At 41.8% G+C, this 60,948-nt stretch overlaps 2 protein-coding genes across 2 annotated transcripts; both read left to right on the forward strand.

Annotated features, from left to right (window-relative positions):
* The first annotated feature begins 30,004 nt into the window (after positions 1 to 30,004).
* il21r.1 (interleukin 21 receptor, tandem duplicate 1) lies at positions 30,005 to 45,695 on the forward strand. The gene is made up of 11 exons (XM_084557696.1): positions 30,005 to 30,999; positions 31,471 to 31,656; positions 34,667 to 34,868; positions 35,153 to 35,271; positions 35,517 to 35,625; positions 36,743 to 36,930; positions 37,400 to 37,533; positions 37,634 to 37,823; positions 37,906 to 37,987; positions 40,467 to 40,560; positions 43,868 to 45,695. The coding sequence occupies exons 4-11, from the start codon at positions 35,211 to 35,213 to the stop codon at positions 44,615 to 44,617; spliced, it is 1,608 nt and encodes a 535-aa protein (XP_084413822.1). The 5' UTR covers positions 30,005 to 30,999; positions 31,471 to 31,656; positions 34,667 to 34,868; positions 35,153 to 35,210; the 3' UTR covers positions 44,618 to 45,695.
* A 5,841-nt stretch (positions 45,696 to 51,536) lies between these two features.
* LOC311496560 (uncharacterized protein) lies at positions 51,537 to 60,296 on the forward strand. The gene is made up of 6 exons (XM_084556447.1): positions 51,537 to 51,694; positions 53,548 to 53,699; positions 56,748 to 56,913; positions 57,197 to 57,305; positions 57,395 to 57,479; positions 58,539 to 60,296. Exons 1-6 carry the CDS (start codon positions 51,625 to 51,627, stop codon positions 59,073 to 59,075), a joined length of 1,119 nt encoding a protein of 372 aa, XP_084412573.1. The 5' UTR covers positions 51,537 to 51,624; the 3' UTR covers positions 59,076 to 60,296.
* Positions 60,297 to 60,948: the final 652 nt, after the last annotated feature.

Below are 60,948 nucleotides of genomic sequence, written 5' to 3' on the forward strand. Positions count from 1 at the left end.
GACAGTGTACCTCTAAGACAACAGATTAAGATAAGGATTAGGTCTTCTGCATATAACGTGTTTTATCTGAACAGGATGTTAATACGGCACATCTGCTTCAGCTTTAATCTCTTATTTCGTGGTTATTTCTAAATGTTTCTGCTGCTGTGTCACTCCATTAGAAAAAAAAACATGGCGTTTTCAAGCCCTAATATTTCATGTAGCGTGACAAATGAAGCTGAAAATCTCAGCCACCAGCGTAGCCTTTGCAAATGGTTTATGAGAACAAGACAAAGCCAAAGTTCATTTTCAGTTTCATTAATTTCTCTTGTTTTTTTGCTCCCTCTCTGTGATTTATATCAGGGCCTGAAAGTCTTTACCGAGCACACCCTCTGGACACTTGATATATAGAGCAATGCATCTCCAAAACTAATATTATAATGAATTGGATCTGTGTCTACGTGTGTGGCCCAACAGTGGGGTGTTTGTGAAGATGTCCCAAAAGTAATATCCCCATTTCCAGAGTCAACAGTCCCCCATTTAGCATTCCCAGATCCCTTGAAATGAAACGTTCATTTTTTTTTTTATTTTTTTTTTCTGCAACTATCATCTCCGGCAAAGCATTGCAGGCGGAATTGGATCTGTCTGCACACAACCCCTCTCCACTCAGATCTCATCAAGCGTGGGTTGGAGTCGCCCCTCTCCCACGGAAATTGCTCTGAACGGCAGGAAAATGTACATCATTGAGGTGCCGACCAAAAATGACATCGGCCCCCACCCCCCAGCGCACCTCTTATAAATCCTTAAAAAGGGCCCTGACTCCAATGTATGGCAACACCATCAATATTGATGTGGGAGAAAGTTCTTCCAAAGCCTCCTCAGTCACAGAACATTAATATTGATAGTGTTGTGCACCAGCCCGGACGCTCGGTGTGACTCCAAAATGGTAATGGCATCTGGACTGGGGGTTAGAGGCCAATATCATTGCTGAATATGGACACGGCTGTTTAGCTGCGAGCAGGACAGGGGGCCATGCCAATCATGGTGTCCTCCTCGTCAACATGACCGTCACAGGAAGGACAAGTCTGGGGTCACCGAGGAACTTTGACTCTTTCTTCATTTGAGTGATGATAATTCTAGGATAGGTCAAGCTTCTAGGAGCTCTGGCGTTTAAAATACAGCACATTGTACACCAATCAGGCATAACTAATATATTGTGCAGGTCTCCCTTGTTGTGACTTATCAGAGAATGGACATGGGCCTTCTGAGGGTGTCCTGTGTTATTAGTGGGGGGGCCTTTGAGGGGAGGGGCCTCTGTGGATCATCCCACAGATACTTGATCAGTTTGGGATCTAGTGAATTTGGAGGCCAGGTCAACACCTTGTGCTGTTCTTCATGTTTTTTTTTTTAGTTGTTCCTAAAGTGTTTTTGTGTGTGTGTCTGTGTCAGGCTGCATCCTGCTGGGGATGGCTGCTGCCATCAAGGAGTGTCATTGCTATGGGGTGGGGGTGCCTGGTCTGGTCTAGGTGGGTGCTACATGTCTAAGTAACATCCACACCAATGAATGCCAGGTCCAGAAGTTTCCCAGCAGAACACTGAACTGTCACAAGATGGTCTATGTTGTTATTTTCTCCTGTATTTGGTCATAATGTTGTGGCTGATCGGTGTACTTCTCTGTCATTAAGTTATTTAGCCTTTGCAGATTGATTTATGGGAAATGTAGAGCGTGTGCCTTTGTTGCCTTGATATTGACCATCTATTGTTTGTCTGTCTCTTCTTCCTCCATATGATCCTGTTGATTCTGTTTCCTTTTAATACTTTACTCATCATCTAAGACACAGATGCTTCGTTTGCATGCAGCTTCGACGCATCAACCGATGGCGGGCCCTGTGGAACAAACAAATTTCATCAGCAGTAATAACCCGTCAGCCTTTAATGATATCATGGCTCCGTCGTCGTGTCGTCCTCTTGCTTGTGCAAACATTAGATTATGCCGAGGTTGTTTTCTGGGTCAGTAAGTTAAATATTTCAGATGGTTTATTTTTAGCACCGTCTGTTTCTACTTTGTGCATGCTCTTCACGTTTGTGTGTTTGTGTGTGCATGAGCAGACATTAGTGCATCTCTCTCTGCAGGCTGCGTTTGACCCACTAAGTCATCTTCACTTGGCCCCTGGGGTTTATCAATCCAGTGTGGTGTGCAGAAGCGGGCCTTCGTAATTGGTCGCCAGCTGACTGTTAACACTTCCAACTATTTACAGCACCTGTATCAGCTGTTCTGACTGATTCTGTTTACACGTCAGCGAGCAATTACAACTCTTAAACCATCATACACATCCATAGGGAGCTATTTGTGCATAATATACTCATTTGTTTACATTTTTCTTTCTCTATATTAAGTTGTTTCCACACAATCATGATCCGCTGCAGTCTAAACTATCCAGTGTGCTGAAAGCACTGGGAAAACCAAATCGCATTAGATCACTTGTACGCGGCATTGAACTGTTCGGGTGCAAAGAGGGCATTGTAATTGCTGCAGAGACGAGTGGTCATTGAACTGTAAAAAGCAGACAAGTTTTCCACAGATTATGAGAAACAGAATGATTGGAAACTGCCCAGGGGCAAAGCTCCCATGATAGTCTCTGACCTTACCACATATGTGGAATCAATGCAGGGCTCTGTTGTTGACCTTAGCTGTTCTCTGCAACACACACCGCCGTTCTGTTTCCTAAAGTCAGCCCCCGCTGCAGTATCCCTGCTCATCCTCTGCTCTCTCTCTCTCACACACACATTTCACTCCTCCATGACTTTCTCTGGGCTTTTTCGGGGGGGGGTTGCTTTAAAGGAGCACCTCACTGGGAACTTTGGGGTTGTTGAGATTTAAAAATCAATTATTCTTTATCTGTATTTGTGCTGTATTAATTAATTCATTCATTTTTTCCAACCACTTGTCCTGGCTGGGGGGCTGTCATAGGGCAAGAGGTGGGGTCCACCCTGGACAGGTCTCCAGTCCATCACAGGGCTAACACAGAGAGACACTCACACCTTCGGCCAATTTAGAATCACCAATGAACCTAACCAGCATGTCTTTGGACGGTGGGAGGAAGCTGGAGAACCTGGAGAGAACCCACACAGACACGGGGAGAACATGCACACTACACACAGAAAGGAACCAGTCGGCCTATGGATTCGTCTTTTAGATTTTGTGAGTCAGGTTTTCCACAATGTGAGATAACCTCACTCGACCTTAAAGGGGAATTACCGTTTTTTACAACCTGGACCCTATTTCTGGCATAAAATATGATAATTTACTCACTTTGGTGTAATTTGGAGTCGTTCGGACGATACTTAAATCCTCGCATATCCATATAGTGGGAGCGATCAGGGCACCACAACGCAGCCTCTAAATGACACATTATCTGCCGTGAAGCTCGTTCATTTCACCAATATTTTGTTATGATACGCTAGTGCTATTCCCCGTTGAGTCCAGAGTTACCTGTTATCATCATCTGGGGTCTGTAGATTGACCTACTAACCTCTGACCTGGATGATGTCATCTCTGAGCGCCGCGCGCACCCGCGATGGTCGGCTTATTTACCTGTAATTTGCTACTGATAGTTTTTTGCAACATGGCTGAATATTTTTCCGATTCTGAGGTTGTGGACGACGACTTTGTTTATGATGGACGTCCTTACCGCTTTGAACCAGAGTATAGGGATGAGGAGCTCGTTGAAAGGAGGATGCGGAGGCAGAGAGAGAAACAGCTGGCCAAAGAACAACAAACCGCTGCACATCCACAAATAGATAACAGGTAACTCCGGACTCAACAGGGAATAGCACTAGTGTATCATAACAAAATATTGGTGAAATGAACGAGTTTCGCGGCAGATAATGTGTTATTTAGAGGCTGCATTTTGGTGCCCCAATCACTCCCACTATATGGATATACGACGATCTAAATATCGTCCAAATTACACCGAAGTTATATGGGTGAATAAACGATCGTATTTTATGTCAGAAATAAGGTCCAGGTTGTAAAAAACAGTAGTTCCCCTTTAAGTGCAGTCTTTGCAGATGAGAAAATGTTCACAGAGTCTGTGTCTCATTGCTCTTGCTGGACTTTGAACGTGAAGCAGTCTCACATAAATGATGCATTCATTCCTTCCTTGCAGTAAACCTTTAACTAATCATAAACCAAATATGTTACCTATATAATTACATACAAAGGATCTGCCTGCTTTTGAGTTAAAAAGTGCAGGGCAGAAAAAGAAAGTTAAAGAACTATAAATTAGCAATTACTTTTTTTATTATTGCTTATAATCTTGCCAATTTATGAAGCTGCAGCATCTAAGTACAACTTAGATAAATATTAATTTTTTATTTGCAGATTTATATGATGCAAACGCAGTGAAATAACTCACTAAAATAGAGACATCTCCAAAGCTCAGAGATCCATCTGCGAACGGTCCTGCAGCCGTTTCCAGGCGATGCCACAGGGCTCCATTGTGCCTCTGCCAAACTGTGACAGAGCCGCGTCCAACTTCTCACCTGTAGCATTGTCCACCCGGGGAGCTCAGTGCAGAGTAATTGGGCGCCGAGATTCCAGGACAAGTTTCTTTTTGTCCATTTTGTGGGAATCACTGACCCGGACGTGTGAGGTCACAGCTGCAGTAATTGGTGCTTGGCGATGCAGCTGTGTGTGTGTGTGTGTGTGTGTGTGTGTGTGCAGTACAATCTGTACACCATTGTTCGACATCACACAGGTTGTTTATGGACAGTATTAGCGTTTTTTTTTTGTGTGTGCGTGAGTTTAATGTTATTTGTGTGTTTTCTCCCAGAGTCGCCTCGCCTGCTTCAGAGCCGTGACCTGCACAGACTGAGCTCCTTTGTGTCACATATCAGATTTTAAATTAAAAGAGGAACTTACATTGAAATTAATTTGTTCCATCAAAGAGTGAACTGCACGCACAACACAATCGCCGCTTTATCACGTCGGAGCTGCAAGGAGAATCCAGCGTCTGAACTGAGCCTGGCTGTTTTTCTCCAAAGCGTGTCTTCTCCACCTGCACGACAGAGCGTCACTCTGCATGAAGTCGCACTCGCGGCAGTGAAGGACGCTCTGGATTAAGGTTAAAGGTATAAATAAACAGGTTAACCAGGATGCACTCACAGCCCTTAGGAAATAGTCTCGTGCTTTTGTTTGCTCTTTGAGTTAAGAGACTTGTTTGGCAGCCTCCACCTCTACCATGTTTGTCATGACGTCTCCACACTGCAGTTGGTTTGCCACTGTATGTGCCACTAAGAAGAAGAAAAATGGAAGCACGTGATTATACCACCATGTGTCTGCGGATCTGAAGATGGAGAGCACGAACCAAGCCGAGCGGGCTGTCAGCAAAAAATATGTACATGCAATGGAAACCACCTGCAAACCCCAAAATGTTGCTTCACAATGGAAACTTTTCGGGACCTGGAGACTGTGACCTCCATTTGGCCCTAGAGGTGAAACCCCATCCCAGGTCATGATAGATGGTGCTGACACTGACCCCCCATCTCTGCCCCATCCAACTCAAACGACCACCTGTCAGTCTGCATGCAGCCTGGGTGTTCACGGCAGTTGTTTCCAGCGGCGCGGCTCCGGGACGCCACCACCTGTCATCATGACCTCAGGGAACACAGCCTTTTTATGTTTTTCTCAGTTTAACGTTTTGCTCTTGATTAGAATACTCACTAACAGTGTGTGGGAGTGAAGCGTTGCTCTGGGAGGGTTGAACAGTTTAAATCCAGCAGTGTTTTTGTCTACGCGCTGCAGCGGTTTGGCAAGATCGTTCCAAAATCCTTCTTTGAGAGATAGACACATGATTTCCCAGACGAAGGCTAATCCTCTTTACATTACGGGACCAGGGTTTAACAGGGGATATTGACGAGGGTTTGACCCACGTCGGGGCCAATTTACCTCGAGCTGTCAACAAAGTTCAGACCCAGGTCATTGTCACTGTCAGACAATTTGGGCGCTCGGAAAAGTAGGAAAGAAAGAAAAAGTAGTCATTTTCGGTCGAGACGGACAAATATATTAGTATTCTCCCTCAGACAGACTTTATTCATCCACAAGGGAAATTATTTACGAGTCACAGTAGCTTCACAAAGAAAAATAAAATAAAATAAATTTAAATAAAATAAAATAAAAATCTAGCAAATTACATAAAAATAAAATATAAGTAAAAATCTATTAAATAAAATAAAAAAATAAAATACAAGTAAAAATCTTGTAAAATAAAATAAAAATAAAATATAAGTAAAAATCTAGTAAAATAAAATAAAAATAAAATAAAAGTAGAAATATAGTAAAATAAAATAAAATATAAACAAAATTATACAATTTTTTTATATGAGCAAATATACTGTGTATGACAACTCTAACTGGTGGGATAATATTGGATCTTTCAACATCACAATCATTTTTGCATGGAGTTTTTGATTTTTTTTTTCATTTAACATGTTCATTTTAAAATATTAGTGAAACAGTTATTAGAAATACTGTTTCGTATGTTTTTCTTGACGTTAAAATTCTTGACAACAGATGTAACTATATAATAAATCTGAGGGGTTCCAAGAGGAAAAAGATCCAAGAAAACGTTTTGTCATCACAGAATTATTGTCATTTTGAATTTTACAATATTTTACAATTTTGTAAAGCAGTTAATAGATGTTAATGTAGATACGTCCAATATATATACACTATATAATAACGTTCCAATATGCATTAATTGTCACTTATTCAATATGTTAATTGAAACATACACAGGTGTGAAATACTGTTTCTCTTGGTCCGACTGAGCTAAATATACACTTTGCAGACAATCTGTTAAGACACAGAATGCACAGAAGAATACACTCATTTGTCAGTTTATTAGGTACACTAAAAAAAACTTAGACTTTATTCATCCACAGAGGAAATTGCTTGGTCACAGTAGCTTAGTTACACATAAAAAACAAATAAAATAGTATAAGCAAAAAATGTACACAAGCATATGAAGAAACGTACAAGAAATAGACACAGACATAAATATATATTATATACTCAGGAAGGATTAATAAGGTGCACTAGTGTCCATTAACATGAATAACATGGAGTTATGTTGTTGTTGTCCAGCTGGATAGAGTAGGGTATGAATGACGTCCTGTAGCGTTCACTGTGGGAGTGGATCTGGATCAGTCTGTTGGAGAATGAGCTCCACTGTCCCTCTATAGTCTGGTGTAGTGGATGAGATGGATTGTCCATGATGGAGAGCAGGTTGTCCAGTGCTTTCTAACATAACAGTCCTGCAAGTAAATCCTCCGTCATGACTGATTCAAGGTTTAGTTGACGCTGAAACGGACTAAGATGTCAAAATAATAGGAACATGTGTCGGTACAAGACAGTTGAATCAGCAGCTCTCACAATTATCTGAAGTTAATGCTGAATACCTTCATGAAGACAAGATTTAGTGCACGGCTGTTCAGTTAGAATACATTCAGTAGTAATGAAAGTGACAGAAGTGTTTAATGAGTGGGCAATGCCACAGATGTCTACAGTGCAGATACCTGTAAAAGAATAAAACTCTACAACTTTGTATAAGTTGAATATTGGAACAGTATAATAAATGTACACTGTTGTGCAAAGGTGATAAAGTGCAGGTATCCACTGTACTTCTTGAGTATATAATATATATTTACTTCTGTCTCTAATTCTGTAAATTTGTTCATATGCAAATTTTTTATTTTTTTTTTGCTTATACTATTTTATTTTATTTTACTAGATTTTTAATTAGATTTTATTTTATTTTATTATTTTTATATCTATCTTCACCTATTTTCTTTTTGCTTGTGGTTCTCCGGAGTGAGCTACTGTGACCAAGCAGTTCCCCTTGTGGATGAATAAAGTCTAAATCTAAATCTACCATTTTGCACAACTTGCACTTCACACTGTCTCTATTTATCTATTCACATATTTACTACACTCATACTGACTGTATATATAAAGTTGCATGTCTTATCTTGTTCTTTACACTTGCTATTTTATATTTTATTACACTGCAAACATTTAAGACCTGTGTTTAACTTTATTTTGGTAATTTATTTCTATATTCTTCAGAAGTCTTGGATTCATTTCTGTTCATTTAACTTAACGAACACAGGTCTGCAGCACACGGTCAGCGTATGGACGACACAGGGTCTCCCAGCCGCTCCTCCAGGGGTGCCTCTGTGACCTTTTCACATACGATGTGTGTAGTGGCACAAGTAAACACAAGTTGTTCTGGCAGGACTCTGTGATGCCCTCTAGGCTGGACACCAGCACGACGTCCATGTGTGACATAAACACACATAAACACACACTAAGACACACCATCGCCTCTGCATCGCTGGCTGACCCACACACACTCACCCACATACACACACACACACACAGCGGTGACCTTAGAGGGCAGCGACATTAATGCAGAGTTATGAAACAACAGGGGATCAATGGGAAATCCTCTTTCCATCTCACACGGCCGTCTTAATATCCTCCAACATGTGTCTGTTGTTCAAATATCCTTATGTTTGTGATTGTGGGTAATGGGTTTAACACTGTCTGTGTGCACACAAACAGCAACACAATGCAGGACTAACCTCGTCGTGACCTCTGTAATTAGCTTAGAAAAATAGTTGACAAACACGCTGTTTGCGTTAAGCTGCTATCTTATCAGTTCGAGAGCACGGCCGTGGTAATCTTTTATTCTTTTGTTTCTCTCTCTCAGGTGGAGGTGTGACAGAAATGAGCTGCATTAACCTAATATTTGATTCATTTATTCAGTTTATGGCTGCACAGTAACTTATACCCTCATTTATATATTTAATCCATATTTGAATTAATGTGATTTCACCCGTATATAGAGGCTTACCTGTGGCTCATCATCAAAACACCACGGAGATTTCAGATGCAAAGGTTTCAAGCTCTGGGTTCCGTGAAGCATTTTAAGAGAATTTGTGTTGTTATTGATGCTGTATAAATAAAATAGAGTTGAACAGAATAACCTTGAGAATTCTGATGACAGAGAGACATGAGAGGGGGGCTTTAGTGGCTTTATAATAATAACAGATCAGTTCCCTGCTTTATTACTCTGGCCCCTTAGACGTATAATTGTCCTGTGTATCAGTAGAATAAGACGGATGGACATACTTTCTTTTTTTTAACTTTTGTTTAATCAGCATTCCTGCTAATTATCCTGCTGCCCTTCAGATTTATTAATCAACACCTTGTTGTGATCATGCATACTGTCATGGTTCTGTGTTTTATTTTGTAAAGTTCTTCCTTAGTGTTTCTTGTCTTGTTTTCCCCCCTTTGATTGGTTGATTGGTTTCTCCTTGTGGCTCCGCCCTCATTAGTCTCGCCTGTGTCTCGTCAACCCTCAGGTATGTATATATAGCCCTGCCTTTCCCTTTCTTCTCTGTCACGTCTTCTGCAGTCTTTCACCTGTCCTGTTGACTCTGCTCTGCATTGTTACCCTGGATAACTCCTCGTGTTTCTCATGCTCCAAAGGTCTCATTTTGGCTTTGGTCTTTATCAGTATTTGGTTTCCTGCCATCCCTGCAGCGACATTTGTTGCTCTTTTGTTGCGTTGCCAGCTCCTGCCTCGTCCCTCTGCGTCTTGCGTTTGGGTCCTGTTGCTACAAAACCGTGACACAAGGTAGTTTTAGAGCCGCTGTCCCTTAATGACACATAAAATATGCAGTTATCTTCAAGCTTCTGCCTCTTAGTACTGAGTTTGTTCCATGTTATGCTGTGCAAAGGTTAAATAATGATCACAAATTTCATGGGTCCAGATGTCGTGACGGGCAAATTAATAATAATAATAATTTAACTCTTAATTGTCCTGCAATGGGGAAATTGCAGTTCCTGCTGTTTCATCCTTCCATTTGTTCACACAGTGTGTACAGTTGGAGCAGTGGGCTGCAGCATCTAAGGGCTGCACCCGGGGAGCAAAATGGGGGTTAAATGTTTGCTCAGGGCACCTCAGCCATGGACAAGCTGCACCTCTAACCACTACTCCACAGCTCCCTCAGATGAATTTGAAAATAAAATAGTCCTAAAATTACATTGAGCTATAGCTGATAGTCTCCATGTGTGGTGATTGGAAATTAGAAATAAAATACCAACACTTTTGTTTGCAGCAATCTCCAGTCCTGAAAACCCAGAAAAGCCAAAAGCTGCAGTTCCTTTAATGTCCACTTGAGGCTCACTCCACCCGTGAGTCAACCCTCATAGTCTGCACAAGAATGGGAGGTAAACATCATGATGTCACATCCTGTTTCTACAGCTCAAATACTAAACTGAAACTTCTCAGAAAAACTGACTCTTGAACATGCATCAGCATTATCTCAACCCTCTGAGGTCTACACAGTTTATCTCGCCTTGTTTGGTGTCATTCTTTTCAGCACAACCTCACATGTGTGACTCGACAGTTATTTTGTCATTTTGAGAAACTGTATGAACACAGTGGACATAAAACCACGATCCAAGCAGGAAAAACTGTTTTACGAACCATTTTTATAACTTAGACTGCAAATCTAAACTGTACATTTCAAAAGCCTACGTAAAAAGTTATTTACAACTATTTCCATTAAACCATAGGAAATGCATCAGACATTTTTTGTACAACTATTTACAATCATTTATGAAACTATCAGGCGTCACAATAAGTAACGTCTAAAGGTCACAAATCTCTCACATCTCAAAACTCGCTTCTCTCTTTCGCTCTTGTCACTCCATAGACAGTAAATAGCATCACTCCCACAACGATTCCCTCTTCCCCAGCAACCATTGCCATATAATACTCTAATTGGCTGATGCAATGTATTTTTCCACCGAAAGGTAAGAGGGTTTCATGTTTCTTTTTTGTTATTGTTTTGCAATATTCAGGAAGAAGCCTGACGTAAATGATTTACAATAAGTCTAGTTTTACTTGGCCTATCAGCACAGTTTAAAAACTTGTATATAGCTTGATGTTAGCACTTTCTACACAAGTTGAAACGGAGACTCAGTGAGACTGCGTCTTGCTGCTACGTCGTCTTAAACTGGTCGTGTGATTTGGACGTACCGGCGCGTTCGTCGACTTCAGAGGGTTGACTACCTAAAATGACAGAAACCACCCTTGAAAAATAGTTATTGGACTTTAGTGTTTTAGTTTGGTCCCATCCAGGGGGAGCTCCTCATGCTCTGGATGGCGTTCGCTTTTACTACAGTCTATGGTCAGCCCCCGTAGACGTCCATGTCCAACTTTACAGCAGAAATAAACATGTTTACAGCCAAATATTTTTTTTGGTAAATTTTTCCTCTAATTCTCTTATTTTTGCAAAACTCACCCTTTTTAAATTCTGTCAAGGCTTAAAGTTCTGCATAATTCAGGGGCGTGGCTGCGTTTCGGTGGCAGATGGGTGTCCTCACATGTTGCTAGATGTCTGCTCCACTCATGCTCAAACTCTTTGCCAATTTTTGAATAAGCTGGAAGTCGGTTGGAGTCAGGCAGTGCCAAGATGGCGACGGCCAGAGACGTCAAACTAAGCTTCTAAACCGCTCTTCAGGAAACATGTGTGTGATGGCTTTGACTTACACCGACAACCTGCTCTTTTCTTAAATTCAATCTGGGATGGGCAGCTGGACTTGTAGAGTCTCATCTAAGTAACTTCTTCTTCGTTGGGGTTTAAATAGGAACAATTATTTTTTTTGGCTTAAATTTGGGAAAGTCCGCACTTTGAATCACTTTATTGTTGAGAGTTGCTGTAAATATAATTTTCTTTGAGGTTCAACTCAACCAGAGACATTATTTCTGCTGCTGAGAAATGTTTGTATAACTAAGATGCCAGCCTGCCTCTCAGCAGCTACTGTCGAGGTGCCCTTGACCCCTACATTCTTGGCAGCAGCCGGCAGCGGTCGGCTGTGGGTGAACCGAACATCTCCCTGGAGTAACTGCGTGTATATGTACCACTGTGAGATACGGCCGAGGCTGAAAATGAGCATGCACGCTCGGGCGAAGCTGCTCTCTGCAGGTCAAAAAATAATAATCCTTAAACACCGACAACTGACTTTCCTTTTAAGGTCCATTTGTTTAAATACAGACCTCGGCTGTTCTTGCCTCGCTTTGAGCCCGTGGGACATAAATAAGTCATCAGAGAAAAGTCTTATATCGGCAGGAAGCTGAAGGTAAAACTCAGGTTAGTTCCTGTTTTACAGAGGACAGCGAGGGGGTAGGTATGCTGCGTAAGAGGAGCCTTTTAATGCATTTCTGTTGCCACAAAATGTTTCTTCTGCTTAAAGTGTGAAGCCTGTCAAACAAAGGAGGAGTAGACACACCACAGACTGATATGAAATACTTGCATTTATGTATTCTACTGTATTTTATATCTGCAGAAAGCTGCAGCTGTTAAAATGCTAATGTTTCTTTTGAAAACTGTGGAGGAAGTGAAATGCAAAGCAGTCGTTGTGGTTGTTTTAATCTGCGAATAAACTTCCCCATCTTTCATTTCAAATTAAATGTTTATCAGGTGAGAAAATAGAAATGTAAGGGCTCGGATGGAACGGCGCTGCTGCTGCGGTATTTTGAGATCCCACGCAAGAGTGGCCAGAAACATCTCTTTATCTCTTTTCAGTTTACGCCCCGGAGCGACGGCTCTCGACTGCAGCTTAAAACATTTAAAAGCGTTCGAAAATGCTACGTGAGAAAAACAGAATATTCTTATTATTTTTCTTTGCTCTAACCTCCGCCTTCGTCCTCCTCGCTCGGTCCGTCTGTCAGCTGAGCAGAAGACAGACAGAGCCGGGATCATTAGATGTTGTGGTGACCTGTCCATGACCCCACAGCGCATTCTGCTGCACCCTCCTGGGTACGTCACAGTGTGTGCACGGTGGTGGTGGTGGTGGTGGGTGGAGGAGGTGGTGGTGGTGTTTAAAGAGCAATCGCAACCCTTGACATGTCTTCTGGAGTGTTATGTTTAATGCACAAAAGCGTGTGTTCATGGCACACCTTTAGGTTCAATGTGTCACTTTTCTACATGGCTGCAAAACCCTGTGGATTAGCATGTAGCGGCTAAAATAATAAAATAATAATAAAAGAAAAGGATTGCAGGGTCAGAGGCAAGGTTATGCTCAGAGGATCAATGTGTGTGGTTGTGCTTTTGTGTGTAAATTTCACACCAGTGGAAGCGTTTTAAGTGGATTTGTTTACGCTACAATGGTAATGATGGAATTATGGCTGTGTAACACTGGTACTGTGTGTGTGTGTGGGTGTGTGGGTGTGTGTGTGTGTGTGTGTGGGTGCGCATGTGTGTGTCTGTGTTGTGGGTGAGCGTCATTCTCTGGCGCGCTGCCGCAGTTTGTAGCTCAAAGGGAGATCCGTGACCAAAGATCCTCAAGTTTAGGGTTCATCCTCAGTTCAGAGAGAGGTTCAGCTGCCGGTCAGCGGGTCACTGTTAGAGCAGCCTCATCCTCCCTCCCTCCCTCTCTCTCTCTCTCTCTCTCTCAGTGCGCTCTCATTCTCAAATAAAACTCCCCCCACCTCCATCCACACACACATACACTCCCTCTTTTTACATACAGCTCTCTATTTTATGCTTCTTCTTTTTCTTTTTCCTCTCAGCTGATCTTTTGGCTTCGCCAGCTTCGGGGCAATTCGAGGTGGCGAGATAAGTCAACGTAAGCAAGAGGTCGTGTCTTATGTATGTTACCAAACAAACACGTTGACAGGAATCCATTGTCCGTTCCGACGTGATGCAAATTCATCTCGATGTGGCCTCAAAAAGAGGAAATAAACATCCAGGAAATGCGTTAAGTAATACGTGCAGCTGTTGGTGCACAAAAGCCTCCTTCTGCCAAATTAAATCTTAATCCACCAATTTGTATCTTTAAAATAAATAAACCTTACAGGGAACATACAGGGAAGTGCTTGTCAAAGGTTTTGATTTTCTGCCTTGAACTGACTCAGTGTTAATCCCTTTCTATTTATTTTTTTCTTTTTTCAGGTCATTTCTCCACGTCGTATAAATGAACCTGAAAGCTTTTGTTTTGGTTTTACGGCAGGAATTTTGATGAGGACATACAGTCCCCTTTTTCTGCTTCACTAGCATGTGCCGTGAGCCCGACGACGGCCGCTATGTCCGCGAACCTTCATCAGGAACGCCTTTGTCTTTGCCGTTGCAGGAAGGAGCGGTGACCTATTTCAGCGGCCGACCTCAAACCAAGCGCAGCCGAGAGTGTTGGGAGTCCATCTGAGAGACTTATGCAGAGGCACGTATAAGTGTCCGACCTGAGCCTGAGGTGACGGGGTTACAACCGGACGTAGCAAAGTTCAAGTGCAAGAAATATTAAAATTCGTTTGAGTTGTACGTCTGTAACGGCCGACTTCAGCTAACAGACTTGTCTTCCTTTATCCAGTTAGCAAAAATTGAGTTATTCTCTTAGTACAGTGTCTGATACTCCCACACCAAGTCTGCACTGAACTAATCGCTTTATGTACAATAACTAGATTCATTATTGCTAAGCAGCTGTTTCCTGTCTGACCTCAGATGTAAGAGTAAAGACTAAAGGTGAGGCCTGATTAGGGGTTTTATTCAGAAAATATCAAAGAGGATAAATTTGATTGACCAGATGTTTTAGATAATATTTCAGACAAATTAAATAAATCCTTTTGGAGATTAAGTTCTAATTTCCTGTCGTCCAATGTGTCATCTGGATTTTTAGACAAACTGGCCTCCGTCATGTTGATCTTGGGCGAATTTTATCACCAACAGCGTGAAGCTTAGCAAAGAGCGCCGCAGTAATTCGTGCTAAAGGGAGCCGCTGTTTGGGCTTCATCAAATCACAACCAGCATCGCAGCAGGATTTGACATAACACACGGAGCATGTTTGCTTGCACGCCCCCGCCCCGTCCCACCTGTCTGCTGTGATGTGGCCCAGCTTGTTAAGCCAGCCTATTGGCTTTGATCCAGCGCGGATAATGGTAGATTGAAGGGGTGAGACTCGGGGTAAGAGTTTTTCCACATGATACAGGCAGGACGTGGGCAAAACAACCCGGCCACACATTATTGGTCGAGTTCAGACCAAACGATCCGACTCTCAGTATGCTGTCCCGTCTGATTGGCAGGTATGAACAGTGTCAGACGGGACATGCTAACAAGCTACCACAGAGAATATTTAATCATCTTATAAGTGATTTAAAACTAATAAACCAATTAATGTTGAGTACTAAAAGGTTATGGATGTATTTTTCTTTTCAAAATCAATATATTTTCATTTTCAAGGATAAACTTTTCAAACAGCACGCTAACACAGAGTCATCAGTGTGCTGAATGTATAGCCAGGAGTTTTTAAAAAGGAGTGACTCCCTGCACAGAGTTAGACCAAACTACAGGCTCAGCAATGGCACCTGGCGACGGCGCTGAAGCCATCTTATCAGAACACCGGCCCTGCTGCCTCTGCTCTTTGGCTCCCACCGTGATATCGTATTGCTGAGTCTCACTTTGCATGAGAAATCGAAGCGCCGTGCCGTTCTTTATGGCCGCTGCCCGCGACCTTTGTCAACCCAGCGAATTAACCTAGAGGCGTATCAGCTGCGCTGGCCCTTTTCTCCTAGAGCCTGTCCTATTAACTGAGTGAGCAGCACAGCGAGGGTCAGACTTAAGTAACCTTATCTTGTAATTGGGTTCAAGGTTAAGTGACCCTGGAGCATGGGGGTCCGGGGGTTAAGGTCACAGTGTCAGGCAGAAGGGGGAGCATTTAATCACTGATGGGGCTTCAAATCAAGGCCCGGGCTTCTGCTATCTGGCTAGGCCGGACCCATGCAACCCCCCCCCCCATCACCTCCAGACTCACCCCGATTCACCCACATCCCACACGAAGCAGACTGGAGCAGGGCGGGGTTTTAGGGGGTGGAAGGGAGCAGTTGCCAAGCAACTCATATTCCAGCCAAGGTCTTGCAAGCTTTTAACCTTAGCACAAATCGATATGGACGGCAATTGGGCTAATATTCATCGAGCAGATGGGAAAATTAGGCGCAAGTCTGCCTGCAGGAGATAGAGGGAGACACGCTGTTGGCCTAGCGGTCATAGCATCACTCAGGCTGCTCTAATTGAAGGAAGGCACAGCGAGGGAAACGCTCCGAACGCTGGTGAAAGGATGACAGGACAAAAGCTGCAATTAGGTTTTTAGTGAAGCAACCTCTCGCTGGGCTTTGCTGCTTTTTTAATATTCTTCTTCCTTCTTTCGTTCACATGAAATTCTCTCTCCTCTCCTGTATTCCCTCTTTCCTTTTCCTTTCATCTTTCATTCACTCCCTTCATTTTTAAAATGATTACTGCTTTGGTTGTGCTTATTTTTTCCTGACACTATGCAAACTAAGATAAGCAATAATATTTTTATTCTATTTTTCTCGGTGTACATTTACACTTATATTGTTTACCTTGTGTGTTAAGGAATTTGCAATTACTACTGTTTTACTGTAGTACTTATTTTTTTTACTTCTGGCTGCAGGTACAAGAATACATTTCACTGTGCATTGTACTATGTATAACTGTGCATGTGACAAATAAAACCTATCTATCTATCTATCTATCTATCTATCTATCTATCTATCTAATAAATGAGATGTACTTGTGACAAAATGCTTTTTAAGATAGCTTGACAAGACATCCCTGAATATAATGTAGGTATTACAGTGGCACAGTCCTGTCCTCTGTGTTGTGATGCTGTTCTGGTGCCACAGATTCTGCAAACAACGCTCAGCACCAAACAGCAATCCCTCTCAGCTGCACAGCCGTCCCTCGTCCCTCCGTCTCTCCCTTCCCCTCTCACTCCCTGTCTTTTAGAAAGGGAGATGGATGACCGCTGGTGGAGGGGTTCAGGCAGCGTGACCCATAGACCTATCCATTGCCAAGGGCGAGGAAATAGCCCAGATTAAAGAGCTTGTAAATAATGGCCCATAAACATCTGCCTGTTAGTCGGACCAATCCATCTCCGTCTCCCATCTGGTCCTCTCTTTCTCTCTCGCGCTCTCCCGCTTTTGATTTTACTCATTTCGAACGGTCCACAGGGCAAATGCATCATCAGACCAAAGTCAGTCATATTCCAGTACAAACAAACACTGAGACTGACCCCGGGGTCGGGTACAGTTCAAATCCCCACCAGTCATTGCACCCATGACTCAACCCAAAGACAACAATGGAGAGCATTAGCTTTGTTTTGTTTCCTTGGGTTTCCCTCCGTTCATTAAACTGTCTGCCTGTTCTGCTTTGCTGGATTATCACATGTGGCAAATGTGAGCGAACGCACGTATTTATGTGCAGCTAATTATTTTTGCATGATTACAGTGGTTTTTCAGTCACCCTGCTCTGTTCCAGAGTCAAACCTTCACAGGGGCCTCATTAGAACCCCGCCCTGATTAGTGATTAGGCGTCGTTAATGTCGGGCTCCCAACATCTGCTCCGAGGACTGACCACTTGCACTCTCTCAGATCTCCTCCCACGACCATGCAGTCTGGCTGGGGCTGTGTGAATCAATCCCTGGCACCAGCATGAACGGCCTCAGATGTGGCCCGACTGCAGGTGGCAAATTAGACCAAACAAAGGGCCGATTGCAGTCGGACACAGGCTGCGCTCCACGCCAAGAGGCCTGATGCACAGTAAAAACAGCTTCAAGAGTCTTTGCAAAGTAAAATTTACCCACTATGGGTTTATGACTTATAATACAGACTCTTAAACAACAGCAAAACTCACTTACATTTAGTTTTTCTGGTTTAAAGGGTTAGCGGCTGCAAACTGCACACAGACTATTGCGAGTTGAGTGATTTCAATCGATCCAGTCTCCAGCCATGCAGGAGGCTCGGTGAGGTTTTATAGGCACAATACTGAGAAACATTGGCAGCGTTAGTATTCCACTTATAATTGAAACGATACAAGAATGGCTCATGTAACCACCTCAGAGTCAGAGGGGAGGTGTAAAACATTTTGATAATCAGAAAATATTAGCTTCTAATAACCATGTAAACACTTGGAATAAATCCATTCTTTGTGCACGTTTGCCCCATCAGGAGGGGCAGAAACATGGCGGTATAGCAAAACAAGCAGTTCATAATGAAAAGATGAACAAAACTGGAGTAAGAACGTGAAAATATGCCTCCATCTTGGTCATTTTATTCTAATTCTGTGTCAGTAAAACTGGGAAAACACTTCTCTTGTTATATCTCTCTCAGTGGTTTTAGTCGAGTAAAGGTGACCGACCAATACTCGTCGCTCAGACACAAAGAAGCTATGGATTCACGGGGAAGGAGGCACATAAAATCTGCATGTGCACGCTCATACCTTCTGCAGTTATTGTGCTTACACCGGCAAAGCAGCTCCTTGCTCGTTGGAAGGGAGCGGTGTGGAAGTAGCCCGTTACCTGCAACGCATGCAAAATTGAAAATGAGCAAACTGCAAGCTAGGAGAATCACCAAATAAATAATGTATTGATCCCTGTGGAACTTCTTAATTGTAAAAGTACCAGTCTTTTCTCAGTGGCTCAGCAGACAGACAGTGGTCACCAAGATGTGACTCGGTGTTACATAGTGGCGGGCTGTGGATTTTCCAACTAGGCCTATAATGACCTCCGACCTCATTCAAAACGCCTCTTAATACGGATATGACGTTGCATCGTAGACAGGTATCTCATATAGAGAGATGAATGTCATTAAAGTCTCCTCTCACTCACTGCAGCAACCAGCGCCACATACGTCAAATCCAGCAGAAGCATCAATGTCGACCCAATAAAATGACAAAAATACACATAAGAGATGTAAATATAATTCATTTTACTCACCAGAACTTGAGTTCTCCTCAGAGCCTGTCAACCAAGGGTAGTGATCATAGTTGCTGACCTGAAAGTTTCCCCGGCTGGGTCAGGCTAGCTAGCTCCAGGGTTGGGCGGCCTTTCCTCACAATATCCAGCTTTTCCTTCAAAGTCCGCCGTGAAAATGTCTTTCTAAGAAGATCTGCAACCAAATGGATAGCCTCTCCTCCTTCCTCCATGGTGGCTTCAACAAACAGCTATCAAAACATTAACATTGTGCAGCTAGCAACAGATGAACACGAACCGCTAGCTTGGTTAACTTGAAATGTGATTGGTTAAAGGAACAGCGTCATTACAATGTGTTTCAGTTTTAATTGTGAATGCCCAGGAAGATTTCTTTGACTCCAGCAACACATGATGGCTGAAATATGATTGGATAAAAGCTCTAATGCTAAGCTACACTGCAGCTGAGAGACAGACAAGCCATAAAATGAAAAGAATAGGATATTGGGAATGTATTAAAATGTAAGTCAGTGATTTTGATGACGTTTCGGACAGCAGAGAAGGCATTGCTTCGGTGTTACGTGTCATATACTGAACATCACCTTACTGAAGCTGTGGTAAAACAGGACGGGTTTTAGAAGGCTGTGATCCTGTAAAATAAATATGAATTTTCTGTCTTTATTCCTTTTACTAGAGTAAAGATTGTAGACACTCCTTCCGAACAAAGTTTCAGTCGTTTCTAGAGACGCAGTCACTCTTCATTCTGCTCGCTGACACGTAATGTCACAACAGACGGCGCACACTTGCCTCAACAAGACTTATAAGTTTGACTGAGAGGCAGGTAAGTAGATTTTCCAGGCAGGTGAGCTGCAACTAAAGCTTCATGATCTCACATCACTGAGAGGGACACTGGCCTTCACTTCTTAAATGAGCCCTCTAACCTCACACTGTCAAAGTGACTGATGCGCCGCCTCAGCCCGCCCGGGATCTGACTCAAGGTGAGGTGTCCGATGATGGCGTCTGATGTGTCTTGCTTTTATGCGTCTCCAAACCGCCGCGCATTCTCCTGCAGATTGTTTTACCTTTTTTTTTTAAACGTCTTCCAATCTTTCACTCTGAAATCCCTTTCCCCACTCAAATCCCCCGTCCTCTCTCTTCCCTTTCAAAGTCGTGCTTAGCTTCAATTTATGAGCTGCCATTTTTGACCTAGTGAGTGACCCCACACCTTAAACACATTCCAATGGAGCCAACAAATTTATTTGGCAGATAAATCATTGCTTACCAAATGCTGCTGCTGCTGCTGCTGGTGGTGGTGGTGGTGGTGGTGTGCAAGGTCACAGTTGTAGAAGGGGATAAAAATGAAATTATAGAGACAGAGGGTCAAGCTGAGTGCCAACATCAGTGTCCTGTGAGTCGGTGCTTACAAACAGTTTAAACCGTTCATTGCATGCTTTCAACTAAATGAAGAGAACATTGAGCAGTTATCTCTTGTTCTGTTCTCTACAACAGTAATTAATTATAATGGAAAAAGAAAAATTAGGTAGAAAAAAATATTTCAAAAAGGGAAGACAATGGAAAATATCATAAATAAAAGAAAAACATTATTTGCAGGATTTTTTTTAAAAGGTTATGCAGAGAAAAACTATGATTTTACATTTTTTTCTTCAAAGTATTACAAATAAAAACCTTTAATAAAAGGGAAAACACAGTAATACAGACAAAAGCTGTCATTTAACAGACTTTTCCTAAATTATAACCATCAAAGACCTTCAATAAAGAGTAAACACATGTAAAAATATAAAATAGCAGCTTTACTTTGGAAGAAAAGACAAAAAATATCATAACATAAAACATATTAAAACAGTCTCAAACTTCAAATGTTTGTTTCCACTTCATGTCTGGATATGTACAACCGTCTTGAAATCTTATAGAGACAGAGGGTCAAGCTGAATACAAACATCAGTGTGCTGTGAGTTTGTGCTCATGTACAGTTTAAACCACTCTTTGCATGCTTTCAATTTTACAGACATTTTCTGAATTATTAACATGAAAGACCTTTAATGAAGAGTAAAGACATTCTGAAAACTGTGAAACGGCAGCTTTAATTTGAAAAGAAAAGACAAAATGTATATAAAAACTCTGCATAAAACGTATTAAAACAGTCTCTAACTTGAAGTGTTTACTTACAATTCATTTTATAATACTATCTTAAAAACTTTATAGAGACCCGAAAGCATGCCCTTAAAAGTTCTGTGGGAAAAGAACACAATTATACAGAGAAAAGCTGTTCTTTAACAGATATCTCCAGAATTACAATCAAAAACCTTCAATAAAGTGATGAAACTAAAGGTTCTACAGAGAAATACTGTTATTTTACAAACATTTCCTGAATTATTAACATTAAAGACCATAAATAAAGAAGAAACACATCTAAAAATTGTAAAATAGCAGCTTTATTTGGGAAAAAAACACAAAGAATATCTAAAAATACAGCTTAAAACATATTTAAGCAATCTCAAACTTTAACTTAAAGTGTTTGTTTCCACTTAATGTCTGAATATGTAAAACTATCTTGAAATCTTACAGTGATAGAAGGTCAAGCTGAATTCAAACATCAGTGTGCTGTGAGTCGATGCTTACGTACAGTTTAGATTATTCTTTGCATGCTTTCAACTAAATGAAGAGCACATACTGAGCAGGTCATGGCTGGTGTCCTGTAATAGTTCGTAATTTACGAATTATTACAAATAAAGACCTTTAATAAAAGGATGGCATTTAAAGTTCAGTAGGAAAACACAGTGATCCTGCAGAGACACCTTGTTAGCATTTAACAGATTTCTCCAGAAAAGTCCTTCAATAAAGTTCTACAGAGAAACACTGATAATTTACAGACATTTTCTCAATTATAAACATTATAGACCATAAATAAAGAGTAAACACATTCTGCAAACTGTAAAACATCAGCTTTAATTTGGAAGAAAAGACAAAAAATATATAAATACTGCATAAAACTTGAAGTGTTTACTTACAATTAATTTTTGAATACCATCTTAAAAAAGCATGCCGTTAAAAGTTCTGTGGGAAAACACAATCATCCTGATGAGAAAACCTGTTATTTAAAAGATTTCTCCAGAATCATTACGATTAAAAACCTTCAGTAAAGTGATGAAACTAACATGTTTTCTGAATTATTAACATGAAAGACCTTCAGTAAAGAGTAAACATATTCAGAAAATGGTAAAAAATCTGATTTATTTTAGAAGAAAAGACAAAATATATCTTTAAAAAACAGCATAAAACATATAATCTCAAGCTTTAACTTCAGTTGTTTGTTTGTTTAAAATGAATGCTTGCATGTGTAAAATCATGAAATCTTCTAGAGACAGAGGGTCAAGCTGAGTGCCAACATGCTTCCATACAGTTTAAACCATTCTTTGCTTTTAATTAAATGAAGCAGGTCACGTCTGGCGTCCTCTTGTTGAATACGATAAGGAAATGCAGCATCTATCCTCATTTGACCGCGTGCAGGAAAATATCTTGACTCAACAGATGCTGGTCGGCGGAATAATCCTCTCATGGCTCGGGCCAAGTTTGGACCAGTTATCTCTCGTTCCATTCTCCAGAACAGTAATTAATTAGGACGACAGTCGCGCTCTAGTGGCACAGAACTAAAATGTTTATCAACCTTTTGGACTCTTGGGCTCTTTTCCGCTGTAGTATTAGCTGGAGTAATGAAATGTGTGCAACAGATACTTGATAAATGAGCTTGGCCGCGAGCGCACAGATGGGAACGGGCGACGGCAATTAATGTTTTATGCACAGTGATTATGGAGCAGAGCCTCTCAAAGCTTTCTCATTCCTCTTTGGAAGTAACGTCAGGACGGGTGAATTGTGGTTCAGCTCGGCCAAAGTCCTCCCAACTTTTCATTTTTCATGTCCGGTAGCACTTTGGCTGATTGGTTTCATCTGTCGTGGTATTATTGTAGTAATGATGAATCCATTCTCTGCTGATTCTGCGGATTCTTTGATGCCGTTTGCTGCCACGATTCTCTTCCGCCTCCTTCTTGGGACGCTCTTAAATTACTCCTGACCTCCCTCGGATTCTTTTCTGCCAAATCTAACTGTAACAACTAACCAGCGGTCATAAATGTTCAATTGTTTTGAATGAGATGACTCAGAGTCAGATGGAGCCCTGACATCCAGACCTTCACTGTCTGAGTCACAACATAAAGGGTGCAGAGCGTCTTGCGTTGCCTCTAAATATTGGAATCCAAAGTAATTAATGCTTCTAATATGGACTAGAGACCTTCAATGCATGTCATCCATCTTTCTTTCTCTTCTTTCCTAAAGAAAAAGATGCAACTGTGACCTAATGTCAGCTTTAATGCATGCTTGTCTGACAATATATGCGTCTGATGTTGCTCTAGAAGGATGTAATGATAGTAACTGGTTGCATAATTATTATTTAATCAGAGCCCCGTGGTGTGGTGAGGTGCGACCACGCTGAGCTCACTGTGACACAGGTGCAAACAAACGATCATCCTCCAGGCACAGAATGACAGAAGTGATTAAGCCCGCTGTAGCAGCAGGACTCTACAAACCGCACAGGTGGGACGCCCTGCAGAACAAACAGTTTAAACACCTGTGTGATGTCTGAACTGCAGGGCGATCAGATTCTACGAGGAAGACTCCGACTCAGCTAATTCTTCATGGGTGGCGGTTTGAGGGAGGATCATCCGTGAATTTGATTATTTGTCTGACCGATCACCCGACACGCTGGCTTATCCGTGGCCTCTGAACCTGCTGGTTTTCCAGTTGGCTGATTAGAGCGAGAACCTTCACTTGACCCCCCATCCACCCACCCACCACCCCCCTCAGCTTGTATGGTAATGTTATAAGGCGGGAGGGGGCGCCCAGGTCAGATTGTGGTGATGCAGCACGAGCTTAAGACCAGGAGCGTCTCTGCATCCTGATGTGTAAATATCACGTAGAAGGGGGAAAAAGAAATAGTGATACTTGAATCAACACTTGTAACCGTGCTCATCGTGTGGCTCGGCACCAGACTGACAGGAAACAGTGAACAGATTTAATGTTAATGCCACCATGCTGATGTTAGCTTCCAGCATATGAACATGCTAACGCTGCAGCTCATGTTTGACTCTAGAGCAGAGGTGTCCGAACCTTTGTCACAGAGATTCCACACTGTGCAGGTCTCCAAAATAATTGTGACTCATCAGAGAATGGACATGGGCCTTCTGAGGGTGTCCTGTGTTGTTACTGGGGGGGCCTGTGAAGGGAGGGGCCTCTGTGGATCATCCCACAGATACTTGATCAGTTTGGGATCTAGTGAATTTGGAGGCCAGGTCAACACCTTGTGCTGTTCTTCATGTTTTGTTTTTTTTTTAGTTGTTCCTGAAGTGTTTTTGTGTGTGTGTCTGTGTCAGGCTGCATCCTGCTGGGGATGGCTGCTGCCATCAAAGAGTGTCATTGCTATGGGGTGGGGGTGCCTGGTCTGGTCTAGGTGGGTGCTACATGTCTAAGTAACATCCACATCAATGAATGCCAGGTCCAGAAGTTTCCCAGCAGAACACTGAACTGTCACAAGATGGTTTAAATGTTATTCACTTCTCCTGTCAGTGGTCATAATGTTGTGGCTGATTGGTGTATGTGTGACATTTGACAGGCCGAACCAGTCGTATGCTTGGGTTAACTTCTAAATGGATGATGACATCCAACAACAAGAAGCGATGCTTCAACAACGTCAACTCAAACAAACCTAAAGTTTGGTTAAAAACTTCTCCTCTCAGTGGTCATAATGTTGTGGCTGATCTGTTTTCTTTTTATCCATCCATTTTCATCCCATTCCTCAGACATGTATGCATCTGCACTTCATTGGTCCTGACTTTTGATCCGTGGGAAACCTGGCGTCTATCATTTTATGTCAACAACAAAAACACGACTTACTTTCCAACCTGCCTGCAAACAGAAGGCATCATCTGCACATGTATTATAGAGCCAGGCCTGTTCTCACCGGTGATAGCGGGCAGACAGTAAAAGGGATTTCCTGGTCAGACTCCAAAGCCCTGTGAAAGCATGCGGGGCTTTACATGGAAGTGCTGCGATCAGAGCACCGGAGCTCAATTAGCTACTGTTGTGGGTGGGGGCGGAGAGTGAGCAGAGGTCCAAATCCTCTCTTGCAGGCCCAGCTGAGAGGATTAAGAATGGTTCCTGTCCCGTGGCTGACCTCTTCAAAGCCTGCACAGATGTCCTGATCCCCCACCCCCTTCCACCCACCGCTCACCAACACAATCTAAAAAAGAAAGAAAAACCTCTCCTTGAACTCTCCCTCCACCTCACGGCCAGAACAAAGCATCCAGGTGACGTCTCTTATCACAAGAGAGCTCGGCCACTCTTTGAGCTGGTATCTTTGGTATCTCATCTCCTTTGCTGTACATCTTTCTTCCCTCTGGTCCTGAAAGGGCTCCCTCCTGGTGTCGATTGTCCTTTGAGGGCCGTGCACTGCTTCTCAGTGACCCCAGCGTAGGAATGAATCCGCCGCTTTCAATACTCCGCTGCCCTTTGGTTGTGGCGTCCTTTCAAATAGGAAACCAAGGTCAAGAGGCAGAGGCAGAAACACTGAGCTGCTCCAAAGCGCACATCTCACTCAAACTGGGAAATAAACACTTTACACGGAGATCGCAGATTGGCCCGATGGGATCAGTGGTGGTCCTTTGAGGTTATGACCCTTTTTAAGGGCTGTAAGTCACGTCTTGGAAACAATAATGGCCACCCAATAGGAGCCTCATTTAAGTCTAAGACGGACACGATGAACAATGAATGGATTAAATCCCTCTGGAGTGGGGGCACAGTCCAACATTACTTTCAATCTGTAAAGACTCACACAAAATCTTCTGGGAATAATCCAAACGGGAAATTAGGTGTTTTATTTCCTGGTGGGCCGAAGGATTTATCAGTAAGAGAAGAAGAAGACTAATGTCTGTGTCTTTTTGTGCTTCGGTGCATCTACGGTTAAGTTATTTCAAAATAAATAAGATGCAGGTTGGTGTTGAGGTGATAAATTTCCCTGAAGACGACTCAGAAGTATTTTCAGTGATTTTATTTCTGGACGTGGAGCACATGATGACTCTGAAAGCTGAAACATGTCCTCGTCTCATCCAATCTGTCCGTCTCCCGTTTCCACCGTCGCTCGTACCTTTGTTGCCTCTGCAGCTTCATCTGTCCATCCCCCCACCCTCCCCCTCCACCCACCCACCATCCCTCATTACCCCCCACCTCAGTGCATGGCTGTCAGAGTTTTAGGGATCCGGTGAGCTGTGAAATCGCACAAATTGCTGTTGCTTTGCGTCTGGCCCAGCAACAGAGGGGGGAGATAGAGAGAGAGATATTTTATGCTTCAACACTTCTAAACCTGAATCGCCCCCCCCCCCCCCCCCCCCCACTCCCTCCCTCCCTCCCTCGCTGCCCCTTCCTCCCCTTATTCACTTAGACATGAACAAGCACACACACAGCTGCAAGGCTGCGTATCTACTCACTACAACACAAACACCTTCCCCCAACACATATACACAGTCAACTTCTGCAACCCCCCTCCTTCCCGCCATCACCGCCACCTCTGCAGCGCCACCGCCTTTGCCACCCTCACGGTGAAGACACCTCCACCACTTTGCTTCAGTGTGCGGGTCACTTGACAGAACAACTTGACGAGCGCCTGCAGCTCTCCAGAGGGATAGAGCCACCTCCACCAAAAAAGAGCAAAGCACCTTCAACCCCCCCTCCTACACACACGAACTTTCTATCTCTGAAAGGACATAATGCATTCACTCTAACCATCTCACCTGTAAGTGTCTAACCCTGATTGTAAACTTTACTTAACAGGTTTCAACCCCGCCCCCGGAAGGAGAATACGGCCCAGCGGTGTTAGTAGTTTTCTGCAAGAGTGTGGCCCCCATACCTTAATAAAGATGAGCACTGTACCCCCAGGAACGTCTCGGATATGACAACAAAAATTGGCAAAGGTCACAAACGTACAAGCTGTTTTCAAAGTCGTTCTCTTGTTCCTGGATGAGCATAACTACTGAATATTAAAATGGATTTGATTCACAAATGCACTGCCTGGCCAAAACAAGTCACCACCTGGATTTAACTAATCACTAATCAGCTTCATTCCTAGATCTTCTAACTTTTCTCCAGCATAATTAAGACTGTTACTAAGTACACTGCCTGAAAAAAAACAAAAGTCTCCACCTGTATTTAACTAATCAAACAGGTAGGAGCCTCCTATTGGATAATTACTACATGGGTGATTATCTTTCAGCTGACAACAAGTTATTTAACCCCAACTGATGCAATGAGTAGCTTCTCATTTCTTCAACAACCATGTCTAAAGACACATCCTGTGGTCGTGGAAAAGATGTTAGTCTGTTTGAGAAGGGTCAAATCATTGGCATGCATCAAGCAGAGAAAACATCTAAGGAGATTGTAGAAGCTACTAAAACTGGGTTAAGAACTGTCCAAGGCATTATTAAAAACTGGAAGAATAGTGGAGAACCATCGTCTTAGAGGAAGAAATGTGTTTGGAAAAAATCCTGATTGATGGTGATCTGTGATCACTTAAACGTTTGGTGAAATCAAATGGAAGAAAAACAACAGTAGAACTCAGGGCTATGTTTAATAGTGAAAGTAAGAACATTTCCACACGTACAATGTGAAGGGAACTCAAGGGATTGGGACTGAACAGCTGTGTAGCCTTAAGAAAACCACTAATCAGTGAGGCTAACTGGAAAAAAGGGCTTCAATTTGCTAGGGAGCATAAAGATTGGACTCTGGAGCAATGGAAGGAGGTCATGTGGTCTGATGAGTCCAGATTTACCCTGTTCCAGAGTGATGGGGGCATCAGGGTAAGAAGAGAGGCAGATGATTATGTGTCCAAAGAATGAGGTCAGCTGACTACCTGAATATACTGAATGACCAGGTTATTCCATCAATGGATCATATTCCAAGATGACAATACCAGGATTCATGGGGCTCAGATTGTGAAAGAGTGGTTCAGGGAGCATGAGACATCATGTTCACACATGGATTGGCCACCACAGAGTCCAGACCTTAACCCCATTGAGAATCTTTGGGATGTGCTGGAGAAGGCTTTGTGCAGTGGTCAGACTCTCCATCATCAATACAAGATCTTGGTGAAAAATGAATGCAACACTGGATGGAAATAAATCTGGTGACATTGGAGAAGATTATGGAAACAATGATACAGAGAATGTGCTGGAATCAAAGATAAAGGTGGTCCAATGAAATATTAGAGTGAACATGTTGCTGCTCTAATGTTCAGTTGAAACTGCGTCAGAAAGGTGGTGATTCAGCTGGATGATCTTAGTGATAAGATCATCCAGATAATAAGATAAGTAATAGAAGAACAATGACATAAAAATAAAAATATTAAAGGTTTTACAGACTATAAGTTTTAAGTACCTAACTAACTACTACTACTACTAACTACAGTTGGTGACAAACCAACCAAAGTTAATGAAAGATTGAAGTGGTGGAAGCGAAAAGTATTGCAGCAAAAAATTAGTGTGGGTAAAAAAATAAAAATAAAATAAATAAACAGAATTAGGCAGGATGAAGTTATGTAGTAATAAATGGATGTAAACAGATGCATTGTGTCCTTTAGTTGTGGAGGAAACGCAGCAGGAGGGTTAAGAAAAGGCCGATGTTAAACACTGAGATGTTTCTGTTATTCAGCCTAGCCCAGACTACAATGTCAAAATATTAGGCACACCTGTCAATTCAATAGAACTACAAACCACAGTTAATGAAAACACAGTTAACATCTCTCTCAGTTATTTGAAGCTAATGCTGAATACCAGAACCTTCATGAAGATATAGAGCAGGTCTGTTATACTAGAATGATTCCACTGGTGTCCCTAATGAACTGGCATGTGTGTGTCTGTAGATGGTTTTGATGTAGATGAAGTAAAACTATCTATACTGCCCCCCAGTGGAGATGGAAATCCTCTGCAGAGACTCAAAAGGAGGATAAAATATTAATGAAACTTTTTTTGCTTTAGCAGTTAACAAAACATAGTATAGTTGGGATGTGCATGACTTAATTAACAGGATCTTAATGTTTTTTTCACTGTGTTTAGGTTTGTCCTAATTGAACAGCTTGTACAGATGGGGATCTTTTGATAAGGGGGGAGGGAGAGAAGTGACTTACATGCAGCAAAGAAATTCAGTTCAGTTCAGTTTTATTCATATAGCGCCAATAACAATACAAATTGTCTCAAGGCGCTTTACAAAATCCGGTCTGAAACCAGGCCTGAAACCCCCAGAGCAAGTCTGAAGGCGGCGGTGGCAGAAAAAACTCCCCTTTACCAGGCCGTTTTAAGGCCGGCCTGGTAGAGACAGAAAAGAGAGAAGTGGAGGGGAGGTGAGGGGAGAGGGAGGGAGGGAAATCCTTTGAGCGACACTATCCTAGATTCTAACAGTAGACCCTCAAGCAACTGGAACAATCTGGGATTAGTTCTTTTAATTTTTGTTTCTGAAAGCACCGCATGTGTGTTCTTCAAATAAAAAAAAAAATCCTTTTCTTAATATTTTATCTCAGAAATCAAGAGGAGCGGTTTCAGCAGGTTAATGAGTCATTTTTATGCAGAAATAATTCTGCAACTTCTGAAGGGCACAGAAACTTTTTATGATGGCACCGTTTGCACGCTGTGGAGGAGTCCGGCTTCCTGTGCTGTGACACCGGGAGGTCTAACTATTACAGAGCAGCAACTGTTATGAGCTGTCCTTTCCTTCTTAGAATACTTCTTAGTGTTCTGTGGCTATATTGCGGTCACCTGGTATGACTTTTATTAAAAGCAGATTTAATAACATCAGTGTCAATGACTCATTATGAGGTAGTTCACCACGGCACTCGTCTGTTTTTGGAACTTATATTTTTACATATACACATGTACCTACTGTGGTCAGCAACATAGTTTTATTCCCTTGTGCTCTTGTTTATTCTCATAACAGGTAATTTAATGAGCATGCCGTGCATCCACTAAACTATTAATGCATTTCATACTGGCTGTATCCATCCTTTTCATGCATTATCAGTCTCCCAAGTATCTTGCATCATCTAGTAGTACCTAGTAGTATGTATCTGCCCGTTCAGCCTCAGGCAGATGGGTCCCCCAGTATGAGCTGGGTTCTGTTTGCATCCCAGTACAGCTGATACGAAGCATAAGTTTCAAATAACTGAGAGAGCCGTCGATTGATTCAACTGTGTTTTCATTTTGGAGGCTGTGGTTTGCAGTACTGTTGAACCGACACATGTTCCTATTATTCTGACGTTGTAGTCAGTGGCCTAGGCTGAATAATAGAAACACTTTGGGGTTTAATTCAGTCCAGTTTAACAGCACCACAAACGTCATCCTCCAAAATGACCATCCAGTTGAATTACCGCCTTTCTGAACATTATTAGCAGGCATGAAGGAGGGTTTAGCGCAGGACTGTTATATTAGAATACATTCACTAGTGTACCTAATAAACTGGCAAATAAGTGTGTAAATACTAATATTTTTAAGGTAGAAATAATCCTATAGTTCAAGGAGTTAAAGTCCTAGAAACAAATAAATAATTAAATATTTTAAATAAATATTTTACTTTTTTTTTACTAAAGACACTAAGTTGCAGTGACCTAATTCTACCGATTGGTGGCGCAGTGGTTTCTGACGACTACAGACAAAAAAAGACACGAAGAAGTCGACGTTGAATTGTGTTGTTTCCTGTAGCCGACGGTGGGGGCGTCACTTTCACTTTAAATTGTCCCTTAATTAACAAAGCAAACGGTTAAAACTGACATAATTGTATATATTTATTTATTATTTATTTCGTTTTTAACTAAAATCGCATTATAAATTCCGAAAATGGCGCAAACAGTTACCGGGAAGTTTAAAAGCTAACCGTCCTTTAGCTAGCTAGCTAAAAAGGTAATAGCTTAAAATGAATGAACATGGGAGTGGAGGGAGAGCGTCCTCATTAAAAAAGAAAAAAAAGAAAGAAAGAAAGGTTACACTCCACAGGTGCTGGTTGAGACTGAGCATACACACGCACACAACATGAGTACACAATGTGAAAGCGAAACGAGCCAAACATCATGATGGACTTCCCCAGTGAGTACATGTTTGGATGATATGGCCTCTATTCCCGTTACTGAAAATAGGTCTGTGTGTGTGTGTGTGTGTGTGTGTGTGTGTGTGCGTGCAGGGGGGGGCGGGGGGGGGGGGGGGGTTCTTCATTAGAACTCCCTAGATTTATTTTTAAGATCTGTACTAATACTGATATCTTCTTAGGGGACTATTGTTTTTAACAAGCAAAAACAAAACAAAACAAAACAAAAAAAATTCCACAAGTTTTCCCCAAACTTATCTAGGCCTGAACTCTCATTTAAAGTTTCATTAATTTAATATAATCCTTATTTAACGTGGTTATCAGATGTTTCAGTCATATTCACTGCAGGTTTTTCACACCTAATTGTCATCTCTCGTTGTGTATAGCACAGCGTGACATTCATTTGTAGAGCAAATCGGGCCCTCTCACAGGAAAGATTCACTTCTCTCTTTGTTCATTTTCTCTTTAAACAGCACCCGCCTCCATCGGCGCCTGCAGACTTTCAGAGAAGGCATTCGTGCCGCGTCTTCAATTCAGCCTCGAAGAGCTCCCATCCTCGGCGAGGACTCGCTTATCACTAATGTCATCAGCCTTGTGGTGACGGAGGAGCAGCCTTCATCAGATGAGAGGATGTCGTGGGCAGAATCTCTGCAACAAAAGTAGGCTATTCTGAGTCCTTCCTCATTGCAATTAAGAAAAACACGACGACAACACAGTTCTGCTATGTCAACATTTTATCGTTTCGCTTGGTGTTAGAATCTTGAAGCTCCAGTTTACAACTCTGCACGCAGACGGTAGTAAATGACATTTAGCATGACTGCATTTTGTGGTAGTCAGGCAAACTCAATCAGCTTGATTGTGATTGTTTTAACCAAACTACAACAAAGAGATAAACTTGCCACAGTTTAAAAATGCAGAGACAACAAGTGAACAGGCCTTTTTTTCTGTACTAAAGATGTTGACGGGGGGTCTGCATCAGGGGGTAGACTGGGGCCGACTGGGTCGCGGCATCTCTGAAACAACAGGGCTGGTGGGATGTTCTGAAGTTTGATCTGCAGTGGCTTTGATTCACAACGTACCTGTTGCTAAGGGCCACCATGGGCACCTTCAGAGGCTTATACGGAGTCCGGGCCTCAGCTGGTTGCAGCTTGTTTTTGTCTGCTGCAGCGGATTAGTCAGTGCAGTAGCATATCTGTAATGTCTGCATAACAGAAACAAAACTACGTTACGCAGCAATGTATGCAGTGCAGAGGTGGTGGGAAAAATAAAAGTATAGGAGAAATAACTCTTAACAGCAGCTAGTCCAAATAATGTCCAAAAATCTTACTTTTGAATTAGAAAACATAAAACACATTATAGGCATGGGATTATGATCAAAAAATCAACCCCCATCCACCTCTGACATTTATTACAAATACTCTCTTTAATTAAATACATCACAGTTACCTAATTTTTCCAGAAACCTGTTTGAAGCAGATGTGTTCAGTAAAATAAAATGAGCCTACGCAAACGAAAGCAGATAACCTCTGCATTAGGAACAAGTATATGTGAGAATACTGTAAATGTCACTTGTGTTCTGTTGAATAGAGGCGCATTAAAAAATGAAGAACTGAAAACGAAGCAGCAGCTTCAAATAGAAAGACGAACAGAGACCTCTAGTGGTCGTGGAGTGTTCGTACAAGACTCAGCAGATGATTTCAGGCATTTTCCCTCAATACAAGGCAGCTTCATTAAATACATCATCAGTGTTTCCCACAGGATTTTAGGAGACTGTGGTGGCAGGGTCCGGGGGTGGGGGGTGGGGGGATTGGTGCTCAGTCGTGGGCTAGAGAGACCGAGTACAGCGGGATGGGCACTGACAGTGATTAGAGATGGTGAAATACTGTTTATTATTATTATTATCATCATCATCATTATTTATTTATTTATTTTTTATATATTTTTTTATGATTTTTTTTTTTTATGGTCAAATGAGACTGTGGTGGGCCCGTTTGGGCCCGTTTGGGCCCGCCACTGTCTCGTTTGGGCCTGTTTGGGCCCGTTTGGCCCCGCCACAGTCTCGTTTGGGCCCGTCTGGCCCCGCCACAGTCTCGTTTGGGCCCGTTTGGGCCCGCCACTGTCTCGTTTGGGCCCACCACAGTCTTGTTTGGGCCCGTTTGGGCCCGCACAGTCTCGTTTGGGCCCGCCACAGTCTCGGGAAACACTGACATCTGTACAATCTAAGGCAATTCTAATTTTTCTGTTAAATTTTCAGAGAGGCGCTAATTGAGCCACAAGCTTATAAAGAGGTTCAGGTTGCCGGTGCAGGAGGCGTCTCACATAAAATGGCGTCTGCAAAACGATGAAAAACTCCTCTCAGTATAATGCAGTCCACTTCAACACCGCTGCAAACATACAATTAATATCTTTCTGATAAGTCTTAATCAAAAAATAAACTCGTTGTGGCTCGGCTGGAGCTGACCTCAGCTGGACATGGGGCGAGAAGAAGTAGTGTACGCCCTGCACAGGTCTCCAGTCCAATCATCATTAACTCTAACCCGCTGGAGGAAACTAACATACAGCCTCACATAGAAAGGCTCTCACCCTGAACATACTTACCTTTGTAGATGTAGATTTAATTTCTAAGTGCTCGTCTCCTGTCCCTCCCTCAGTGTTGGGTTATTGAAGGCCCTGTGCTGAAATGGTAGAGTCGGTAGAGTCTGATAGTTGGTGGCTCCCCGTCCTGTTTTCAGTTCTTGTTTGAGGCTGTTCTAGTATTCTAGAGGATGACATCTGACCCAGAAACCTTCTACCTTCGATTCTGATCATTTTAATCCCTCCATCTGCAAATTATTTTGTTTCTTCTGTAATTTTTAATTTGATATGTTAGGGTTGTGTCGAGGCCAAAACCCTGATTGCAGAGCACAAATTGTGTTAATACCAACCTGCTTCAAAGCTCTACATGCGTTGATCTTTGTGTGATTCTGTGCAATAGAGTGACATTTGGCTTTTACTAAAAATGAGACAGTGACATGAAACAAGAGGTGTCTGCACACCTACATAATGTTATGAATCCCACAAAGACTCACTCATTGTGCAAAGACGTTTAACTGTTTCTGTCCCGTAACTAAAAGAGTTTAGTTATTGACACGTGGATTATGATCCACATTGGTTCAGGTCACGCTGGAGAATGATCGAGCATAAAATGCAAAAGTTAATATTTAATTTAGAGCTGATTTAAATATTAAGGGGCCCCACTCCAAGTTAATGACTCATATTGCCTCTCCTGAAAACCCCTGATCAACTGGTATTGTAGGTGTTAAGGGTCTTTTTCTATAAGGTGTCAAAAAGTGTTGTTGATGTCTGTATTTTAAGATCATTTCAGTACTGAAACATGAATCGGTTGGGTTTTGAGTAATACGAGCATACAAGATGGTGCTCTGCAACGATTAAAGACGTTTTATTTAACAGTCAGTTGAACAAAAAACTGTTTTGGGGAAGAAGAAGTTTCTGGCGCTTAAAGTTCAGGCGCTTCCTGATTGTCTCGAAATAAAAATCTATTTTTGTCTTAAAAATAAAATAAGAAAAACATGGTGACTCTGAATCATTTTGAAGCAGATCATTTCCTGTTTTTTTTTTTTTGTTGTTTTGTTTTTTTTTTTACATCTATTATATGTTGCATATTCATAGCATGTGGATGTGGTGGGAAGGTACCGCACAGAGACCGAACCAAAGGGTCTGAAACCACATCCTTAGTCACACCACTGACTGATCATGACGTCTTCACCGTGACTGCCTCAGCAGTGTTCCACTCGGCACTCTCACCCAGTCTTCAGTGCGACAGTGTCTCCACTTGCTCGTTCGCCGATTGAGGATTTTCACTTTGGGGAAGGTAAGATCAGTTCAAATTAAAATAAACTAGAACATAAAGGGTCATTTTAAGACGTCGGTTGGTTTGAGAGATAATCTGTTGTTTGTTTAGTTAACTTTTAACTCTCACTGGTAACCGTTGATGTTCTGTGAACTCTGAAAGCTAAATGTAGGACTGTTGACTGCATCTTAGTTTAATAACCAACCTTCTCACAATGTACCAACAAATCACAGGAACACAAGTACATTTTTCTCTTTATCTCACTATTTATTTATATTTTTTTTAAACAATAAATCTATATTTAGTTTCAGCAGACGCGTTTCCTCCTGTTTACCCGGCGACTGATAACAGTGGGTCGTCCCCATGGCTCCTAAACCTTTCTTCCTTCTTATGCTGTGGGGCCTGACTCTCTTTGGTCACGGTGGTAAGTTGGTCTTATCTGATCGGTCTTATTTTTATTTTATCTGATTTTTCTGGTGCAAGTCAGTACTTGATTTAAGGTGATTCATTGTTTGTCTTGACTCTGCTGCCTTTTGCTAAACATTCCTAGTTTCTTAAATTTCCTTTCCGTTTGCTTTGTTGAGTAAATCATTTAAAGCGGCGGACATGTGTAGGACGTTAAATTCATTAAATTCTGCAGCTGATTGCATCTCTCTTTTTCTGCTGCAGTTGCATCTTTGTGCAACGTCACCTGCTCGACAGACTACGTCGAATCGGTGAACTGTTCGTGCTCAGCCTCCGTGCCAACGTATCCTGTCTTCCTTGAAGTCACCTGCAGGTACAAGTTGTCATAAGTGTCTCTGCTAATGAAGGCTGTGTTTTATTTACTCTAATTTAGAACACGTCCTAGAAGCTAACCGTTCATTTTCCCTTATAGACCGGGTCGTTTTGAAGCTTGTACTTTTTAATTTACTGATTAATGTTCAAAAGCTGGAAAAGGATTTAAAAAAGGTGTATGTTATATGCAGATTATTCATTTCTTAACATTTTTAGGAGAAGACGGAGACGTGTGCACTGTGGAAATTTTTTTACGGTTGATAGTGAACTCAGTAGCGCTCCCTGGTGGTGACGCTGTTTCAAAACCGCAGTCGCAAAACAAAACATTGTTGATTTGTTTTGGTTCTGCTTTGTTTTCTTTCTTTATCTGAAATCAGTTGTGGTGATTTAATTCTTTCACATGTATTTGTCATACACAGTAATATCCGTTGGCACCACAGTTACTTGATGCACCTGCGGTTAACCTAAAAGAATAATAGCATAGGCTGCGTCACTAATGGTCTGTTGCAATGTTGTGTTTCTATAGCACCTCTCTAAACTGAAACGTCAGACACGTCATTCATTAATCAAGATATTCAGATATTTCTGTTTCCATTTTTTATTTGATCAAACCCGTACGCTTCCGTACACCAGTGCCACCACAGTTCGGCGTTTGGTCCAGGGATGGAACCGCTAACCCTCTGGTTCCTGGATAACCCTGCTCTACCCGCAGATCCACAGCAGCACCTCTAATGGAGGAAAATATCCTCTAATTACATTCTCTAAGCTGAATTTACAGACCCGGCCGGCAATCATAAGTTTAGTTTGAAGGTGTTTTAGATATCGTGGAAATATCTGCTGCCATTTTTATTTTACCAACGCTTCATGCCTCATCACACTGACACAGACCCCTCTTAGAAATAATGTTAATGTGGGATCCAGGTCTCTAAATCTGAGAGAGTCATTTGCTCAGGTGAATGATTTATAGTATTTCTTGTTATTTTTTCCAGCCAGGTAAACAACGCAAGGCTTTATTTTGTCGCTCAGTGTCCTTTTGCTCCAACAGATCTGAACAGAATCAGACTTTAAGACGTCTGACGGACCTTTACTGATCGTCTCGCACTCTTTGTCTTCTCCAGTGATTATCAGGAGATCGTGAACAGTAGCTGCGAGATCAGGCCGCCTCAGTCCTGGTGCTCCATGCGCATCGAGAGCCTTTATTACATCGCATCCGTCGATACCTTTTGTAACACGACAGTCAGACACCGAGACGAACATGGAGTGATGCACAAAGATGAGTTCAGGACATGGGCCCTGAGTGATGTGGGTAGGTTCAACAGATAACGACTCATTTCGTTGTTCATCACTGCTGCTGAACAGAGACGTGAAAGAAGGTCACAGGCAACAGACGTGACGTGTTTACTGGCATCGAAACGTTATTGAAGACGCTAAATGTTATTGAAGGCGTTAAATGTTAAAATCTTGCACACAGACGCCGTATTCTCTCTTGTTTCTAATCGTCTCCACAACATTAAACCTTATTTCCGTTTAATTTTTGTTTCTGATTTGTTTAAAGGTTCAAAAACTCCAAATTTTTACTCTGGAAACTTTATCAGCTTACCAACGTTTGACATCTGCCATCCCACCTGCTAAACCCCCTCCAGATCAAAACAAAAAGCTAAAAATAAAATCCAACTGCCATTTGTGGTGTAGAACATTGTTGTCCTGCACATGTTTTCAGTTTCATGATGTTCCCCTGAGACTTATGTGTTTTTTTTTGTTTTGTTTTTTTACAGTGAGACCTTATCCTCCTTTTAACGTTAGTGTGGTGAACACTGATGAATTCTACAACATCACTTGGAACAACAACAACGAGAACGACTGCCTCTCGTACAGAGTGCGCATAAGAGCGAGTAGAGACTTGTTAAAGGTAAACTGAACCCGAGATACAGTTGCAGAAGATTATTGTCAAGTTTCTCTGCAGACGACTTTTATGCAAATCTTTTTTTTTTTGTATTCGCTCCAACCAGGACCCAGTTTACTCCCTTATAGTGGATAATCAGAACATTATCGTAGATCAGAAGAAACTGCAGCCACAGACCTCCTATACTGTGGATGTCCAGGCCAAAATGTGTCCCGGGCATTACTATCAGGGCCCGTGGAGCGAATGGAGCGCTCCTGCAGAATGGAGAGCGCCAGGATCTTCACCAGAGTTTGAAGGTAGAGCATCTTTTTCTTCGCACATGCATTTAAATGCACAAGAAGCGCGTTGCTGATCATATCTAATACGTCCTCTTTCCAGGAATCGGTGGATACTGGTGGTATGCCTCCCTGCCCATCGCTGTTGTCGTCTGTCTGCTGTTGCTGGGTTATTTACAAAAACCGTGAGTACTTTAGACTTTTTGGGTCATCGAGCGCCAGAACATGGCGCCGTTCTCCACGCCACTTGAGGCCCCAATGATCTGTACAAGTTACTGGTGACATTTGCACAGTAAAACACAATTATTATCATGACAATCTCAAATCTGAACTTAAATTTCCTCTTCCATTCACACCTAACTCCCTCAAATCTCTGCTAATGTACAGAAGAGTGAATTAGTGAACAATTAGTGATTAAGACTTAAGGTCATCAACGTGCCGTCTTCCAGTAAATGATTAGCAAAGCTCTTCACTGCTTCTGTCTACACTTTCCTGGCATCACCTCCCACATGTAGAGAAACCGCTGCAGCACTGTACTGTACGTGCAGAGACTCTTTGCACTGAGGCGGCTAGCAGACATAGGAAGTCATGCAGAGCGCCAGAGTTAGAGAGCGATGACAATACCTCAGTAACTCAGGGCATGCAGCTAGAAAAACAAGCACAGGCTAAAAAAAAGAAAAGAAAAGTGAAGTCAGTACTGTGTCATTTTGTTTGTTGTGTTTTCGTTTGTATCTGTTTAGAGGATGAGATAATCCTTTGTTCTGTGAGATATCATGCTTCCATTATGGTTTTGCTTGACTGCACGCTCGTGTTTCTCTGCAGTGGATCTTGTTTGACTGCAGTCTGCATGTGCATCACAGACCTCTGTGTTAGCCACTCCTTTGTCGGTTTGATATGTTCGCGTAGCTTAAAGTGATCAGTCAGGTTTCGCTGAAAAAAATGTTTATTCAGGATCACTCTGTGGAGATGTTAAGTAGTCGAGACTTTCAGATCAGGTATAAAGAATACGAGGGACGTCTCTCACTTCAGCGGCAGAATATTTAAACCAGGAGTGTTAAACGTAAAAACCGACTCGGTCTAATCTGACCCGTGGGATGAATTTACAAGGAGCTAAACTGTATTTTTAGAATAAAAGTAGCTGCTGTTGCTAATTTGTCTTATTTGTTTTCGAAAGAGTAGCAGACAGAACACAAAACGCCCAGAACTAGACAGCAGGCAACAGCAATGTGCAGGAATCTCAGGTTGATCATTAAATATAAACATTACTTGTATTTTTTTTTGCACTAAAACAAATGATAGATGGATAGATGCTTTATTAATCCCAAACTGGGAAATTTCACCGTTGCAGCAGAAATGTACAGGCACTCGACACCACACGTAATATATAACAAAAAGCTAAAATCAACAATAAAAAAAATAAATACACAATATTTACAAGAATTATAAGACAAGTGAATATTAAAAGTTAAATTAAATTGCAATGAAATGTAATGAATTGCCAACCAATAACCAAACAAACATATGCAATGTGCAAGAAAAACAAACGTCCAGAGAGTCATCTATCGCACACAGATGAGGAGTTGTACAGAGTGATGGCTTGAGGCAGAAAAGATTTCCTGTAGCGTTCTTTGAGACAACAAAGTGGTCTGAGCCTTCTGGAGAACGTGCTCCGTTGTCTGTCTATTGTGTGGAGGAGAGGGTGGTCAGGGTTATCCATGATTGATAACAGTTTGTTCAGAGTCCTCCCCTCCACCACTGATCTAACAACAAATGAAAACATGTTTTTATAAACATTTATGGGTTATAATACGCTGCATGTAGCACCTTTGAACACAAATGAGTTCGACACCCCCGATTTAAACCTTCACAAGGTCTATTTATTGCAGAGAAACGTTTCCGTCTCCCCCGCAAAGACAATAAAACTAATATACACAACACGCACGCACGCACACGTCACAAGCTGTCAGCAACACGGTGACAAAAGTGCAGAAGTTGCATCTACTGCTGCACGGTTGAAATCCCCTTCCATGGACACGTTGACACGTCTTGTTCAGCAGATTCACTTTTGCATTATAGAAAGATTCCCGAAGTGTAGTTTTTGTTTAGTCAAGGAGATTCTTTCAAAGCGCAAAGTACAAAATCTCAGGTTCTAAGAGTTAAAACGTGTCTGACTGGCTTCTAGAATAAAACACTACACTTGAGCGTTTATCTCTGACTTATTTAACTCCACACGGCTGAAAAGACATCGTTTACATCTGGTACGGTTTTGATTTCAGTCACTTAACGAAGCATCAGGTTAAAGCTTGAAAACAGAGATCCAGTGAACTCGTTAAAACATGAAATATAATTTCCAAGTTTTAGAATTAAACGAAAGCTGCATTTTCTCGAGAATCCGACAGCGTCAACGTGTTTGATAAGACGTGTCACACGTGGTATGGTTTTATAATCACATGCTAGGATCTGACTTTGACTCATGAATTCGTCTTAGCGCCGTATCTTCATTCACATGAAAAGCCACTATGTGCTGACAACATTACTGGAGAGTTATCGGCGCACGCACCGAAAGCGAAATCCCCACCAAACGAGCTTATACATTTTTACATTTTCCCCTGTCGAGCCCCCTTTTTTTTTTTTGCTTCTAAAATCATTTCACATTTGTTTCAGGTGCTGGCAGAAGAAACTCAATCTGATTACATTCGTCCCCAAGCCCAACGAGTTCTTCAAGCCCCTGTACCACAGCCATGGAGGGAACTTCAAGGTAAGGGAAAGCAAAACTGAGCTCATTGTGTGTAGTTTCCAGTTGGGCCCAGCAGGTGTTGCCCTAGAGGGGGACTTTCGCACATCTGGACCCCGTCTGCGGGGCTTTCCCTTTTCGCTTCACAGTTGAGGGCCTCCATGATGTGAATGAGTCACTGCGCAGGGGCTTCAAGAGGCTTGTCACTGATCTGTCTGAAAGGCTGTGGGTAGATATTTGTGTATGACAGTCAGATCTGTTCCACCCCGTGGAAAATACCCCACCAGTGCTTCAATATCACATCTCTGATAGTCGCACTAAAGCAGCTTGTTTTTCTCCCCGTAGAGATATGAAGTGAGAAGTTTGTGGTTACTATTTTTTTCATTGCCTTACTCTTTAATGACTTTTTTTTATCTTGATCTTCCGTTAACCTTTGTTCCTTTGTTGTTGTTTTTTTTTTTTTTTACCCTAATGTCATTTATCATTTGAACCCTGGCATTTAACTTTTGGTTATTACTTCTTAAATGTACTCCATCTTTCTCTTTTTAATTGTGAGCCAGAGGGAGTGTAGACTATATTTCTTTGTAGGTTTAAAAAATAACATTCTACCCCTAAAAGAAAACAAAATTTAAAGTTTACTCACCCAAATAACTTTTGTGTTATTTGTAGTCGTTCGGGAGATATTTAGATCAGCGTATATCAAAACGTAGCCTCTAAACAACACATTATCTGCCGTGAAACTCGTTCATTTCACCAATATTTTCTTACGATACGCTAGTGCTATTCCCCGTTGAGTCCAGAGTTACCTGTTATCATCATCCGGGGTCTGTAGGTCAGTCTTCTGACCTGGATGACGTCACCTCTGAGCGCCGCACACTCGCGACGGTCGGCTGGTTTACCTGTAATTTGCTACTGCTTGCTACGGTTCGTCCACAACCTCAGAATCGGAAAAATATTCAGCCATGTTGCAAAAAAACTATCTGTCGCAAATTACAGGTAAACAAGCCGACCGTCACGGGTTTGCGCGGCGCTCAGAAATAAGGTCGAGGTTGTAAAAAACAGTAGTTCCCCTTTAAGCGCACACAGTGTTTCTGAGTTATATATTGTAGTGCATTGCCGTGGTAATGTGTAAGTGTATATCGTCCCCTACTTGTGATCAAATCAACCACACATGATCATATTACCCTGCCTCTCGCTTGATGACAGCTGGGATGGGCTCCCCCGCTACCCTTCACGGGACTAGCGGTTACAGAATATGAATGAATGAATGAATGAATGAATGAATGAATGGTTTAGGAGGAGAGACAAACAGCCTGGGACTCTGTGTGCAGTTACACGCCTCGTCCAGCAGAGGGCGCTGCTGCTGCAGCAGGAAAACATGCAGCGAGAGGCTGTTGACTGTGAGAGAGAGGAAACACTAGTGAGATAATGGAACAGGAAAGTTCCTTCACTCTTTTCTCCGTGGTGTTTGTGTGATCTGCGTATCTGTGTCAGACGCTTTACCTGAAGCCACGTGACAGAGATATTTAGTCTGAGAAGGTTCTCACTCATTCATGTTATCGTATATCCTAAAAACATAAAGCTGAAACCAGCAGCACGTGGAAGTTGTAGGGTTGCTGCTGTTGTGTTTTATTTGGAGACGTATAATCCACGTCTTCAGTTCTAAAAGACAGGTGTTGATTTGGGGTTTTTAATAGGAACATGTGTAGGCGGTGCCTCCTACCTACCTGTGATGTTTGGATCCTGTTTTCCTTTCCTCTGTGAATCATACTTTATTGACCCATTAATGTCCAGAGACTCTAGTCTAAGAGGTGTGATGGAGGGTGGAAACTTTTGGGGAATTTAAAGCATGCATTGATACTTCACCGTGTTAGGATCCTGCTCAAAGCACCTCAGCCGTGTCCACAGAGGGGATGAGAGTAAATGAACACTAAGTGGCGGTGTGAAAGCACGGCTGAAATAACCCAACTTATCGTTTTCTTTAACTAATCTCTTTGGAATCACTGTGACGGACGGATTTCCTCAGTCAGACATTGTTGAAGTTTACCTGCGCTGCGTCTCAGCCTTGTGGTGAACACTGCTCGCATTTTTTCTCACCAGTTCAGCAACAAAGATGCTGTTCGTCTCAGGATGTGGTGGCCCTTTGCATCAAGGGACTGATTCATGCTTATCAGGGCATCACGCTGCTGCGTTGAGCCTATAGGTGGTTGCAGACGTTTCCTGCATAAGCTGCTGTAAAAGCCTCACGTGTCTGCAGGGAGAGCCATACATTAATAGGGCAATGTGTTACTGTCGGGTTAGAAATGACTAAACTCCATCAGGTTCGCTGTGTTTGAACATTTACGGTGCCTCGCTGTGGCAGCTACAGGTTTAGACCCTGCTGAACTCTTGTGAAAGCCCCGGTCAACTAGTACGTTTAGGTACTTGCCCAAATGTCTCAACGATGTCTAGCCAAGTCTCAGCCACGTGAGAGAAGCAGTCTAAGTGGTTAAACGCATCAGATAAAGACTATTTCTATCAATAACCGTGTGCCGTTCTCATCTCTGAATATGCAAAAAAGGGAGAATCTATTCATGAACACAACTCTGTCAAAGCCTCTAGTATAGTTGTATTGCATTGTTTGTTTTAGTCTTATGATGTAAAATGCAGTGCTGTTTTGCACCAATCAGCCATAACATTATGACCACTGACAGGAGAAGTGAATAACATTTAAACCATCTTGTGACAGTTCAGTGTTCTGCTGGGAAACTTCTGGACCTGGCATTCATTGGTGTGGATGTTACTTAGACATGTAGCACCCACCTAGACCAGACCAGGCACCCCCACCCCATAGCAATGACACTCCTTGATGGCAGCAGCCATCCCCAGCAGGATGCACGGCATAACATTATGACCACCTTCCTAATATTGTGCAGGTCTCCCTTGTTGTGACTCATCAGAGAATGGACATGGGCCTTCTGAGGGTGTCCTGTGGTGTTAGTGGGGGGGCCTTTGAGGGGAGGGGCCTCTGTGGATCATCCCACAGATACTTGATCAGTTTGGGATCTAGTGAATTTGGAGGCCAGGTCAACACCTTGTGCTGTTCTTCATGTTTTTTTTTTTTATTAGTTGTTCCACACCAATGAATGCCAGGTCCAAAAGTTCTTCAGCAGAACGTTGAACTGTCACATGATGGTCAATGTTATTTATTTCCCCTGTCACTGGACACAGTGTTGTGGCCGATCGGTGTATATTTACTCTATGGGCTTGTGTGTGGTGATGATTGTCTCATCTAACTATTTACACGTATTTCAAACCACGTAGCTAACGTCTTCCATTCGTTCTGTTGTAGGAGTGGGTGAAGCCTGCGTTCAGCTTGAGTGATTACCAAAAGATCAGCTCCAACGTTCCGACGACGGGTGAGAAACATCAGGACATCCTCAACTGGAAGGACGAGAAGCAGAGCTACAGCGAGGACAGCGAGACCAAACACGGCGGCCCTTTCCTCCAGATGCTGCAGCCGCCCACCAACCTGAGCTCACAGGACACCAGCCACTCCACGGGACACATCTCCATCCACACCGTGACGCTGTCCGGAGAGGAGTCCGAGGAGGAGGTCACGTCGCAGAGCTCCATCAGAAGCTACCAGGACGGAGAGAGCTTCGGCTCCTTCGAGCACGCCGAGTATGATTTAGAGCGACCCCAGATGTCCAGGATGGACAGGCTCAGCGGAGCGTCGCCACATCACGACAACCACATATCCAACGTCCTGTTAGTGGCAAATATAAACTTTCAGCCAGACGCACAGTTTGATGAGCCAGAGAGGGTGTCGCTGGACTCCTTTGTCTCAAACCTGCAGTCGGAAGACGGCTACCCTCACGTGGACTTGGACACCATTGACAGTGGGTTTGGAGAGTGCAGCAGCCCCGGGGCCTCGGACTCAAACACAGCGGAGCGCATGGACTCGGATTTATTCCACGAGCAGAAAAACTCGAACTCCAACTACGTCAAGCAGTGGATGATATGTAGCACTATTCAGGAGGACTCCAGCAACGCTGAGGACGAACTCCACGACGAACACCGCAGTAGTCAGAGCCTCTGATTTACTGCCAGCCTTTGTTGAGCTGAGACGTATTTAAAACATGGACAGAATTAATGTCAGAAGAGTCTAAGTTTGTGGGTTTTGTCGTTCTAAACATGTTTAAGCCGTGCACTTTGTATGTAATGGGATCTTATTGTTAATAACGCTTGTAAAGCATGTTTTTTAATTCATTTTCATGCATATTTAACTAATAAACGCATATCCTTGATAATAAAGCACTGACACACACACTCCAGACGCCACACAAGATCAAACTGTTGCATGCTGCTTTTATTGGCTCTTTTTCTATATGTATATGATCTTGTCACTGAGAGTACAGCTTCATATTCTCTTGGTCATGCATGCTTCATCTGCTTGTACTGTAGAGCACCAGCATGCACGCCGCCTTATCAAGATGTCTGATAAAGTCTGTTTTTCCTTGCACTTGCGCGTTCTGTCAGCAACCACTGTAACCGTCCGTCCTGTTTTTGTGCAATATCAGTAAACAGAGCAAACCGGGAGGAAAATGTCATCTGTTTACACCAGACCGATAAGTTGTCCGGCCTTGACCTCATTCACCAGGAGGGAGAGCGGAGGAAGACGGCGCCAGACAATCCATCCTTTCACCTTGTGCCGACTAGAGACTGTAAACTTATTCTGTCTCGTCTGAAGGGTTGTTGTTCTTAAACACTTTGATTCTCAAAAAACCTCAAATAAACTTCACTCCCTAATGTGATATGTCTCATGCTTTCCATCTCTGAGTCTAGTGCTGCAACGACTTCACAACAGAACTGAAAGAACAATATGTTATTTGTTTTGCATGGTACTAACGGCTAGGGTGGATAATTATAAGGTCTTCTGACATAAGCTGTCTGGTGAGGTTGGACGTTTGACTCATTTACATCACATATCCAGAGTCTCTATCAGATAATGGTCTAAGATAAACATCAAATAATTCTTTATTCATCCCACGGTGGGGAAAATACGCAGCACCAGACAGTAACATGCAGGAGATAAAAAAAGTTAAATACAATAGAACTCCTACATACATTTATACAGATATATATAGCCGGTAAAATAAGTACTGAACACCGTTCGTCTCAGTAAATATATTTCTAAAAGTGCTAATGACACAAAATTTTCACCAGATGTCGGTAACAACCCGTGCAACCCACACATGCGAAGAAATCAAACCTCAGACGTCCATAAATTAAGTTACGTGTTAAAAAATGATATCGATGTTCCAGTGAGAACTGCTGGGGCCGTAATCTGAAGTGGAAACAACATAATTTCACCGTAAATCGGCCACGACCAGGTGCTCCTCGCAAGATTTCTGACAGAGGAGTTAAAAGAATTATCAGAAGAGTTGTCCAAGAGCCAAGGAGGACTTGTGGAGAGCTTTAGAAAGACCTGGAATTAGCAGAAAACAATAAGTAAGACACTCAGCAGTCCATGGCCGGTATGCACGCTCAGCACACAAGACTGGAGCTCGTTTAAAATTTCGCTGCACAGCATTTAGACAAGCCTGTGAAATACTGGGACAATACAGTCTGGTCACATGAAAACTGAACTCTTTGGATGCCGTAATACACGCCATGTTTGGACGTCAAATGGCAACTGCACATCATCCCAAAAACACCACAGCAACAGTGAAGTGTGGAGGTGGGAACATCACGGTGCGGGGCTGTTCTTCAGCATACGGCACTGGCAAACTTCATACAGCTGAAGGAAGGATGAATGGAAAAATAAAAATCTGCTGCCATCTACCAGGATGATGAAGATGAAACTGGAGTGGACATGTGACCAAGACAATGATCTCAAACACACAGCCATGGAAATAAAGCTGCTAGAACGGCCCAGAAAATCACCTGACTGGAATCCAAGAGAAAATCTATGGAAAGAATTAAAGATCAGAGTTCATAGAAGAGACCCACAGGACCCACAGACACTTTCAAGATGTGAAGAATGGGCAAAATCACACCTGAGCGACCTGAGGTTTGATTTCCTTGCATGTGTGGGTTGTTACCGACATCCGGTGACCTTTAGAAATATATTTGCTGTGAAAAACGGTGACGTGGTCAAAACTTTTACTCATGAAACATGAAAGAATAAAGATATTTAACATGAGCTGTTTCACAGACGTTAAAGATGTTACACTCTGTGTTGTAGAAGGACCTGCAAGAGGCACACACCGTCTCTCATTTTAAGATTTCAAACTTTACTTATTGCCAGAGCTCATAGTCAGGACGGACAGGTGACCACGGACCAGGGTACAGGAGATCCCTCCCCTCTCCTCTACAGTCCACGCTCCAAGCCTTTATATGCTGCTAGGATATGGCAGGAAAGGAGCATACGCACAGTAAGAGACAAATCTAATTATTAAACACGTTATAGAGAAACTTAAGAATAAAACATTTATAATTGCATTTATAAACCGCTTCCTAATGTCTGTTAATGTAGGGTTAGGGGCAAAAAAAGAGAGACGGGAGCAGAAGGACTTAGCCCTGCGTACATCACTGGTATTGTTTTCTGCCTTGAGCTGTTCTATAGTTAATACTTTAAAGTCCTGCGTCCTGCATCACCTATGACTATCCTGTACTCTTGTTTGCTTCATGCACATATAAAACCTTTATGCTTCATCCAGATGCATGTGCTCCGTCCACCTTCCCTGCAAAACCTGAGGGATATGTGACGTGACCATCCTCAAAGAACCCTCAGATTTCTACAAACTATTGTTTTTAGACTAAAAACCAGTAGATTTGTGTTGATGTGAGTAAAATATGAAGAGAACAGTTTAGTCAGTAGGAACAGTTGAGACTTTCCAGTCAGTTCTGCCGTTGTTCAGGACTGGATTTAATCTGTGACTGAAAATAAAACAATGAATCACATTTGATCATGTTCCGTTTTTAATAATCTAAGGGATGGAATCAATCAGATGCAAGTAGTAGTAGTTGTATCTCGTGTCTGTTCATCGAAAACCTTTAGAGTTGTGATAGTTAATGTAATAACTAATAATAATTTAGGAACAGAACACTTAAAGAGAGTTACTTCTTTTTGTTCATGCTATTAATTTTATTTTACTAGCTTCATTCATTCATTCATCATCTGTAAACACTTGTCACCAAGCAGTTTCCCTTGTGGATGAATAAAGTCTAACTGCTCTCCCACAAAAGCTGCCCAGTAAGAAGAATTCTCACACTAGACCACAAACAAACAAACAAACACAAAACCAAAAGAAAACAAAACAAGATGCATATTTGGCTTTGATGTGTGATATTTCATCTTGGTTAGGTTTCAGTTTTTGCAGAGCCTCTTTCCGTCACACCTCCATTTTTTTCTTTACCTCATCCTGTTAGATAAGTTCATCCTTAGTGCTTGCTCTGGGAGTTTCTAGCACTGGGCTCCGTAAAGTGTCCGGACACAGATTAGTCCTGTTATTGGTACTAAACAAATAAAAATGAAAAATGATTGAACAGAATAATTATTATAATTAATATTTGTGATCCGCGTGGATGTGCCGCGACGTGTTCACGATAAGCTCTGTGAGCTCTGTACTGCTGCACAGCACTGGGCTACAATCGCACGGCCATCACGAGAAAGTGTTGAGTTTGAGATTGCTGACAGATTACAGTCATATGTTGTGATTTTCTGCATGCAAGCTCTTTTTCTTCCAGGCAACAAAAGCAAAGAGATAAAAAATGTTGGCTTCCTCCTCCTCCAGCTTCAGATTTTACAGCAAATGATTGTGAAAGTGGTATCAAACTGTGCAAATTCTGCAGAGCGAAGGTAAAAACATCTGCGTCACTTAGATTTAACACTAATCCATCCAGAAAACTTGATTGTTGCTGCCTTATTTCAGCTGACAAACGGTAATAAACCTATAATTTTATGGAACCACTCTCTGCTTGAATGGTGCTTAGCCTGTTAGGACATACTCATTCAACATGAGGTATAGTAACATTATCATCGTTTAATTAGATAGTCAAGACCTTTTTTCTCAAAGGTCACACACTCCAACATTTCATTGGACCTCCTTTATCTTTGATTCCAGCTCATTCTCTGTATCATTGTTTCTATAATCTTCTCCAATGTCACCAGATTTATTTCCATCCAGTGTTTCATTCACTTTTCACCAAGATCTTGTATTGATGATGGGAGAGTCTGACCACTGCACAAAGCCTTCTCCAGCACATCCCAAAGATTCTCAATGGGGTTAAGGTCTGGACTCTGTGGTGGCCAATCCATGTGTGAAAATGATGTCTCATGCTCCCTGAACCACTCTTTCACAATCTGAGCCCCATGAATCCTGACATTGTCATCTTGGAATATGATCCATTGATGGAATAACCTGGTCATTCAGTATATTCAGGTAGTCAGCTGACCTCATTCTTTGGACACATAATGTTGCTGAACCTAGACCTGAGCAACTGCAGCAACCCCAGATCATAGCACTGCCCCCACAGGCTTGTAGAGTAGACACTAGGCATGATGGGTGCATCACTTCATCTGCCTCTCTTCTTACCCTGATGCCCCCATCACTCTGGAACAGGGTAAATCTGGACTCATCAGACCACATGACCTTCTTCCGTTGCTCCAGAGTCCAATCTTTATGCTCCCTAGCAAACTGAAGCCTTTTTTTCCAGTTAGCCTCACTGATTAGTGGTTTTCTTAAGGCTACACAGCTGTTCAGTCTCAATCCCCTGAGTTCCTTTCACATTGTACGTGTTACTTTCACTATTAAACATAGCCCTGAGTTCTACTGTTGGTTTTCTTCCATTTGATTTCACCAAACGTTTAAGTGTTTGCTGGATTCTTCCTGGAAGACGATGGTTCCCCACTATCCTTCCAGTTTTTAATAATGCATTGGACAGTTCTTAACCCAGTTTTAGTAGTTTCTACAATCTCCTTAGATGTTTTCTCTGCTTGATGCATGCCAATGATTTGACCCTTCTCAAACAGACTAACATCTTTTCCACGACTACAGGATGTGTCTTTAGACATGGTTGTTGAAGAAATGAGAAGCTACTCATTGCATCAGTTGGGGTTAAATAACTTGTGGTCAGCTGAAAGATAATCACCCATGCAGTAATTATCCAATAGGAGGCTCCTACCTGTTTGATTAGTTAAATCCAGGTGGAGACTTTTGTTTTTTTTCAGGCAGTGTACTTAGTAACAGTCTTAATTATGCTGGAGAAAAGTTAGAAGATCTAGGAATGAAGCTTAGGAAAGAATTCCCGTTTCAAAGTGAAAGTGAATGTGGGCTGATGATGATGATGATGATGATGATGATGATCCTGTGACTAAACTATTTTACTGACAACACAAACCGACTCCTCCTCTGTGAAACCTTCTTGCGGTAGACCTCTGGGGTCAGTTCTAGGCCTAATTTATTTACGTGTTTTCATATCTTCAGCAGAGACAATGCTGTCTTTCGTTTTATGCAGATGATTTATGTGTCTTCCTGTAGTTTTAGTCTCGCTGAAGGACTTTTTTTTGTATTCCACATGAATATTTCACTCGACTTCTCTTTAAGAAGAGATTCCTGAAGAGGTAGTTTTTGTAAGAGACAGCTGATTCTAAATATTTTAAGCACTTAACACTTTCAGGAATACCATTATCTATCAATGGTCTCCATTATGCTGGAGAAAAGCTGTCACTGTTGCTCTAGTGCCTCATCTTTTCCACACTATCAGAATCAGTCCATCCTCAATTTGCCCACCTGCTCAGAGAGGGAGGGATGGAGATGGATCCGAGATGATGAAAGTGGATGCTCACCAATAGTTCATTGGATGAAGGTAGTAACCGATTCTGGAGAAGATGAGGAACTAGAGCGACAGCCCTCATTCACCGCCGGGGAACAGATTGAACTTTATCCTAAGCGTCATTCCTAGATCTTCTTCTAACTTTTCTCCAGCATAATCACCAGATACTTCCCCCACTTTTCTTGAAAGTGCTCAATGCTTAAAATACGAAGAATCAGCTTTCTAAATGTCTGCTACAGAAACTGCCTCTTTAAGAATCTCTTCGTAACGAGAAGACGAGTGAAAAACTACAAGCTGTAAAACTACAGGAAGACACGTGTCATCTGCATAAAACGAAAGACAGCATTGTGTCTACTGAAGATATGACCAAGGGGGGAGACATGTAAATAAATAAATAAGACCTACGACTGATTCCTGAGGTCTACCACAAGAAGGTTTCACAGAGGAGGAAATTTAGTCTACGTCCATTTCAGTTTTCTTTGTCACACATTTAAGAGTTGAGGAGAGAGTTTTTGAAGCGTTTACCTCTTTGTATTATCAGTAAAATAGTTTAGTCATAGTTTGGGCCACCACTCATCATCATCATGAAAACACCACAAAAGTTAGTTTATTCTTCAAGTAGAAAAGATGATTTTTTTGGGGAAAAAAAGACAATTAAATCATTAATAGATTAAACTCTGCTAAAACAAGCAAACAAACCTTCAACCCTGAGCAACCTTAGTGCGCCGCATATGAAATGTTAGAAAGGAACTGAACCGAATCACTGGCCCTCTGAAGTACGTGCCCAAAAACACCCAAACCAAAAAAGTAAAAGAAAGAAGAAAAAAGCCCTGTGACGTAACGTAACCGAATCACTGGCACTCTGAAGAACGTGCCCAAAAACACCCAAACCAAAAAAGTAAAAGAAAGAAGAAAAAAACCCTGTGACGTAACATGTCTTCCTTTGATGCAGCTGGTGATAAGTTAAACCTCAGTTCCATGCCTCATTCACCGTCTGAGTTGTCGAAGGCACCGCAGCCCTGAGGTAGTAGCACATTTCCATTTATTACACTTTACAGAGCTTCCTTGATTTTTCATGTTTTTGGGTTTTTTTTTAAATAACGTGTGTCTCGGTTCTGTCAGGGGGATGTTTTTTTACTGTTCCTCCTCATGTTATTTCTGTGAATGTTGGTGTTTCTGAAATTTTAAAAAGTCTTATATTATAAAACTATTCAGATTAATACACAGAGACCTTTCTTTCTACAGTGATACTCATATCTAAGGAGAATGAAGTGTCAGCAGCTCCTGCTCGTGCTTTGGTGCTCTAGCGTTCTGGAGGTGATCAGCTGTCTTCAAGGTACCGTGTGTTTGTGGAGGCTGAGATGTTTCCCTCTGAGCTCTTGATGGGAAGGCTTTTAACAAGGCAGCTTATGGCGTATCTGATTTCGTGGCTGGCATTCTGTCCTCTTCTCTTCTTCTTTGTATGATTAATTGTGACCAGATGACTCCCCTCATCTGTCAGAGTGGGAGGCTTGAGGGGGAAACAGTAACTCATCTCTCTCGTGTCTTATCTCTGATAAGAATTTCTGTAATATTTCAATAGGATTTTCTGAGTACCCGCTTTGCTGTTCTCTGTCTGACATTTGCTTTAACCTTTTTCACTCAGCTGTTAATCTGATTTGCCGCTTGCTTTTCATATCAAGAGCGTAAGAAAAAAAAAAAAAACTGGGTTTGCTGCTCTTAGCTGGACTGTGTCCTCTTAGCAGTTTCTTAGACTTAGACTTTATTCATCCACAAAGGAAATTACATGTTAAAAAAAAAACTCTTGAAAACCATAAGTAAAAAAAGAAATAGATGTAAGATAGTTCAAAAAAGAAAAAAATATAAAAATAATAAAATATATGAAAAATAAAATAAAAGAAAGAAAAAATATAAAATCCTATTTAAATAATATTAAATATTAAAATAATAATACATAAAATAAAATACAATAGAATAGAATAAAATAAAACACAAGTTGCACTAGTAATAAGAAAAATGGGTGTAAATAATAATAATAAAAACATTAAAATAATAATCAACAATAAAATAAAATAAAATAAGTACAAAATGTTCCAGATGCTCATTTATCTCAAGTTGATTTAACTTGAGTCAAATTAAATCAAATCCTCCACCCCTGGATTACTTAGTATTTGAGTTATTGTGTTGTTGTGCTGTACACATGCTCACAGACTAACATACAGTCAATATATATGACACTATTCTTTTCTTCTTGTTCTCCTTGTGTAGTTGATGGATTGTCCTGTGTCAGTGACTACCGGCACAATATTAATTGTGTCCTGAACATCACTGGTGATCCTGAGGAACAGTCCAACACCACCATGATGTTCAAACGAATAAACATGGGCCTGGATAAGTAATTGCACTTTTTACAGAGCTATATCTGAGTACACATGTATGTTGTATTCTTCGTGCATTCAATAATATGTGTTTTGGTTTTTTTTTCAGCCCTGAGGTGTCATGCCCGCTCACAGTGATGAATCATAGTTTCAGCTGTGACTGTAAAATAGATGAAGACGGCTTTAGCCCATATTACCGATATGACATCTACCTTTGTGATGAAACTGACTGCCACTTAATAAGGAAAGAGTTTCAACCGTCACAGAACAGTAAGTGAGAGTTCTTTGGAATTTGGCTTAAAGTACACCGATCAGGCATAACATTATGACCACCTTCCTAATATTGTGTCAGAGAATGGACATGGGCCTTCTGAGGGTGTCCTGTTGTGTCCGGCAACAGAATGTTGGGCAGGGGGCTTTGAGGGGAGGGATCAGCTCATTTTTTTGAGTTGTTCCTAAAGTGTTTTTGTGTGTGTGTCTGTGTCAGGCTGCATCCTGCTGGGGATGGCTGCTGCCATCAAGGAGTGTCATTGCTATGGGGTGGGGGTGCCTGGTCTGGTCTAGGTGGGTGCTACATGTCTAAGTAACATCCACACCAATGAATGCCAGGTCCAGAAGTTTCCCAGCAGAACATTGAACTGTCACAAGATGGTCAATGTTATTTATTTCTCCTACCAGTGGTCATAACGTTGTGGCTTATCGGTGTATGTGTCTGTGTTTTTGATGTGTGTTAGATGTTGCACAGCTTCTTCATTATCCAGAAGCTAATGGTGAGCTGATTTAAAAGACCTTGATGAACGTGTGTTTTCAGTTCAGCTGAGACCGCCGCCTCAACTTGTCTTGCAACATTTGGCAGAGACTGTCAACATTACTTGTAACAGTAGATACCAAGACGATAAGTACCTTAATGACCAACTCATATATGAGCTGCTTCTTCAAAAGCCTGGAAGCAGTGAGAACAAGGTAAGGTCCATCCTCACAAACATCACTTGCTACCACAGATTGATTTCTTGTTGTGAGATCAAACGTTTGACCGTCTCCACTGTCTCCCCCCCCAGGCCCTTCATCTTGATTCACCTAAGACGACACTATCTATCGATGCAACAGCTGGGCTCCAGTCAGACACCAAATATTGCATTAAAGCGAGGTATATGGTTAGTGACGCCAACTACACAGGGCCTTGGAGCGAATGGGGCAAAGAAACATGCTGGAAACACAAAGCAGGTGAGGAGTAAATCTATTTAGATGGCACTTTAGGGTTGAAGTGCTTTGGTGGTATGCAAAATCTTTTTTATCCCCTTTTTTTGCTCAATTTGCACAAAACTCTGCTTTTATCAAGGCTTCCATCAGATAGTTGTTGTTTTTTTTTAAATAAAATTTGCCTTCTTTCTAGGGTTGCCAAAAAAAAGAAGCTTGAAATGCTTTATTAACAATGAACACATTCTCTTATAAAGTGCAGTTAATTAAATCTTAAATGAAATTTGACCAAAAAATATAACGGAGATTCTAACACAGAGACGTAGTAATGCTGCTAACTGGTACAGCGTTACTGCATCTCTGTGTAAGACGTACCAGTTAGCAGACAGCGGGCTAAATCTGTTAGCCTACTGTTCCACGGTAGCACACACGGCTAACAGAAAACTTACTATAAATGACAACACCACTGCAGCTAAACAACAGTCTGTTAGCATACATGCTAACATACAGACACACTGAAAGTGTCCGTTAGCCAAATAACAGCAGCATGTTTAACGCGGTATTAGCATGCTAACTTAGCCCCGTGGTTAGCTCCGCTGATTGAGTTTGACACTACTGTCCTGAACAATCAATCAAACCACAATAGTCTAATAAAATAGGCTATGATCATGCACTGACATCTTCTGCCAAAAGCACAACCCGATAGGAAATCAATCATAACATAATGTTCCATACCATAGTTCCATCAGTCCTAGCAACGCGTTTTCTTCCGATTCCTCCATTTTGGTAGCCGTTAGCGCCGTTCGTCGAGCTCTGACGTGTGCATCAGTGTAATCGGTGTACCAGGAAATCGTACACTGACAAAAGTTCCGCGTTGTTCAGAATACAAACTGCGATTAAATGCTTTAATTTTTTTAACGAGTTAAATTTTTGGTGATTAATTAATCGTAATTAACGCGTTAATGTCCCGCCCCTAGAAATTACACTTAAAAAAACTCTTGAAAACTACTAGTAAAAAGAAGGTGTAAGATAGTTAAAAAATAAAATAAAATAAAATAATATTAATAATACATTTATATAGAAAATATAAAAATAACATAAAATGAAATAGAATAAAATAAAAGTTGCATGTAAAATCACTCTTGAAAACACTAGTAACAAGGAAAATCGGTGAAGATAGTTTTAAAAAATAAAAAAATACAATAAATAAATATGAAATATAAAAATAAATAAAATATAAAAAGAATAATGAAATAAAATAAAATAAAAGTTGAATGAATAAGACAGAGTTACCTGTTCCAGAAAGGTGAGTTATGCTACAGCTGGACTGAGAGATGAAGGAGAGAAGTGCCCTCTACATCTCTCAGATGTTGCTAAGAAAGTAAAAGATTGTGATGTTCCAGATGCTCATTTATCTCAGGTCGATTTAACTTGAGTCAAATTAAATCAAATCCTCCACCCCTGGATTACTTAGTATTTGAGTTATTGTGTTGTTGTGCTGTACACATGCTCACAAACTAACATACAGTCAATATATATATGACACTATTCTTTTCTTCTTGTTCTCCTTGTGTAGTTAACGGATTGTCGTGTGTCAGTGACTACCGGCACAATATTAATTGTGTCCTGAACATCCCTGGTGATCCTGAGGAACAGTCCAACACCACCATGATGTTCAAACGAATAAACATGGGCCTGGATGAGTAATTGCACTTTTTACAGAGCTATATATGAGTACACATGTATGTTGTATTCTTCGTGTATTTAATAATGTGTTTTTTTTTCAGCCATGAGGTGTCATGCCCGCTCACAGTGATGAATCATAGTTTCAGCTGTGACTGTAAAATAGATGAAGACGGCTTTAGCTCATATTACCTATATGACATCTACCTTTGTGATGAAACTGACTGCCAGTTGATAAGGAAAGAGTTTCAACCGTCACAGAACAGTAAGTGTAAATTCTTTGGAATTTGGCTTAAAGAACACCGATCAGGCATAACATTATGACCACCTTCCTAATATTGTGTCAGAGAATGGACATGGGCCTTCTGAGGGTGTCCTGTTGTTAGTGGGGGGGGGGGGGGGGGGTGGCTTTGAGGGGAGGGGCCTCTGTGGATCATCCCACAGATACTTGATCAGTTTGGGATCTAGTGAATTTGGAGGCCAGGTCAACACCTTGTGCTGTTCTTCATGTTTTGTTTTTTTTAGTTGTTCCTAAAGTGTTTTTGTGTGTGTGTCTGTGTCAGGCTGCATCCTGCTGGGGATGGCTGCTGCCATCAAGGAGTGTCATTGCTATGGGGTGGGGGTGCCTGGTCTGGTCTAGGTGGGTGCTACATGTTTAAATAACATCCACACCAATGCATGCCAGGTCCAGAAGTTTCCCAGCAGAACATTGAACTGTCACAAGATGGTCAATGTTATTTACTTCTCCTGTCAGTGGTCATAACGTTGTGGCTGATCGGTGTATGTGTCTGTGTTTTTGATGTGTGTTAGATGTTGCACAGCTTCTTCATTATCCAGAAGCTAATGGTGAGCTGATTTAAAAGACCTTGATGAACGTGTGTTTTCAGTTCAGCTGAGACCGCCGCCTCAACTTGTCTTGCAACACTCGACAGAGACTGTCAACATTACTTGTAACAGTAGATACCAAGACGATAAGTACCTTAATGACCAACTCATATATGAGCTGCTACTTCAAAAGCCTGGAAGCGGTGAGAACAAGGTAAGGTCCATCCTCACAAACATCACTTGCTACCACAGATTGATTTCTTGTCGTGAGATCAAATGTTTGACCGTCTCCACCGTCTCCCTCAGACCCTTCATCTCGAGTCACCTGAGACGACACTATCTATCGATGCAACAGCTGGGCTCCAGTCAGACACCAAATATTGCATTAAAGCGAGGTATATGGTTAGAGAGGACATCTACAGAGGGACTTGGAGCGAATGGGGCAGAGAAACATGCTGGAAACACAAAGCAGGTGAGGAGTGAATCTATTAGTCCAGTCACAATGAAACTGACTGGATTTGATCTCTTATTAGATGCTGTTTATTTCCAACCAGCTTCTAAACCTGTATGACTTGTCACATTCTTTGATGTGTAAAATCTCCCTTTTGCCTCTATGCAGTGTGTATATCAGTGTTATCAGGAGCAGGTTTTGTGCTTCGTTAACGCCCCCCCCGCCCACACACACAGTTCTTAGACATCAGCTACCTAATGCTGTCATCTCTGTAGTGTGACTCACTGATTCTTTGTTCTTTCAGAGAACTTTTCAGGACAAGAAAACATATTAGTCCTTTTGGCCAAGTCTCTGGGCCCGGTGTGCATGTTTGTAGGAGTCCTGTTGTTTCTGTTCTACAGTCCTGCTGTGAGGTAAAAAAAAAATAAAAAAAGACTGCATGTCTGAAAGGTTCAAATGTGATCTGATCTTGCTGATATTTTCTTCGTGACTTGTGTGGCAGGATGAAGATCAAAACTCTGTCCTACACGCCATCGCCGGCCCCTTTCTTTGAGCCTCTGTTTCAGGATAACAAAGGCAGACTCCAGGTGAGGAGATAAACATTTCCCTCCATCCTCTCTCTCTCTCTCTCTGTCTTTATCATAAGTATTCTCCTGCAACAAATGTGAGGCGAGTTCCTCAAAGTCACTCAAACAGCCCGTGTATGGTATGCTATAGTATGCTGAAAATGTCTGGTGCTACATTGCGCAGGCGTAATGCAAGCATGTAACATTAAAGGAAGCATTTAAAGTTTTTATATACCAAGTGAAATCTCAGTTGCAGTCAGTTTAAGTACCTTTAAGTATCTGAAACTGACCACGAGCATCGTGGCTGTACAGTCTATAATTTTATAGTTTCTGAGACATTTTAATAAACAAAAAACAAACTTAATTGTAGAGAAAACGAGGGGATCAGCAAACAGAACAAGTCCTCCACAAAAACTCATGGCAGTTCATTCAATAGAGACAAGAGTGGTTGAGAAACTGCAAAAAATTTACAACATTTATAGATCACACCCGTCCATCACAGCAGTGGGCGAAAAAAAACTTAAATCTGTATTTTCTTCCATATTCAGAAAGCTTAAAGTACACGTGAGCAGCGTGACGTGCAAAACAAGACAAGAACAAAACACAATATGTACAAAAACTTTCCACAAACCATCCACAGAGGATGGAAACGTGGCTGTATGAGTAAAGTGGATAAAGTGCAGACAGGGTAAGAGTAAACAGGGATTATATATTTGCACATTCCTTCTGAGACAGTCTCTGATATGACTGTGTCTTCACCATGACAATCAGATTAACCTGTGGAACCGTTCCAAGGCAGATCAGAGACCAAACAAAATACCACATAGCTCATAAATCGGCCAGATAAAAGAAGAGATTAAAGCAACCATGGAACTACTAACTATCCGCAAGTGGAAAAAAAGTTAGAAATTTCCACTGAACTGAGCCACTTACTGACATTACCATGTGATAAAAAAAATAATAATCACCACCTGAGTCAAAGCTGACTAACATGCAGCAGTGATTAGTTGGAACAGAAAGTGCGTATGTACCAACCTGCTTTATCTCCCCTGACGTATCTTCGTTCTGCCAAATCTGCAGGAATGGCTTTCACCACAAGGTACATATGTTCTAACGTACAAACCTGAGGAGATCCTGACGACAGATGCTATTGTGCCAAAGCCCGTCACAAAGGACCCAGAAGACCATGTCTTCCCTGATCCCTCAGTATCTCAACTAACATTCGTTCCGGTTCAGTCCTCCTATGTCGGCTTACCTGAGATGCAGAAGGCCCCACCTCCGATTGCTATGGTCTGTCCACGGGACACCTCTTACACCCAGCTGCCTTGCCCCACCTGGGGGTTCAGCATTGTAAAAGCAGAAATTGCCTCCTCTCCACCTGACAATTTCTTTGAGGTGAGCCAGCCTGACTCCGGCTGCAGCTTTGAGGACGAGTCCCAAAGCCCTGAGTGCAGTTTACCAACCAGCCCAGCTGAGGACATCAGCCCGCCGCCGTTAGCCTGCAGCGATTACTGCATCCTCAACAAAACAGGTGGTGGAGGCGTTGTTCCTGTTTTGGTGTCAAAAGGATGCAGCGTGAAAGTCTCCTCGGATTCCCTGCAGGTTGATGAGAGCTAAAATTGTAAACAATGGTGGAGAGCACTGTGGATGTATACTGCAGTGCTCACAAACACACCTCCTGTACTGTGTTATCTATTCCTGATACCTCCTATTAAACAAATTTGTGCTCGAATCCCCCACTAACCTAGCCTGGGTGTTCCCATACTGCTTTGCGCGCGATTTCATTCTCGCTGCAAAAGCAGTCTGGAAACCATCGCCCATATTTTCTCCTGAGATAGGGAACCAATCACAGAACGGGGGGGGCAGCAAGACGATGACGACGTCTATGCGCGACACCGAAGCTTGTAGTGTGTTAATCCAACATGGCAGCGGACCTAACGTTACCGTTCGATGCAGCCTTAGACAGTGTTTTAAGTAGCTTAGAACGCAAGTTTATTTTAAAAAAAAGAGCAACGTTTGGCGTTGAAAGACTTCATTGCCAAGAAGGATGTGTTTGCTCTGCTACCAACAGGCTTTGGCTATGAATCGCGCGCAAGGCAGCATGGGAATTACCAGGCGCATTTGATAGACATTCGTAGCGCCCAATAAACGGCTCTAGGCATTTGTAAAACCACGCCTCAAATACGAGAAAATAAACACGTAGTTTCCAGACCAGCATCTCATTGAGATGTGCAGTCGCGTCAGCCAGGCTACCACTAACCTGAAAACCAGACCAACCAGTCTCTCTGTTGGGAAATGATTATTCTGGCAAAGATCTGCTGAGCCAATCAAATTATCCGGGCGGGGCTTAATGTGTTAACAGACAGATGAGTAATAGCAGTCAAACATGTCATCTGTGAGTTATGGAGATTAATTGTTTTTACAACCAAATGGCTGCAGTCAAAGAAGAGATTTAGAGTCCGCTATCGCTTCTGCAGTAAAAGATAACTTAAGTGTTAAGAATACCTTAATCGTTTAATGTCTCCTACGTCGTTGCTCTGATTCTTTGAGTGTAGAGGTATCAGTTCATTCCTCAAAATCAAGTTCTGATAAGCAGTGGGTCTGGTTTATGTCTGGCTAAGTCCACGCAACATTTATGATGCGTCTGAATGTACCTTATTTTTAATTTCTTTTCTTTTCATGAAGGAAATCACTGGATTTTGCTTTGGCTTCTTTGCATATGTTGATACACTGACTGCATGCCGACTGCAGGATCTTATGACCTGTGATTGTAAGATAATTTTTATTTTTATTTTTTTTGAATCACAATCTTTTCTTCATTTACCTCATTTACATTATGTTTACACTTTGCCTTCACTTTTTAATAAAAAATATAGATGATTGATGAGACATAAAAGTGTTTCTTGTCAAATGAGTTTTGTAATAACTTGAGAGAAATGCTTTTAAATATTTGACAGATCGTTACTTATCATCTTGTTGGATTGTTTGTACAGTTGCACTGCGACTGCAATATATGGAGTGGGTCAAATGTGCAGGATATACAATATTCGCCATCAGAAAATCGTTTTATTTTCATTAAAAAAAAGAGGCTTGTTGGTCTGATTCTCGATTTGGGTGTGAGAGGTCCTCCTACTGTGTGAAATAATCATGACGAAAAGAATAAAATAAGGACAATCCATATGACACTTTGATCTAGACAGAAGTTACATTAATGATATATCTGTTCATACATGGATTCAAGAATTTGGTTTGTTGACAATGTTTTTGTACTTTTACAAAATCTAGGTGTTATATACTGTGGTAGTAATGCTGTTACATAAGTAAAGGATCCTCCACCGGTAATAATGCAGAGCAGCCGGATATGCACCAGTGCCTAAAACAAGTTAAAACTACATGTGTTGTACTTTATGTGTAAGCAAGAAAAAGAAAACGCAAACAAGTCGAGGCCTTGTTCAGACCTGAGTTATTTGAGTAATCTGATCGCAACTGA

This window comes from Chelon labrosus, assembly GCF_963514085.1.
Source record: "Chelon labrosus genome assembly, chromosome: 12".
Taxonomy (NCBI): Eukaryota; Metazoa; Chordata; class Actinopteri; order Mugiliformes; family Mugilidae; genus Chelon; species Chelon labrosus.

What these genes read in the sequence shown, in the direction of transcription:
- il21r.1 (XM_084557696.1), top strand. Translation starts at nt 35,211, where the DNA reads ATGGCTCCTAAACCTTTCTTCCTTCTTATGCTGTGGGGCCTGACTCTC. An exon ending in ATGGGCCCTGAGTGATGTGG is followed by an intron (nt 36,931 to 37,399) that starts GTAGGTTCAACA and finishes GTTTTTTTACAG; the next exon opens with TGAGACCTTATCCTCCTTTT. An exon ending in GCCATGGAGGGAACTTCAAG is followed by an intron (nt 40,561 to 43,867) that starts GTAAGGGAAAGC and finishes GTTCTGTTGTAG; the next exon opens with GAGTGGGTGAAGCCTGCGTT.
- LOC311496560 (XM_084556447.1), top strand. Translation starts at nt 51,625, where the DNA reads ATGAAGTGTCAGCAGCTCCTGCTCGTGCTTTGGTGCTCTAGCGTTCTG. An exon ending in CTGGAAGCAGTGAGAACAAG is followed by an intron (nt 53,700 to 56,747) that starts GTAAGGTCCATC and finishes CGTCTCCCTCAG; the next exon opens with ACCCTTCATCTCGAGTCACC. An exon ending in ATGCTGGAAACACAAAGCAG is followed by an intron (nt 56,914 to 57,196) that starts GTGAGGAGTGAA and finishes TTGTTCTTTCAG; the next exon opens with AGAACTTTTCAGGACAAGAA.